This window comes from Erythrolamprus reginae, chromosome Z (genome assembly GCF_031021105.1).
Source record: "Erythrolamprus reginae isolate rEryReg1 chromosome Z, rEryReg1.hap1, whole genome shotgun sequence".
Taxonomy (NCBI): domain Eukaryota; kingdom Metazoa; phylum Chordata; class Lepidosauria; order Squamata; family Dipsadidae; genus Erythrolamprus; species Erythrolamprus reginae.
In genome coordinates, this window is record NC_091963.1 from 124083468 (window position 1) to 124155556 (window position 72089).

Below are 72089 nucleotides of genomic sequence, written 5' to 3' on the forward strand. Positions count from 1 at the left end.
TGCAGGCCTACCAACAGCTTCCAGTGGACCCTAAAACTGCGGATGCTCAGGCTATTGTTACTCATCGGGGGGTATTTCGGTACCGCAGATTGCAGTTTGGGGTATTGATAGCCCCAGGGATCTTCCAGGGATTCATGGAAAGGCTTCTCTATGGTATTGAAGGGGTCGTACCGTACTTTCACGACGTCTTAGTCTCCACCTGTTCGGAGGTGGAGTTGTTAGTGAGGATTAGATTGGTCCTGACTAAGTTCCAAGAGAAGGGGTTGAAGCTAAAACTACATAAGTGCGTATTTGGGGCTCCAAAGGTGGAATTCTTGGGATTCATAGTGGATGCCCAAGGCATCCACCCAACCCCTGAGAAGACACGAGCGATCAGAGAAACCCCAATTCCTCCGTCTAGAGTAGAGTTGCAAGCGTTCTTAGGGTTGTTGAATTTTTATGCAGTATTCATTCCACATAAGGCATCGGTGGCTGAACCATTACATCACCTGTTGGACAATAAGACCAAGTGGCACTGGGGACCCAGAGAGCCAGGCACTTTTATGGCCGTAAAAGATATTCTTACCTCAAATACCGTTTTGACCCAATATTCCCCAACCTTGCCGTTGGTCCTGACATGTGACGCCTCCCTGTTTGGGGTGGGGGTGGTGCTCAGTCATCGGCTTCCAAATGGCTCAGAGGCACCATTAGCGTTTTTTTCAAGAACACTTGCCAAAGCAGAGCAAAATTTTGGCCAACTAGACAAGGAAGCGTTGGCATTAATTGTGGGGGTGCACAGGTTTCACGATTATTTGTATGGGAGAAGTTTTGAACTGGTAACCGATCATCAACCCTTATTGGGGCTTCTGGTGGGGAATCGCCAGAGCCCTGTAGTTCTCTCCCCCCGTATGTCAAGGTGGATCATCTTCCTGGCCAATTATTCATACCGTCTTGCGTATTGTCTGGGCCGGCACATCACCCATGCCGACGCGCTTAGTAGATGCCCACTTCCAGATATCCTGGAAGACCCTGCGCCAGCTTCATCAGTGCTGGCTCTTGATGAGGGTCCGTTAGTGTTAGTTGCTTCTGAGGTAGCAAAAGAGACGGGCCGGGATCCGACAATGTCAATGGTGGGTCAGTGGGTCCTCCGGGGATGGCCTAAGACTGAGCAGGCTCCAGAATTTTCCCCATTCTGTCGCTGCCGCTCCGAATTCTCAGTTAAAAAGGGCTCCTTATTATGAGGCCCCAGGGTAGTTATACCGCCCCCCCTCCAGCACCGAGTTCTAGCCCTGCTCCATAGGGGGCACCCCAGGATTGTCCGAATAAAAGGCCTGGCCCGCGACTACGTATGGTGGCCAGGAATTGATCATGAGATAGAAAATTGTGTAGCAGCATATCTACGGTGTCAGGAAAACCGCCCATCGCCTCTGCGAGCTCCACCACTAGTCTGGGAGCCCCCTGCAGGACCGTGAGCCTGCCTCCATATCGATTTGGCAGGTCCTTTCCTGGGTCAAAATTTCTTAATCATCATGGATGCCCATTCCCGATGGCTGGAGGTTGTGCATTTACGCTCCACCCAGTCACCTGCCATCGTGGACGCTTTAGATGTTTTGTTCGTCACCCATGGGTATCCGGATCAGGTAGTGTCTGATAATGGGCCGCAGTTCACTTAGGTCCTGTTTGAGACATATTTAGCGGCTGCAGGGATCTGACACGCCCTCACCTCTCCTTGGCACCCGGCCAGTAACGGGCAGGCGGAACACATGGCCTGCTCAGTGAAAGATTCCCTTAAGAAACTACCACAGGGCTCGTGGCAAAAGAAACTAGCGGAGATGCTCTTGGCCCAACACGCCACGCCTTGTGTTGCCACTCAGAAAACCCCAGCAAAGTTGCTAATGGGCCGTAAACTCAGGATAATGTTAGATAGATTGCACCATTGGTACAAAACCACCTCCTCGTGGCCAGAGGCTCCGCCGAAGAACATGGAAGTGGGAGCTCAGGTGTTTGCTCTAGCATATGGGGAGGGTCCGGCCTGGGTTCCAGCTACCATAGTGAAATAGTCGGGGCCCTGTTCGTTTGAGGTAGCTCTGCCAGATGGGCGGGTATGGTGCAGGCACCTGGATCAGGTCCGCCTACGCAGAGCGGAGAACCTCACGGAAGACAATAGCTTGATTCCACAGATGGATAACTGGGAGAAAAGGGCCTTGTTGGAAGAACCAGCCCCTATGTGTATGGGCAAGACTGACGATACTTACCTATCATCCCAGCAGGCCATTCCAGAGGGGGCAGTTTCGGAACCCCCTGGGCAGCCACAAGCGCCTCCTGCGGCAGAAGCTAAAATCGAGCTACGTCACTCCAGTAGAATCAGCCGGAAGCCCACCTACTTAAAAGATTATGTATGTTTAAGCGTAAGGGGGGGAGGAGTGTTATGTCCCCGTCTAAACAAACAGGATTTGCCTGGAAACGAACAGCAATAGGAGGATCTATAACTTGCCCTGATTGGTTAGTACAAAGGGGTGGTGACAGCTTTGAGCGGGAAAATCGGGATATGCCCATTGGTTCTCTCCTCACCCTGCTGGAGGTATAAAAAGAGGTTAACTGGTCTATAACTCTTTTCTATTGTGTTTGTTGTTCTTACCTATTAATAAACGTTGTTCCGACCAAGCAGTGTCTGACTTATTACTGCCTGGTCTGCATGACCGCAAAACCCCAAACAGGGAAGCCCTAACTTTTCCTGTTACACATCTATCACCTCCACAGCATGTCTCAGAGGATTGTTTCAGATTGGGGAACTAATTAATTGCCAAGTTCTGGTGGGAATCCATCTGAATGGTAGGGTCTTCCCAGTGTTTAAGCTTGGCCTTCCATCTGAGTATTAATGGGACCTCAGAGAGGGCCAACACCATAATTGAACAATATCTTGGGTATTTTGTCACCAACAATCCAACTGGGCAGAGCTGCTGCTGTTTGCAGAGCTGGCATACAACATTACTGCCCACAGCAGTACAAGGTTTACTCCTTCCAGGTGGTGCATAGAATAGACCCCATTCCCATACCAGAATATTCTTGAGAAGCCCTACTCCTGTTGCCCCACAGGAATGGATAGACCTCTTGCAGGGAGTGTGGTGAGCCATGAAAATGGCCTTGTGAAAAGCCACAGAAACCCAATAAGTACAGTCTGATAGAAAATAGGTTCCCACTGTTCCAGTTGGGGGAGAGGGTGTACCTATTGACCAAGTATTTTTTTTCTCATCAATTTCTTATCAGACAGCCTGAGAAACCTGAACTGAAGGATTAGCTGAGAATCAAGTATATAGGAAGTTATAGTAAAAGCTTAACCCCCCAACCCCCAAATACATTAAAAGTAGAATACAGTAGCATATTTCTCAATCATCCAAGCAAAAGCTTCTTGGATGAGAAGTGGAACATCTTCAAAGAAAAAATAGAAAGTCCAGTTGCCTATTGAAAAGGCACCTTTGGAACAATATAGTAGGCCATTAGTCTGTCTCCAATTATTTGTATAACTAGAGACAGGATAATGAGGGAAAATGTTGATGTAACAAATGCGATTACGGTACTTTGATTCTTAGCATTGTGGGATATGTAGATAAACTTAATCCTTTTATGAGATGATAACTGGATGTTTATAAAATGGGAGACCAATCTAGACAGAACTCCAAGATATAAGTTGCTTAAATTACTAAAAATCCCACAGGAGATAACTTCTGACTTAAAAAAAAATCTAGGAGTAACCTTTTTTGGTGTTCCTGGGGAAACAACAATCAATTTTGTTTCTAAACTATTTTACCTTCTTTTCCCATTAAAGAATGATACGCCATATGCAGTTTTGTGGCACCCCTCATTGACACTGATGGCTTCAAAAGACATTATTTGGACCTGAACAGACATCATTAGAAGATAACAAGGTTGTGTACATGATAGGAAGATTGAAAAATACCCTGGCGGGTAAACCATTTATGTATCATTGTCAAGAAAACTACATGGAGGTAATATTATGAGGAGCTTTATTGAAGTGGGTTTTATATTAAATTTGCACTTAGAAACAGTTTTAAGGCTCATCTTCCTGTTTGGATGTGGTACAAGCTACCCATGCCCTAGCATCTGGAGATTGATGTAGAGATGACTGAAAATGCTTGGAAGAATAGGCAGTAGGGTAAAGATAATTTTCATGTGACAATGAAAAAAGGTAGAAAACACTCCAACTCGAGCAGAAAATACATTGTCTCCTGGATTTTAGCTCACTGGTGTCAATAATTTGGTTCTTGCCTGCTAGGGGTGCTGAATCCTCAAGCTGAGCCTTGAATACTGAAAAACATGCGTAATTCGTGTTTCATTGTGGTGTAATTATTTAATTAATCTTTTGGAGGAACACATTGCAAAGCAAAAAGGATAACAATAAAAGTAAGTGCAAAATGTTTATTGAAAAAACATTTGAAGGACAGGATCTCTCCTGTTATATCCACTTGGCCCACTAGGATAGTAAGGCAAAGTATGTTACAGGTCCCATGTATTAGATATGGACACCAATAAAGGGTCTTCCAGAGGTACAATTAGTTCCCACTTGTTTTTCCAAAAGGCCCTAAATACACGATTTTGTCAGCAAGCCTGGTGGCCCTGAATTGACATGGAGCCAGTCAAGTGATTGATCTGATTGTACTGTTGCTGCCATTGGGGATGGGTGACAATGAAAAAAGGTAGAAAACACTCCAACCTCAGCAGAAAATACATTGTCTCCTGGATTTTAATTTTAATAGGTCATGGTTTTCATATTATTGTTTTATGTTGTAAGCTGCCCAGAGGCCCCTGTGAGAGTTGGGCAGCCGTATAAACATATTTATTTAATAAACCCAATGGATGGATGGGTGGTATGTGCTATACTTTCATAATACAGATAGGAAAGATGGCAGCCACAGTGGAGGAACCTGTAGAAAGAGGTTTCTCTATAAGTGTTAGAATAGATGATATCTGAAAATGTCTTAGAATTCAGAGACATAATTAAAATAGAAAAAAACTGTATCTCTGTCCCTCATAACATACTGATAAGTATAACTGAACTGAAAAAAATGACATTTCTTTTTTTTTTTATCAAAATATTAAAAATATTTATCAACATCTCTAGATTATCTGTAATGCAATCATTTTCGATCTCTAGAAATATTGGACCAGCATTGTAATTCCTAAGATTATCTAATCCGAAAGGGTCAATCTAAGGAAAGCTATTTTCTTCAGAAAAAAAGCATGATTTGTTTGAGAAAAACAAACATACAAATAATTTCACAAATGGTTTTTTTCCTGTTGTGTCCTGGTAAACCCAAACTGTGAGTGTTTAGATAGACAAGCCTATTCAAGATTAAACTTCAAAATCTATATTCAACACATTTATCTGCCCCATAATTTCTATTCACATGCAAAGGATCTAGTAAATGACAATTAATTAAAATGGGCGAGATCACAATTAATATATTAGTTAGCTGGTCACTTCAAATAACTGCCTCTAAATGCTATTTGGAAAAATATATTTAAAAGATAGAAAAAATATATATTTAAAAACAGATTCAGCTTGGACTTTTGTAGTTCACAACCATGGCAACTATAAGATACTTGAACTGAACTCTGAATGGAATGGAAGTCCATCGCTCTTAAATTTGCCAAGATTGAGAAACTTCTGTTTAGTGGTTATGGCGCAAAGTTAAAATCAGGAGATTGTGCTAAGCCATGGGTTTTTAAGCATGGCTTCTTGATTTATAGTTATAAACAATGGTTCACAAACCACAATGACAGCCTAAGCTGAAACTAAATAAACTGCATTCTGGCTTATTAGTATATATGATTAGAATCACTATATATGATTAGGATCAAGGTTTAAAGTAACATTTTGCTAAATGAAAATGATATATTTTATAATTAAAATTCCAACTTACTAACACAAAAATATTTAGCTTTATGTTTTATAATCATCTTAAACATGATCATATGTACCGACTTAGACTCTCACAATAAAATGAAACTATTCATAAGATATACATTGAGGCAGTGGTGGGATTGAAATAGTTTAACAACTGGTTTGCCCAAAGTCAGATTTGATATTATGGAAGATGTGCCCATCCCCATCCTCCAGCTCCACCACACATGTGGGATGAGCCTCTCACAATGGCAAACCTGACCCTGGATCAACCGGTTGGTAAATTACCCCTCTTCAAAATGTATCCTGGAGGCTGTGCTCCACTGCGCTGAATGAAGAAACAGGCAGCAGAACAGACGGCATGAGGGAAGGAGAAGGGAAAGCGGTCTTCCCCTTCCCTTGCACTGGTTACTTCATTGCCCATTTCTCCATTGCATCACAGCTCCCTTTGATAGCGGGGTGGGGTGGGGGTAGATGATTTAACAACTGGTTCAACTGAACCAGTGCAAACTGGCTGAGTCCCACAAATGCATTGAGGACTGTTATAAATTACCCAATGCATAGTATTTATTTATTTTTTTCTTTTTCTTTGTTTCTTTCTCTTTTTTTTGCAAATACCTAATTATGGGGGAGGTCTTTTACCACCCCCAGCCCCCACTCCAGTCAGATAAATTTTAGCTCAGATGGCAATTTTAGCAGCTAGGTCAGCTCGCCACGGCCGATCCAGGTAGCTGAGTACTTGGCGGATGGGGCCGCGCTTGGTAGGCTCCAGGGCTAAAAGATTTTGTAACATAGCAATGCAATCTTGAGACAGAGGACGCCAGTGAAATGGCAGCTCTTCATCTGAACCTGATTCTTGCCATATCACAAAGTCATCAAAAAAGGAATCCTCGGGTAGAGTTTTTTCCCAAGGAAAGTAGCCAGTGAGCAAGCAGAAGATCAGCACCCCAAGAGCCCAGGCATCAAGGCTGGCATCAATGGGTAGGCCTGGGGTGCCAGCAGTGCCACGGCTTAGCTCAGGTGCAGTGTAAGGGATGACCCCAGTCACAAGCTGCAGCAGAGTGCCCTGGGGTCGGGTTAATCCAAAATCTGTCAGTTTGATGCAGTGACAGTGACGATCAAAAAGCAGGATATTCTCTGGTTTAACATCTCGGTACACCAGGCCCCGGCTGTGTATAAAGTCCAATGCACTCACTAGTTGCTTGGCACAGAGCTTGGCTGCCTTCTCAGGAATGCCTGTCTAGATGAATTAGAGAAAAACATTTTTTACTTCATTAGTTCTTCTCAGTGGCCTATGGCAGTGTTTCTCAACCTTGGCAACTTTAAAGAGTGTGGACCTCAATTCCCAGAATTCCCCAGTCAATCAGAATTTTGGGAGTTGCAGTCCACACACCTTAAAGTTGCCAAGGTTGTGAAACACCGCTCTATAACATTTAAAACTCGAACCTTTTTCTGTTCTTTTTTATTTAATTTTTAATTGATTTTTATAATAACATATCAATAAAACATTCGCACAACACATAACAAGAGCCCTTTTCTGCTCTTCATCATAAAACCCATCCCAATCAAAATGAAAATTGGACTTATTAATTTTTTTCGGTCACACGATTCTATTGAAAAAAGTTTCCCAAACTCTTGAAATTGGGATTTTTGGAATTAATATCGTTATCTTTTATGGTCAAATTTCGAAATTTCAAGTTTTGAAGTTCAAAATACCTCATGTCGTACTTTATGTTTTACCCATAGTTGATAACACCTCCTGAAATTGATTTGTTGACTTGTTTCTAATTTATTTTGAAAACTTAAAATTTATACACTAAAAGAATATTAATTAACAAATAATTTATTTAACTTATACATCTCATTATTATTTTAAATATGCTATGCATAAATGCATAGATACTTTAAAATGAAACAGAACAGAATAACAGAGTTGGTAGGGTCTTGCAGATTTTACAGGTCTTCTAGTCCAATCTCCTGCTCAAGTAGGAAGCCCTATATTGTTTCAGACAAATGGTTGTCCAATCTCATCTTAAAAACTTACAGGGTTGGAGTGTTCACAACTTGCGAAGGAAAGTTGTTCCCCTAATTAGTTGTTCTAACTGTCAGGAAATTTCTTCTTAATTCTAGGTTATTTCTCTCTTTGATTAGTTTCCACCCATTGCTTCTTTATTTTATTTGGACTTATATGCCATCCTATTCCCAAAGGACTCTAGACAGCTTACAAACAAAGGCACATGAAATGTAGTGCTCCCAAAAAACAGTTCAAAACAATTTAAAACCAGTACGGTAATTAACAATTAAAACAGTTTTTTAAAAAATCCTGACAAGCGAGAAGCATCTATACCCCTTAATTCCAGATCACGTGTCCACTGCCATAAAAGGAACACTAGGTCAAGCGTGTGTTCCCCCCTATGAGTCAGACCCTGAACTACTTGGGACAGGTCCATGATTGGCATGGAAGCCATGAACTCCTGCATCATGTCCGAAGATTCACCGAGTGACAGTAAGTTGAAGTCCCCCAGCACCATAAGTCTGGGGAACTCCACCACCAGCCTGGCTACTGCCTCTAGCAGTGCAGGCAGTGTTGTTGTAACACAGCCGGGAGGCAGGTACATCAACAACAAACCCAACTGAAGCCATGAGTCCGACCTCAAGAGGAGAGATTCACACCCAACAAACTCTGGGGCAGGGATCTTGTGAGGGCAAAGACTTTTTGAGACTATAATTGCCACTCCACCTCTTCTCTGGAGTCACAGCTGATGCAATACCTGAAACCCATCTGGGCACAAGGAGAGAGAAACACACACACCCTCATGGCCCACCAAGGTCTTGGTTATACACGCCAGGTCGATCTTCCCTTCCGAGAGTAAATCTCGAACGAGAGGGGCCTTGTTGACAACAGACCTGGCATTAAGCAGAAGCAGCCTGAGGCAAGAGTCCTGACATCCCATGTCACCAGCTATATGAGGTGAGCCCAGTGAACCAGAATCAGAGGGGCCAGAACAAGTAATCACTCTCAGACAGTGAGTCCTAGTTCCTCTAGAATAGCCTACCCACCAGTTCCCACCATACCTACCTCTTCCAGTCATAACTGTGATACTCTGGCTCTTCCAACCCCTCCAGAGATCCCCACCCCGCATCCCACCACACTCTCCTCCCCAGCAAGCCACACATCTCATCCATACTGAGCTGGGGGTCATGATCGGGCTCTACCTGCTTTTGTTTGCACACTCAGCAGGGGGGGCTCCAACTCTTGCCCCTGGTTTTTTCACCCTTCCAATTCAAGCACTCTATCCATTCATTCTACCTGAATCATCCACTTCCTTTTACATATACTCAAACAGTCTGCCCCCAAGATAAAACATCAGTATAAAAAGAAACCATGGTGAGTTAATACAAGGCATGTGAAAAGCATGTATAACAGCTACCCAGACCAGCCAAAGTTTGTCCTTTCTCCTTAGATGGTATACCAAATTTTGTCCTTTCTGCTTAATCTCCCTGTTGTGGATATGCTTGCGCCGAGAGAAAGTGTTCCTCCTAAGCCAGTCAAGCCCCCACCCCTAAGAGAGTGGAGAGTTCAGGTGCTTTGGAGACTAAGTTGACCACCACCCCCGCCGCCACCTTTATGTTTTATTGTTCAATCCCCTAATCATTTTGGTTGCTCTTTTCTGCACTCTTTCTAGAATCTCAACACCTTTTTTATATTGTGGCAACCATGGATGCAGTATTCCAAGTGTGACCTTATTAAGACATTATAAAGTGGTATTAAGACTTCATGTGATATTGATTTTATCTCTGCTTATGCAGCCTATATCTGTGTTGGCTTTTTGGCAGCTGCAGCACACTGCTGGCTCATATTTAAGTGATTGTCCACTAGGACTCCAAGATCCCTCACACAGTTGCTACGATAGCACCACATGTACCATATCTGTGCATTTGGTTTTTCTTGCCTAAATGTAGAACCTTACTTTTTTCATCATTGAATTTCATTTTGTTAAATAATGCCCAAGCCAATATTATTATTAAAATCTAAAAGTAACAAATTGCAGATGTTAAAATATACAGTAAATCTATTAACAATACCAATTTTTTAAACCTTGAAATGTAAAAATATGCCTTACCTTGGGCTTGATAATAGAGATAAGGTCTCGATGCAGGGCTGCTTCATAGAGAAAACCATAATGCTGGCTGGACTCTATAGCAATGCCAAACATACCAACAATGGCAGGATGTGCAGAAAGTGAGAGTGCCACACAGTATTCATATAAGAAATTCTGGAGCTTGGTGCTAGATTTAGGTAGTAGTTTGAGAGCCATCGGGGTCCCTGAAATAAGTTAGGATACAGATAAGACCAAGATCCTCATTTTCCAATAATTAGAAGGCTTTTCTGTCTTTTGATCTTTGTGCAATTTCAGGCAACTATTCCAGCATGCTTTCTGTATGTAAAATCACCAAAATCTGGCATTGTTGCGATAGGTAGTTTCAATTTACAACCATAATTAAACCTGGATTATACTCACAAGTTGTTATGATCGCAAGTCAAGCCATCACATGACCAATTTGAAGTTACGACTGTTAAGTGGAAACATTGTTGTTAAGTGAATTCATTTTTCCTAATGAGTGTTTTTGTCAGAAATCAGAAATAAAGGCCAGAAACTGTCAAAAGCATATTACAAATCAGAGCCACGTGATTATAAGATACTGCAAACAGTCCTAAAGGTGAGCCTGTTGCCAGGCATCAAAAATGTGATCACCCAACCATTGGGATTTCTGTGGATGTCATAATTCTGAAAACAGGTTGGAAGTATGTATAGGGAACGCTTGTTGTAACTTTAAAGGTTGTTAAGTTGTAAATAAAGGAGGGCCTGTACATCCTATATCAATAAATACATTTCCATTAAAGATAAATTGGCAAGTATAGTCTAGGTTTTTCATTTTTAAAGAATTCAAAATATGATGAAGTAATTCTAAATTTATATTGTTTTAAAATGTTTGTAAGAGACTGAATTTATTCTGGTTAAATTCAGGTCAGCAGTGATTTTGTTAATGGATCAGCTGACATAACCAAATATTTCAGCTGCAAATCAACAAGCATTTTTAAAAAGACACTACTGTATAATAATTGCAATTTGCATGAGGGTAGGGACTGCTGGAAGAAGTTACTATATATTAAATGATTGCAGTTAAATATTAAGAATATCACTAAGTGCTAAGCATAACTCAAGAAAAACAGATTTGTTTTCACACCCATTTAGAGAGAATCTGTTTCTTAACAATTTCCTTCCTCTTTCTCTAATATTATTTCTTCCTTTTTTATCACTATACTAACATAATTTTTACTGTTATATATATTTACATATACTGTTAAATACACATTTTTACTCTTGTCTGTGTGTATGCGTATATGTCTCTGTGTGTGTGTGTGCATGTGTGTTAAACTCTTTCAGGCTCTATTTTTTGGGGAGAAACGCCTGAAATATGTATGTTGATCAAATCCCTGTGATGAAGAGGAAATTGGTATTCAGTTGCATGCTTGTCTAATGCACCCTGGGCCAATCTTTGAAGTGCCTAAAATATGGCATACTGCACAAATCCTTACAAATGTGATTTTATACACTATATTAATTTTTTTTCTGAATCAGTAATTCCATTTTTGTTCTTTCTCAATTCTTTTCTATTCAAATTGAAAGATTCTATGTTTTATAATCATTTTTTTTCCAATTTAAATTTTTTTCCAATTTAAATTTTTGCTAAACCTCATCTGCAATAGATTGAGATTAGGTAAGAGGAATTCCCCTTTACAGCTTTGAAGAACTGTTGCATTGAGAAAAAGGGCTGGAATAAAATTCTGTTCACAGAATAGATACTATATATGTAGATATAGTTGCAGCCAAAACCTGGCTCATCTAAAACAACCAAATCATTTGAGGATAGAACATAATTTTATTACTGAGGGACCCTGAGAAACAGCAAAAATTCTGTGTGTCTGTGTCTGTGTGACCTATTTATTTGTTTTCAATATTTATTTTTACAAGTAGCTCTAGGTAGCAAACATATTCAACAGCTACCTCACAGGTATCAAGCTTGCGGCATCATATTATCATCACATCACAAGGTGTTGAATGAAGGTGGTGCCGTGGATATTGCCTATCTGGGTTTCAGCAAAGCCTTTGATACGGTTCCACATAAAGAGCTGATAGATAAATTAGTGAAGATTGGACTTAATCCCTGGATAGTTCAGTGGATTTGCAGCTGGGTGAAGTGTAGATATCAGAGGGTTGTTGTTAATGGCAAGTATTCTGAGCAGAGACTGGTTACAAGCGGTGTGCCAAAAGGGTCTGTTCAGGGTCCTTTTCTTTTTAATATCTTTGTGAGTGATATAGGGGAAGGTTTGGTAGAGAAGGTTTGCCTATTAGCTAATGACTCTAAAGTGTGCAATAAGGGTGATATAACTGGAGGCATCTGTAAATGATTTAGCTTTACTATATAAGTGGTCAAAGCAATGGAAACTACAGCTTAATGTTTCCAAATATAAAATAATGCACTTGGGGGAAAGGAATCCTCAATATGAGTATTGTATTGGCAGTTCTGTGTTAGCAAAAACTTCAGAAGAGAAGGATTTAGGTTTAGTGATTTCTGACAGTCTCAAAATGGGTGAACAGTGTGGTCAGGCAGTAGGGAAAGCAAGTAGAATGCTTGGCTGCATAACTAGAGGTACAACAAGCAGGAAGAGGGAGATTATGATCCCGCTTTTTAGAGCACTGGTGAGACCACATTTGGAATATTGTGTTCAGTTCTGGAGACCTCACCTACAAAAAGATAAAATTGAGCAGGTTGAATTGAAAAGAATTGAGAAGGAACAAAAATGCCATGCTGACCTAGTAGAAAAAGACAAAAAGGCTACAAAAAAGGTGGAAGGTCTTAAGCATAAAACTTATCAGGAAGGACTTAAGGAACTCAATCTGTATAGTCTGGAGGACAGAAGGGAAAGGGGGGACATGATCGAAACATTTAAATATGTTAAAGTCTTAAACAAATTTCAGGAGGGAAGTGTTTTTAAAGGAAAGTGAACACAAGAACAAGGGGGCACAATCTGAGGTTAGTTGGGGGAAAGATCAGAAGCAACATGAGAAAATATTATTTTACTGAAGTAGTAGATGCTTGGAACAAATTTCCAGCAGACGTGGATCGTAAATCCACAGTAATCTGAATTTAAACATGCCTGGGATAACCATATATCCATCCTAAGATAAAACACCAGAAATAGAATAAGGGCAGACTAGATTTATTTATTTATTCATTCATTCATTCATTCATTCATTCATTCATTCATTCATTCATTCATTCATGTATTAGATTTGTATCGGGATGGCCATGTCCAGGATGTGTTGCATCCAGCCTGCCAGTTTAACACCCCTGTGTTGCCTCTTCCTATTTTCCTCACCACAACAACCCTAGGAGGTATGTTAGGCTGAGAGAGAATGACTGGCCCAAAATTACCCCAAAACTGTCTTTCAAGGTTAAGGCAGGACTAGAACTCATAGTCTCACATTTTTAGCTTGCTGCCTTAACCATTACACCAAACTGGCTCTGTCTTTTTCTACTAGGTCAGCATGGCATTTTTGTTCCTTCTCAATTCTTTTCTATTAGATTTACTGAGCCATGGATGGGACCAAGTCTTCTCCCTATCACCACTTGGGGTCAATTCAGCTTGCTATGAATATTTTCTTATAAGGGCACGTTAAGCACTTCAGGGGATGCAGTGGCTCAGTGGCTAAAGTGCTGAACTTCTAAATCGAAAGGTCAGCCCTTCAACAGATCAAATCCCTAGTGCCATGTAAATGGGTGATCTCCCGTTACTTGTCCCAGCTTTTGTTAACCCTGTTAACCTTTGCACGTAAAAAATGCAAATAGAAAAATAGGGACTGCCTTTGGTGGAAATGTAGCAGTGCTGCATGTGCCTTAGGCATTTAGTAATGCCAGCCACATAACCACATTGATGTCTTTGGACAGCGCTGGTTTTTCGGCTTTGAAATGGAGATGAACACTGCCCTCTAGACTCAGGAACTATTAGCACATATGTGCAAGGGGAAGCTTTACCTTTACCTTAAGCACTTCATGTGTGTTTGTGGTGGATGGGGGAGAGACTTGAGTTTGGTACTGAATGCATTTCACCTTTATACAGTGGGGGGGAGATGCATTTACTCTGACCACAATACCTAATTGCAATATTACTTAGCTTTAAATTAAAAATTCATCTCAAATAAGTGACAAGTTCATAAAATTAGTGGGTATTTGTCAGGAATTTTTTGTAGATTTTGTAGTTGTAACAAATTATTTTGTATATTACCATAAGCCACTCTGTCTATTAACCAAATTGTACAAAATATTGGAAAAGTATCATTAATCAAATATTAAAAATTGGAAATATAGGACTGATCAATTTCAAAAAGATTTTATTATTTTTTATTATTATCAAAAGTTAGGCAGGGAAGCCTAACTTGAAATTCCAGCACTACGTACACTCCCCTTAGTTTTTTATATATCTCTTATCATTCACTTCAATCAAATTTCAATTTTTCAAGTGATATAAGGAAGACATTTTAAGTAAATGTAAAATCATTGTATTAGATATATTTAATTGATTTATATTTTATTTTTGATTTCTCCATTCATCTTCCATGTCCTGGTTCCTACTAGCTCCTGCATTCAAAATAACCTCCTCAGTCCAAATAGAGAGCCAGTTTGGTCTAGTGGTTAAAGCAGCAGACTATAAAGCAGGAGACTATAAGTTCTAGTTCCATTTTAGTCACGAAAGTCACATGAGTGACCTTGGGCCAATCACCCACCTCACAGGATTCTTGTTGGGGGGAAATATGAGAAGTAATATGTGTAGTGGATATCTTCAATGTCTTGAGTTATTTGTAAAAATAACAAAGGTGGGAAACAAACAAACAGAAACATTTGAAATGGTTTAATGAGAAAGAGTGGGATTGTTTGACCATACAAAGCAATCTTTACCTCTTTGCCTATGCATCACCAAGACTACCTGGCCATATTTCCCTTTGCCCAGCTCCTTGACGATTTGGTAGTGGTCTGCTATTTCCATGTGCACCAGGCTCTGGGCAGTAATCTCCAACATGTCTGTGAGACGAGTCTGTGCTTCCATCCCCAAACTACGGCTCATGGTAAAACCCTACAAGAAATACAGAGAAGTTGGTGAATGTATCATACTGCAGTGATGTGTGAAAATGACCTCAAGGAATGAGGAGTTGAGATGCGGCCTAGGGAATGATCAGACAAAAGAGGGAGAAGGATCCAGTACCTTAATGGTCAGAGAGGAATTAGACCCATCCCAATTCAGCAGACAGGTGAAGTGGCAGTCAAAGATTTGTATTTCAAGACTTTAAAATGGACATCAACCCTTTCACGTAAACTAGATAAGAAACATGGCTACATAATTGTACCTCATTGTCAGTCTATATTAACAGTGTTTTGCAGGGCTGAAATCTCCTACCATCTCTTTTAAATGATTTTAGTTTATAGTTTTTATTCATGAACTCTGCCTGCTCAGAGGTGGGTTCCTCCCGGTTCAGACCAATTTTTAAAAACTGGTAGTGGGAATTCCGAGCTGGTTATGCCCATGAACCGGCTCTCTCAGTGGTGCCATCATTGCTACCACCTTGTTATTAACTTCTGTGCATGCACAAAAGCCGAGTTTTTAGCACTACGCATGTGTGCAACGCATGTGGCATGGGAGGAAGCAAACCAGCTGTGAGATAAGATAGAACTCACCCCTGGCCTGCTCCAATGTGCATTGTAATATGAAATAATTATTTTAATTTTCTTTGTAATTATCATTTTCTTTATGCCTTTCTTGCATTCATACCTACAGAATTACAAAATGGCATAATATACAGTTTCCTCTATCATGTTCTGTATTAAGAACATTAATGGAACTCTATTTGCAAGCACACACCACACACAGAGAGAGAGAGAGAGAGATTAGGATTTTAGTTGTTATTTGCTTCCTATTTCTAGTTTCTTTCCCGAAACTGTAGCTTAGAGAAAAAAAGTGGGATTTATTTATTCTGCACTCAGTTCCTCAAAAATGGAATCTATCTGGGTCTATGAGATCTAACATGGATATTGCTCATTTTCATTAAGCTTAGATTCCTTTGGCAATACAGGAGGGAAAGAAAGTTGGTGTGATCTTCCAACTTTCCAGCACATTGCAATGAAGCACCTGCTTTCTATCTTACTTCAGAAGAGGCAATAAAAAGGATCAGAGCTACAGAGGCCCCTGGTAAACATGACTTGTGATATTTCTTGTCTTTTCCCCAGTTTCCTAAAAAACCAAAAGACGAGAGCATCTTTACTGCATTCTCCATGTACATATTCAGGCTATTGACCAATAATAATTTCAGGGGGGGAAAAAACCCAATGTGATTGATAAACGTACACAGTTCTCCTTAACTTGATCTCTTCCTCTTATGTTGAAAGATGTAAAACTTGATAAACTCCAGTTCTAAGTTTGGAAAGGGAAAAGGGAATTACATGAGAATGTTACCTTATTATCTATGAGGTGACTGCATTATTTTTCATTATGAAGTTATTCGATATATATATAGAACTGGGTGAATTGAACTACATGAATTGATTTAAGTTAACCAGACTACTGTACTCAATTGATGAGCCTTTGGTGTGAAGCTTAAAGTCTTTTGGTTGTTTTCCTAGTCCAAACCAACGCAACAGCAATAATAATGCGAATACATTGGTGGTGTGTTTAGAAGTGATTTTGATTTCATTGAAAGTTTTGGTCCTACATCTATATGCTTAATACGCAGATAGGTTTTTTTCATACACCTCCGTATGAACCAAAGCTATGATCCTTCATTCATGTGTTCTTAGAGCGCTATGTGCCATGGACGGTCTCTCCCTTACCTCCCTTTCCTCATACCCAGTTCACACATGCAAACCTCATTCCAAATTTAGCAAGACAGAATTTAGCAGGTTTGTTAAGTATATCACTTTTCCTAACTAATGCCATTTGCAGAATTTTGTCCTAGTTGCGGAACTATGAAATCCTGGAATGGAGAATGGAAAATATTTCAGGGTTGGGGTTTTTTTAGGCACTCTCTCACTCCTCTCCAATTTTGGAGTAGCAAAATCATTGCAACCTGGATCTATGTCATTTTCTTTATTATATTTCTAGTGATCTATGGAAAATGGGCAGTAAGACACAGTATTGTTAAAAATGTTTATTGTTATGTAAATTTGAAAAAAATGAATATTAAAAGAAAAGAAAGTGGGCACAGTCACTTACAGTATTCTTACTTAACTGATGCCAGTGGATCTGGCTTCTTATTTCATGCCAAGTATTACAAGGGACGTTTGTTTGTTCGTTTGTTTTGTGTGTTTGTCGGTGTCTGTGTATATGAATGTATGTATGCGTATAATGCATGCATTTATTTGTCAAACATGTATAGGATAATAGTAGTTTGTATAAACATAAGTAAAAAGTAACGATAAAAGAGGACAATAGAACCGGGATGGTAGGCACAGTGGTGTGCTTATGTACGCCTCTTACAAACCTTTTAGCAACTGGGACCGGTCCACTTTAAACAATCCAAGGTTAAAGTTTTTGAGGTTTAGGGAGAAACCACAGTTAGGTCAATTCAAGTGATGCACTCCTAAAACACTTTAGAAAATCGTATTTAAACTTCTTTACCTATCCATGGATACTTTTTAGGTTATTTTCCCATAGGGACAGTGTTGCAGATATAACTATCCATTAAGACAGTGGTTCCCAAACTTTTTCAGTCCACCACCTGCTTGGTGCTACAAATTCATCTTCATTGCCCTCCACCCCCTATAAAAGCATTGTTCAGAATAGCAGTTTGCAAGACCCATTAAGGAAGATAGTAACAGTAAAATTCAAAATTGTAACAATTAATAGTACAATATTATTATTATTATTATTATTATTATTATTATTATTATTATTATCTGTTCAAAATCTTTTGAATAATCTTTTGTTAATAAAATTGTTGAACATGATCCAGAGATACCAAGTTTTCAAAGTTGGATGGTCATTTATCAAGAATCTTAGTAGCTACTAACCTAGTAAACTCAGTAAAATTTAGTAATTACTTCACTGTTCAGTAAATTATTAATGTAATGGGTGGGCTTGATGAAATGATACAGCTTCCCAATGTCTGGTTTTAAGTCACTTAGCTGGACATTCAGTAATCTGGAGTCAACTTCTTTGCTTGAAGATAAATTGGATGAAACCACATTCCACCAAATATGATGTTGGAAATGCAACAAGGAGCTTCTTAACCACTGTCCAAAGTGGATAGCAATCAGGAATTTCCTTTTGTTACCAAAACTCTTTGTACAATTTCTTAAACTTTGGTTTCAGCTCAATGTCTCCTGCCTTGTGTATCTCAGTGGCTGGTCAGATCCAACAGAGTCAGCCTTCTCCAAACAATGCTGGCTGACAGGGCCAAGGGCTCCAATCCTCTATAATCAACTCCCCCCAGAGATTTGTGCTGCCCCCACCCTCCTGGCCTTTCTAAAGGCTTTAAAAACATGCCTTTTCCAGCAGGCCTGGGGCCATTGAGTGTTAACACTCCACTCTGGTCAATAGTATGTTGTGGTATTGAATAAATCTTGAATGAATGATTCTCTTTTAATGTTTGAGGTTTTAATATTTTGTATTTGTTTTATTCTATATGCTGCCCTGAGTCCACTGCAGAAGGGTGACTTATAAATTCAAGTAAATAAATAAATAAATGTCATTTTGCAGTTGTTCCTCCACTACCCCATCTTCCCCAATATATAAAAATGGATTTATCACCCAATCTGGAATTTCAATCAAAAGAAGACCATTATCTTTTTTCCTACTTTTCTTTTCTAGCTCAGACAAGCTCAGAAATTGGTATAGCTCGTGATGGCCTATACTGCGCTTGAATAGAGTTAATTTCGAAATCAACTTTGATATGACAGATTTGGCCTTAATAAGATTGACCTCATTTTCTTGCAACTGCAAATTCACTTCATTGCAAACAGTTCTGATAAATAAGCAATGTCATGTTGACTCAGCCTTCCATCCTTCCGAGGTGGGTAAAATGAGGACCCAGATAGTTGGAGGCAATAGACTGATTCTGTAAACTGCTCAGAGAGGGCTGTAAAGCACTATGAAGCGATATATAAGTCAAAATGCAATTGCTATTGCTACTATCTCTTTGAGTTCATCACTAAGCAAAGCAATGAGGAGGAAATGAGGGGAAAAAATAAAACATACCTAGAATTAACAAATATAAAACATATTATGGAGGATCAGAGAGAGGCTAAGTAGACCAATTACAATCACAGAATTTGGCATGGTTCTGAATAAACAGAAGAATAACAAAATACGGAATACAGTTGACGGAATACAGTTGAATATACAAAGATATACAAAATCCATTTGAAGAGATAATGTTAGAATTATTCAATGACGTTCTAGAGAAAGCAAGATTACCACCCTCGTGGTCAGAGGCTTTAATAATACTGATTCTTAAGGATGATTCAGATCCATAGTTCCCTCTAAGCTGAGCAGTGAGCAATTGCTCACTTAAAAATAATCATCAACTCAGAGTTTTTCAAACCTGCCCAGAAGCCGAGAGGGAAGGAGAGAGAGGGAAGGAGAGAGAGAGAAAAAGAGGAAGAGAGAGAAACAGATAGAAAAAAGAGAGGAAGGAAAAGAGAAAGAAAAAGAATGGGAGTAAGGAAGAGAGAAAGAAAATCAAAATCTAGTTTGAAACTAGCTCAACTATTTAAGTGGTATTTTGATATTGATAGAGTTGCCCTATTATGAGCTCACTGTTATAGACACACAGTACAGTATTTTATTTTGAAATTCTCTGAGGCAAAACAGGGTGGGTTTTTTATTTATTTGTTTGTTTGTTTGTTTGTTTATCTATTTATTTATTTATTTAATATTTCTGTGCCACCCAGTCCCAAAGGGACTGCTGCTCAGACACTATACTTTTCCACCACCACCCCAAAAAAATTAGAGGGAACACTGTTCAGACCACCAACTAATTCAAAATTATCGACCTATCTCTCTTTTAAATTCGGACTACAAGTTATTCATACCAATAATAACTGAAAGAGTTTTTAAAAAATCTTAACAAGACCAAAATGGTTTCTTGACAAAATGACAAATTAAGAACTTGAGAATAATATTGAATACATTTGAGTATTACAAGAAACACCCCGAAAAGCAGGCAAATGATGGTTTTCCTTGATGCCCAAAAAACCTTTGATAATGTTGATTGAAAATTTCAATTTCAAATGAACTTTTCAAAAATGATAAAAACAATCTACACAAAATAAAAGGCTAGAGTTATCATGAACAGGGAATGTACTGAAATATTGATATTAGTTGCATCAAATAACAAACATAACAATAGAGTATACACCAGAATTCTTTTTACTTGGTATTATGAGAGGGTCTTATACCAAAAATGTTAAATATTTGGTCCTGCATATAATAACAGCGGCAAGGATCGTATTCGTGCAGAAATGGAAAAATCCGCAACTACCCAGGACAAAGAGATTATCAAGAAAATATATGAGTGGGCGGAGATGGATAGGCTGACCATGGAACTAAATAATCAAAAAGATTCGGACTACTATGCAATCTGGACAAAATGGTATTTATGGACTAAAAATCACCGGAATAAAACATCAAGATATACAAGGACAATTAAAAGACAATATAGATAAAAATGTATATATAAGATGTTGATTCACCTGTAAATAAGATTATGTATTGTTTTTAAAACTGAGAAAAATCAATAAATATATTTATAAAAAAAGAATTTTGATATTCAAAAAGGTACAGGTATCCTATTTATATTAACATTGGAAACTTTGTTGATAAAGGATTAACTATTAGAAAAGAAGAATATAAAATTAAAGTCTTTGCCAATGATTTAGCATTCATAATTGAAGAACCCACTTGAATCAGGACCTAAATTAATAAAAAAGATAAAAGAATTTGGAGACATAGCTGGACTAAAAATTAATAAAAATAAAACAAAAATGACAACAAAAAATCTTATTAAAAATCAAAACAAACAATTGGAAGAAATAACAGACATGCAGGTAATCAAAAAAAGTGAAATATTTAGGAATTTGGCTAATGGCAAAATGCCCATCACTAAAATAAGATAATTATAACAAAGTATTGATACAAATTTAAAAAGATCTAGCAAATTGGAAAAACTTTCAAGTATCAGTAATTGGAAGAATATCCTCAATTAAAATGAATATTTTACCAAGGTTGTTATTTTTATTTCAAATAATCCAGATAAATCCAGGGAAAAATTTCTTTGAAAATTTAAGAGAAATGACCTTGAAGTATATTTGACAAGAGAAAAAAAACCATGGACAGAATACCAGAGAAAGAGGTAAATTTAGGCTTCCAAATTGGCAATTATTTTATCAAGCAGCAGCATTTAGTATGCATGAAGGAATGGATGGAACTAAAAAAATAAGAGAATGTTGACAATAGAAGGACATGATTTTCTATTAGGATGGCATGTGTTCATATAGAATAGAATAAAATAGAATTCTTTATTGCCCAAGTGTGATTGGACACACAAGGAATTTGTCTTTGGTGTACATAAAAGAAAAAGATACCTTTGTCAAGAATCATGACACTTAGGGGACAAATAAGCAATGAGGAAACAATCAATATTAATAAAAAAATTAATAATTTTTTTTAATAAAATTAATAAAAAATAAGAATACAAGCAACAAATTACAGTCATAGAGTCATAAATGGGAGGAAATGGATGATAGGAATGATGAGAAAAAACGAGCAGTAATAGTAGTACAGATTAGTATTTATTTATTTATTTATTTATTTATTTATTATATTTGTATGCCGCCCCTCTCCAAAGATAGTTGGATAGTGTTGATGGAATTATATTATAAGTATAGTTATAATTTCAAAAAAATTATATTTGAAATGATCTCAAATATGGGATGAGAAATATAAATCGCATACATATTTTAAGAGACATCTGCTTAGGAATGCATTGTTGCAAATTTGGATGATTATTAAAAAACAACACTACACAAAGATTCCCCGAGTTTTCGGAGAGGGGCGGCATACAAATCCAAATAATAAATAAATTCCAAATTGGATTTCTACAATTGAAGGCAGAAAACATCCAAGTTCCAATACATTTGATAAAATTATATAATATAAAGACTTACTAGATGAACAAGGAAATTTGATGACTAGAGAAGATTTGACTGAACAAAGGATAAATCTAGACTGGTGGTTTAACACACAAGTCTAAGCCAAATATCATAGATATATTAACATTTATGAATTCCAGAAAAATCATAATGACCTTGATAAAATGTTATTAAATACTGATGAAAAACTAATTGGTAAAATCTATAAGTTTCTAATGCTACAAAATGGAAGAGGAGGTAGTTAAGGACACACTGATTAGATGGGCAAAAAACTTTGCTCACACTATTGATTTGGAGAAAAGGGGAAATTTTGGACAATTAATTGGAAATTAACAATGTTGGGGGAATACAAAGAAAACCAGTGCATGATGTTCTATGGGTGGCATCTGTGACTAGTAAGAATTGCCGAGATGTTCTCAAATTCATCTCTAATATGATGGAAATGCAAAAAGGAAAATGGAACTTATTACCATCTATGGTGGACTAGTTTAAAAGCAAAAAATGTCCTGGAATAAAATTAGATAATGGTTGAAAGATATAATAAAAGAAGATATAGATAGGAAACACAAGTTATTTCTATTGGGCATAATTGATAAAAAATATAAAAAGGAATCACAATATCTGATTATCCACATTATTACAGCAGCAAGAATAACATATGCACAATTTTGGAAAAATGAGGAAATACCACAAGATGAGGACATAATTAGAAAAATATTGGATTGCGTCAAAATGGACAAATTAACAAAGAAAATTTTTAAAAAAGAAGAAACCAAATATTACTTATTATGGAATAAATCATATGAATGGCTGGAAGAGAGAAAACAAAAGGTAGAAGAGGAATTTGAACTGTCAATATTTAAATAACCAATATGAAATATTTAAGATAAATTAGTATAGAAAAATGTATGCAACAATGTAAAAGAATAAAACATTATATCGATATTAACCAACATAAACGTATATATGGGGAAATTGTACCCTTAATTGTTTGTTTGTTTTGTATATTTATGTGTTTTATCTGTATTTAATAAAAAAATGTTTTTGAAAAGATCTTTAAGAAGCTGAGAATAAAAGTGAAGGAGCAGAAAAAGCCATTGTGATTGTCATCTAGTAAGGACAGTGGTTCTAAACAAGAATACTAATTATCTGCAATTCTCCTTCCTCATAAGCAATTCTGATTAAATTATCAATTAATCAAATACCAGGGATTTATTTTACCCATCCAACTGACAATCACATCAGCTCTAATTCACACAATAGATCTGAGCAAAACCAGCTTTTCCTGAATCAATGACAATGATTTAGACAGGTATTTTTTGTCAGTATCAAGTCATTATTTCCCAAGACCATATGTCTCACATTTTGCAAGCAAAAATAATGTTCTGAACTGATTCATAAACTAATTCATATGATTCAGATGTCTGATTATATGATGTACATCAGTCCAAAAAATGTATGGAATTGATACATTTGATAAAATTGATAAAAATTATAAAACAAAATGAAAAAATGGGAGTATGTATTTCATTAAAAAAACTTTTTATATCTGATACCCCTTTTTAATTCAAATGTTGGGTTGCATTTAAATTAAGTGCTTATGTATCAACTAAATTTTTAGTTATATATTTCTATATTCTGATTATCTATATATTTACTATAATATATATGGAACCAATTGATTGCTTGATGCAAAAAATTAAACAAACTCTGTACAAAAGTCTTGATTTTTTTTGCTAATTCTCAATTTAAGCATTACAAATTTCCAAAAATATGAGAGCTCCTCAAGTGTGCAGCAGCCTCTGAGAATTTTATATTTATTAGTGTTGGGAAAATGAAATGATTAAGCAACTTGGAAACAAAAATGAATATAAAGCATTTATTCCTCTTTATATTAATGTTCTACTGCCACTAGACACTGTGTTAGACAAACATAAGGCAACATTCATTGTGAGCATTGAATGTGGGGGAAAATCCTTCACCTATTTATACATTTTGCCCAAAATCCATGTAAGCCATGTCTAACTAAAACTAGACATTGCAAGAAAACTGTTGCTGCTCTGCGTTTATTTTTCCAATCTTCCCCATATTATATTGCACACAGTATGTGACCTTATACCATTGTTCTTTATTGTTAATTCTGCCACTAATTGTCCAGGTGTGCTGCAGATTGGAACAAAGAAATAAAATGACATCTTAATGCTTCCTATGTGGCACCATGTGGCAAAAATATAACTCAGCACAATAATTGATAAATGATTGATTTATTGAAATTCAGGATTAAGCCATTCATTCACACCTGCCCATTTCTGCCCATTTTTGCTGCTGCCTGTAATTTTTTGCATTCCGTGGCCTGGATGAGAGCCCAAACTATTTTTTTAACAAAACACTTTCTGACGAATATGCAATGTGAATAATAGATATATGATTAGGCATCAAGAGAGAACCCCTATGTACTGCATGGAGACATTAGCTCATTCTTCCATATATCATACACTTCTGCAAAATGTCATAAAGCGTGCATAAATTTACAAACAAAAGCAGTTTAAGTGAACTCAATCCCCTTGAAGATTGACGTGTTGGGACTCCATCTTTGCAGCCCAGGTAGCAGAGTCCTCACGGCGGTAGCTGGCACCACAATGGCATCAAGAACTTACCCACTTCCTTTTGTGCTGAAGAACCTCTGGAGTATCCAGTCTTTCTCTCTCTCTTGCTTCTGTTGCTGTCTAATGAGGCTGTGTGAAGTGCAGCTGGGGTGTCTGCTAGACATTACTGGTCTAAGTGTGACGCTCCGCCTCTTCTCCTGTGCCATACACCCTACAGAGCTGAAGTTTGAAGAGGGGGATTGGTTGAAAGTGCAAGGGAAAACCTCATCTATCTTTCCCGGACAGATGAAAGAGTGAGCATGTCAGGCAGCCCGCTCTACTCTGTTGTATTCAGCCCTAACAATGACATCTGCCAATATAAATAATCCTTAGGAAGATATTGGACTCCTCTTTCTGGCACTTCAGTAGCCTTTCATTTTTCTCCCATGCTCCTCGGCCATGCCCCATAATCCTTCATCTTGTACTTATGATAGAGTGACATCCTGTGTCCATCTCTTTTCATTGCATGTGGGGGGGGGAGATTGGTGAAAAGAACATGAGGGTACCCCTCTGTGAACTCCTTTTTCCTGTTATTTTTTCACATAGTTAATGTTCTTTGTGCCCCACCTTCTTCTGGTCTTATGGCTGCCAACAACTTGCCAATTCATCATTGTGAATCCCATGGAAATCAAGTTGTTATGGTATGTCTACAAATATATTTCTCATATAAGAAAGTTTCTAGATGTCTATAAAGCTAATTCAGGAGTTTAATGCAAATAATCTGAACAGAGTAGTTTTGCGATTTTTCCATTCAGAACAAAACAGATTTGATAAATAAATATAACAATTTAAATATTTATAATTTAAATATAAATTAAATGAACTAAAATGGAAGCAATAGGAAAAAATACTGCACTTATGAATACAAGGAATTGTACTGAATACAACTGAAGAATATTAAAATGAGATTTGTCAATCAAAAGAACTGGCAAGAGATTCATCAACAGTTTGTCACCAAAGAATAACGAGAGACAGAGAAACCTTAAAATCAAAAGCCAGAAAAAGAATGCATTTACCTAACTGGATTAATGAAGCATGTATGAAGATGCTGAGAAATTCTGCACATACTCAATGAAGATTAACTGAGAAATTCTGCACATACCCAAAGATGCACACACCTTTCTACTAACAGAAGTATATATATATAGCTCAGTGTTGAACTGTGAAGTGCTCGGTGGTAGCTGAACATGATTATTGTCTTGCAGATGCTTCAAATATAATCTAATCTAATAATATAATCAAATATTTGCAAGGAAGCAAACAAGTTCAGACACCCCCAAGGACTCTACAGATAATAAAGTCTTTGAAGGAAATCCATTCATTGGTCATTTTCATATATTTTAGATGTGGGCTCTGCTTTAGTATGCAAGTGGACTTCTCCCTTTACTTTATTGTCAATGTTTCTACCACTCAGTTGGCTATCTCAGTTCTTCACCCACCATTTTCTTCTCTTCTGTTGAAAGATGCACTCTGTAATTGTACATCATGTATTGCCAGCCCTTGATTTAACTGCCATATGTCCTGAGGGGGGATGAGAAATGTTATTGAACTGCGCAATATGAAATATGGAATGTGAGTCAGAAGAAAGAAGAGCAGCTTTCAAGTGAGGCATTTCACATTTAACTCCACTCATTTCTTTCTTTCTATCTTTTTTCCTTATCAGGAAAGAAACCCAGAATGCAGGAAGGGACCAGAAAAACAATCATGCCTTATTTTCTGATTGATAATACTATCAGCCATTTTTCTGAAAGTATTTAAAATTCCAATCTGAGACTAGAAATTTAGTCTGAGTTTAGGCAGGAGTCATTCTCAGGGAACTTCTCTACAGGAATATGTACCTAAAATTCCCCATAAAATGTCACAAATATATACAGTAAGAAAGAAGTGTCTTTTCCAAAATTCCCATTGGGTTGAGATGACATTAGCATTTGATAGGCGGGTTATTTTCTTCCTAAACAGGAATCATTTGTGTTTCAGTTTTATCCAAGCCTTTGAAAGAGCAGCAACCATTTTTCGCTTCCAATCCTAAGAACCCCTGTTTTTTTATTTTGCACTCTCAGATAAACCAAAAGGAAACAAGATGAATTCATTTTGTAAGACTACATTAATCTTGCTATAGAATCTTGCAACTTTGAAGCTACAAACTTCCTGCTGTCTCTTTTAACTAATGCAGGGCTTTCCTAGGTTTCTTCCTCAGACTATTAAGACCTGGGCTCTCCTTTCTCTTTTCTGATTATTTCTAGGCAGTATCTTTCCCCCTCATCCCACAAGGTCATCCACACATTCCTTTAGGCTGGCAGTCTTGTTGGTCCATCTCATTTCTATCCTTAGCTCAGATCCCCATCCTCTTTTTTTGCTTTGCTAGATAGGAGATCACCGTCTTTCTCAAGAAGTGTTAATCCTATCATTCAGCTGGTTAGCACAACAGCAGGTGGATGGACATATTCCCAAGGTGCAGAGTGTAGGCAGATGCTTCTGTCCATGCAAGTAGTGGTCGCCTTTGAGGAAAACGTGATTTGGCTAAAATAAATGGAAGTAAAAATTTAAACCTAAATGTCAGTGACCTGGCACAGGCTTTGGTTACTCCTTTAGTTTTAAATACTGCAGTGTGTCTTAGCATTGCATTCCACTTTATGCCAAAATGCAATAGTTCCAGCTTTGGAAACATATTTCCATTCCTGCTTTTATATGGAAACAGACTAATATGCAAGTTAAGAGACTAACACAATAGTTCCAATGTAGATTGTTGTCTTTCTTCATATTATGACACAATTAAAGATACTATTTCAATCTAAGGACCAAACCTATTTTAGGAAAGCATGCTAGAGAGGAGAGGCTAAATCGCAAAGTGAGTGGCTATATCAGTGTTTTTCAACCTTTTTTCTTCAGGGGAACCCTTTGCCCTTTGGTGTTGTCAGATTTCTGGTGGAACCCTGGTAGAAAAATACTGCATTAAGCTGTACATCCTGAAGCTGAAATAGAATTCTTTTATTGGCCAAGTGTGATTGGACACATAAGGAATTTGTCTTTGGTGCATATGCTCTCATGTACATAAAAAAAGATACATTTGTCAAGAATCATGAAGTACAAAACTTAATTATTGTCATAGGGGTCAAATAAGCAATCAAGAAACAATCAATATAAGGATACAAGCAACAAGTTACAGTCATAGTCATAAGCAGAAGATCAGCGATACGAATGATGAGAAGACTAATAGTAATAATAATGCAGCCTTAGAGGATGGAGGCAGAATCAGCAAGTGCTGCTACCGTGTGGGGGTCCATGGCTGCAGAGTAGCAGAGAGAGGGCGAGAGAGAGAGGCTGCGCTGCATACCTGCGATGGGAGTGCCGGGCCTAAGTGGGGCAATAAGCAGAGGCCATTTGCTCCATTCCACCCGCTGTCCCTCCCCATTTTGGATCGCTGCAGGGGCCAGTAAGAGGGTTGTAGTGAAGGCAAAGCCAGAGAAGATGCCTTCTGTTCCACCTTCTGCTCCTCCTGCCCTCTCAGGCCCCGAGCATGAGGGGAGCAGTAGGGCATACTCTCTTACAGTGCCCTCCACAGAGAAAAGGGAGATAATGAGTTGGCCACTTGGCCATGCATGGTGACATGTATGCAGGTGCAGTAAAAAGGCATGAGGAGGAGCGGGAGAGAACCTTGACCCGCCTGGTGCGCCTCAGCCCTGGACTGGGAAGCTCCATGTCAGAGGTGCTGGAGAGGCAACCGCTCCTGTCTCCTCCTCTTCCTCCTCTTCCTTCTGCCTCTGCAGCCCACCTTTTGGCCCTGCTACTACAGCGAGGAGCTAGAGCGGTGCTGCTGCTGCTGCTGTTTGCACCAACGCCGCCGCCATTGCCATTCCTTCTCCTGCTGGATGACTGCTGCTACTGATCATGATTGATCTGCTGGACACAAGACGGAAGAAGAGGCTGTCCCGCTGCAGAAGTGGGCGGGATTGAAGGGGAGAACTGCCTTGCCTTGCCTTGCCTTGCTTTCTTATTAAGTTTTGGAACCCCTGGCTGGCCCTTGCAGAACCCTTGGGTTCTGCAGAACCCTGGCTGAAAAACACTGGGCTATATCATTGTAAATTGTTGCCTTTATCATTTTTTTGTCCAGCCACGTGTGATCACACACTTGATTCTTTCTTTGTCCTATATAATCCATTATGGCCACACATATACACTATATATGTCCTATATAATCCACTCTACATACAGAGAAAGAGAGATCCCCAAATCAGCAACTTTCATCCAGTTTTATTTGTGATATAAATGGATATTAGCATGTGATTAAGAGATAGAATTTAAAAAGGAATTTCTCCATTCACAAAGTCAATTGGATAGACTTTATATAGAGTCAATCTATATAAAAATATACAAATCAACAGATAGGCAGTATACAAATCTACAGAACAGCAAGTTGGGCTTGTCTGCAGAAAGAGTTTTAATGTGTGAATAACAGAGTATGCATGACTTTATTATTCTAACCCAATCTAGATATAGATAGAGTACGAACATAGGTATAGGTCTAATTCTAGTTCCTTTATAGTCTCCATATTACTGTCCTTTGTAATATACTGTATCACAAGTCCCATTAGTCATAGTCATAGCCCTATCTGGACCGGGACTCACTGCTCACAGTCACTCATGCCCTCATCACCTCGAGGTTCGATTACTGTAATGCTCTCTACATGGGGCTACCTTTGAAAAGTGTTCGGAAACTTCAGATCGTGCAGAATGCAGCTGCGAGAGCAATCATGGTCTTCCCAAGGTATGCCCATGTTACACCAATACTCCGCAGTCTGCATTGGTTGCCGATCAATTTCCGGTCACAATTCAAAGTGTTGGTTATGACCTATAAAGCCTTTCATGGCATCGGACCAGAATATCTCCGGTACTGCCTTCTGCCGCACGAATCTCAGCGACCGGTTAGGTCCCACTGAGTTGGCCTTCTCCAGGTCCTGTCGACTAAACAATGTCGTTTGGCGGGACCCAGGAGAAGAGCCTTCTCTGTGGCAGCCCCGACCCTCTGGAACCAGCTCCCTCCAGATATCAGAGTTGCCCCCACCCTCCTTGCCTTTCACAAGCTCCTTAAAACCCACCTCTGTCCCTAGGCTTATAGAATTTATACATGGTATGCTTGTATGTATGATTGGTTCTTTAAATTGGGGTTTTTAAGATTATTTTTAATATTAAATTTGTTCACATTGTCTTTTTTATTGTTGTTAGCCGCCCCCCAAGTCTTCGGAGAGGGGCAGCATACAAATCTAATAAATACAAATACAAATACAGGCAGTAGATGCACAAAGTATATAAAATTATGTATAACCTAAGAAAATAGATTCATCCAACAAAGTTAAATGGAGAGAAGATAATGACATTCTGAGAAGAGACCTCTTAAATCTGTTTCAATATAGATGTTAGGGTGAGTTTTATTCTCATCCTGGCTACAGCCCAAGTATCTGTCCAAGTGAATTTCTTCCATTCTTTCATAGAAGACATGCCATAGAGTATTAACACAAAAGAGAGTTTCTGTTAATTAGCTAAGAAATATAACACCATGCCTTCACATATTCATCCTCCTCCTGCCTCCAGAACTGAAAGAATCTTAGTAAAGTTACCCATATGTTGCAGAAAGATTTATAATTAATCTCATGAAATGAGAAACAACTGTAATAAGGCCTCTACTGTAATGAGGCCAAAAGTTAGAAGATACAATCATCTACGTCATTTTTTGGGATGATAGTTACTTAAATTATGAATCAAAAAGAATATTAGGTTTTAATAGTGTATAAGATTTTATAGGCTATAATCTGTATTTCTTTTAGATTACAATAAGTATCCCCTTTCTTATTATAATGCCAAACATCATTTATAATGTACCTAAAGAATACTCACTCTTAGCACAAGTTCTAAAATCCAGGGTGGGGGAGCAGGGTTCTGCAGCTAAATTTTCATAGATCTCAGTTTTAATATCCTGAATCAAAATACCTATGGAACAGGAACTTTTCCCAACATCTGAATACTGTCAATCAAAAGATTGACAGTAGACAATGATTGACAAAAGATTGACAAAAGACAATGATTCTGTTTCCCTCTATGAGCCTTATCAAATTTGATTCCTGGAAGCGAAGACCGTTTCTGAGTTCTTTATAGCTATAACATTTATTAAATATAGCTATAACATTTATTACCTCCAAGACTGCCTTCTGACGCACGAATCCCAGCGTCTGGTGAAGTCCCAGAGTTGGTCTCCTCAGGGTCCCATCAGCCAGATGATGCTGGCTGGTGGGACCTAGAGGAAGAGCCTTCTCAGTGGGGGGCCCATCCCTCTGGAATCAGCTCCCCCCAGAGATTTGCACTGCCCCCACCCTCCTTGCCTTCCTTGTCACCAGGCTTGGGGTCATTAGATCTCTTCCCCTGACCAATGAGTGTTTTTAGTGTGATTTATCAAGTGGATGATAATGAATGTTTTAAAGTCTTTTAGGATTTTTTAAGGTTTTTAAATTTTAAATTATATTAATTGGATCAGATGTATTACTATGTTTTTATATATGTTGCGAGCGCCCCCGAGTCCTCGGAGAGGGGCGGTATACAAATCCAATGAATAGATAGATAGATAGATAGATAGATAGATAGATAGATAGATAGATAGATAGATAGATAGATAGATAGATAGACTGATAGATAGAGAGAGGGGGGGAGAGAGAGATACATAGATACATAGATACATAGATACATAGATACATAAATAAATAACCTTTATTTAAATAATTAAATAAGCATAACACAATGGTGCATCCGGCAGAAAATATAATATCCCAAATCAGCTGTTTAAACTCAATAGTAGAGCAAAGAATTACATTTGTTTTATAAGTTCAGAATGTTATACTGCATCTAGAAATCTGCTGATATTGGATTATCATCAGTTGCATGGAACTAAATTTCAAGTTCTGGATGAATGCTAATAAGATAGTTCTGAAAAGCTCTGTCTCACTGTCACAGTCATACCCTCAAGCTGAATCTTGACGAATGCAATTTAATTCTGTGTAATATCCATACCTTAGCAATTTGAATGCTGCATGATTAGCTGCTATTCAAAAATGTAAACGATTCTTCCACCTTGTATGCATATCTCCCAGTTGTTGCAGGCGGAGTGAATTGGCTCAGGAGGTTTTCCCGAGCCAGGTCATTTTTCCAGAATACTTTTAAAACATTGCTCTTGGTTTGGCATTTAGTGGCTGATATTATACTGACATTGTGCCAATAGAAAGTTTTGTACTTTATTTTGTGCTCTTTGATTTTTTTTAACTGTTACCTGGATCTGTTCAATAGGGCTACTATACACATTGAATTAAATAAATATTAACCAATATTGAAAGTTACAAATATCTGGGAATGCTTTTTCACATTTTTGCAGTGTGTGTTTGCCATTAGGGTCACAAAGTGAACAGCCTTTTTTCTTGTTCTATCCCTTAATCACTGAGGGAAAATACTGTAGTTCCATCCTAGACCTTCCTCAACCACATAAAATGCACCAAGTTAAACCTTCCATTTAGTTCAGGCAGATTAACTCAATCATGACATGGAATGTGTGACAGTCCAGTGGGCTGTTTGTTGATCCATCAGTAGCTGAGGTCACTGCAAAGCTTTTCAATTAGCCATTGAATGATCTGGATAGGGTGTCACCCTGACAGCTGTCTTGACCTGGGTTGGGTGTTGTTGCAGAGGGGGTGAACTGGCCCAGGAGGGTGACTGAAGTTCTCTTCCCAGTTTTGTAATCACATCTAATGTGATGTTTCCCTGTCAACATTTAAAACATGCATGCGGGGAAGCAAGCCCAGAAATGGTCAAAGGTGCATATCCTAATAACAAGTGGAGGCCCCTGGGAAATTTCCCTGCATGCAATCTTTCAGAGTGGACTTTTTTTTCTGTTAAAAATCTTGGACACTATGACTTTGAACTGGATTGCTGCAAAGTACAGTAAAAAATTAAATACCATATTATAGAGAACCAAACCTTTAAAAAGTTCCAGGAATTTCATAAAGGATCTCTCTGTTACAATAGGAATGGAGTCCTGCTCATTTCCTCTCCACACACACTTTTTTCACTGCCAGTGTATGCACCAAACACTTATGTTCATTTTTTAAGCTCCTTGTTATCAGGACTTTTATTTTCCTCCCGAAGAGGCTCAGATTTGATTATTGATCAATGGTTGATTTAAGTACACACTCTGTGATCACTACATGAATATTACATCAATTACTAAATTTGTTTTTTGCTTTATTTTATGGCATCAAAAATATTTTGCATATCAGAATCTAACACTCGTGAGAAGTAAAAAAGAAACCAGTGCATATAAAACAAACTGAGGACCAATAATTTCTTTTTAGTGCCTTACATTAGTTTGATTAATAGCAGGTTTCATTCAGAAAATAGGTAATAGGCTCTATTATCAGTTTGCATGGAAGAGGCTAGTAATGATGAAAAACTAACCATAACGTTGTTTTCAAGCCTATTATTCTGGTTATCCTGCTTTATAACTGGTAAAGTTTATTTGTTAAATTTATTTTATTCATTAAGTTATTTGTGTTGCCTATCTGGTCTGCAAAGTTTGGATCTGTTCAGTTTGTTCGATCTAAGGAGGAGTTAGACTTTTTAAAAGTAGAACCAGACCTAAATTTTGCTGTGGGAAAAGGTGGGGATGGCAGTGATTGTGAGCATCTAGTGCTTTTAAGGTTGTGTATGAAAATAAAGGATCAACTGAATTTCCAAAAAGCTGAAACTGATCTATAATTTTTTTCCTTTGGCCTATTTTCTCCACAGATGAATTGGATCTGCAAATTTAAAATTGCCATAAAAGGTATGGAAGATTATATATATTTGGTCAACAGAGAATTTATCTGAATATGAGGGTGAGCTCACATATTAATATACTGAATCTGTGCAGATTTCCCCTGTTTCAGGAAGAAAATGGCATTACAACAATTGAGATATTGTGCAATATCTGGCAATGATTCATTTTGCAGAATATAGCATGCCATTTTCTCTTGCTGGCCTTAATTTGGTGCTCTGTCCTATTCACTTGCTCAACGGGAACATTATAAAATATTAGCATAACTCCAATAAGTATTCTAGGTAGCAAAATTCTAGTTACTTGTTTAAATCTGTGCAGTATTAGACTGTATAATGCAAAGCAGTCTCTTTGTATGCCAAGTATCTAATGGAGTTTTCCCATCCCCAGATTTCCTACTGTGAATTCTATATGTAGATAACTCGTGACCATAGAGGTATTTCAGCATGCTATGAAATCTGAGTTGTGTTCTTACAGTATGGAATTTGCATACTAGTGGACATAAGGTGTGACCAAGTGCTGAATTACACACGTCCTATGTCCTGTATTATCAATGTAGATATTAACTTTTTAAATTCTCTTCTTTCCCAGTTTAAATTAACAAAACAGTTTCTGCTGAAGATCTGCATTTTTATAAATTGTTTTATCAAGAGGATATGGTTATGTCTGGCTATAACATCCATGCCACACCACATTGAGGCAATAATTGCTGCAAAAGGGGCCCAAATGAAGTACTGAGTACATATGCATGCTTATACTTTTCAGAGGTCCGATATAGAATTCACATGCGATATTCTAATTTTCTGAGATGGGGGATTTGGGGTTTTCATGAGCTGTACCCCATAATCATCACAATTATAACAAATCATGGCTTGAACTACTTTGCCTTGCATGCTATGAGTATCTTTGCCTTGCATGCTACAAGTCTACGGAGAGGGGCGGCATACAAATCTAATAAATAAATAAATAAATCTCTCATATATTACGTTTCACCTTTTAAGTTACATTACTGAAATAAATGAACGTTTGCACGATATCCTAATATTTTGAGTTTTACCTGTATTCTTGCTTGTTCAGTTATTTCTTCCTACAGTGAGATTGACTGTAGACAGTCTAAGGTTTTAGGGTTTGGAGAAGAAACCACAGAGTCAGGTAGTGCATTCCATGCATTGATCACTCGGTGGCTGAAGTCATATTTTCTGCAGTCGAGTTTTGAGTGGTTTACATTGAGTTTGAATCTATTTTGTACAAGTGTGGTGTTGCAGTTGAAGCTGAAGTATTCATTGACTAGTAGAACATTGTGGTAGATGATTTTATGAACTACATTTAGACCAGATTGAAGACAATGTAGCTCTAGGTTTTCTAAGCCCAAAATTTCAATTCTATTACAAGCAGAGGAGTGGAGGACTCTTCTTGTAAAATATTTCTGAACTCTCTCAATGTCTGATATGCAATGCAAATTCCAGATAGGTGAGCTGTATTCAAGGATTGATCTGGCAAATGTTTTGTATATACGTAGCAGAGGGACAACTTTTTAGGAAATTATTTCCACAGCTTTGGGATGATTCAATATTTCAAATACAGATTAATAGATAAATATCTCTGAAGATGAACTGTACTTTTGAAGATATCTAATTGTGTTTTTTAAAGATATGTAATACTGATGTGTGAATTTGTATTATTGTGTTGCATTAATAAATTATTTCCTTGGAATATTAGGTAGTATTATAAATGCTTTATTGTCTATCTTTCTCTAAATCTAAATAATTTTTTTTATTTATTTATTTATTTATTTATTTATTTATTTATTTATTTATTTATTTATTTATTTGTATGCCGCCCCTCTCTGCAGACTCAGGGCAGCTAACAACAGTAATAAAACAGCATATAATAATAATCCAATACTAAAAATAGTACAAAATCCATTATTATAAAAACCAAACATACATACAGATATACCATGCATAAAATTGTAAAGGCCTAGGGGGAAAGAGTATCTCAATTCCTCCATGCCTGGTGGCAGAGGTGGGTTTTAAGCAGCTTACAAAAGGCAAGGAGGGTGGAGGCAATTCTAATCTCTGGGGGGAGTTGGTTCCAGAGGGCCAGGGCTGCCACAGAGAAGGCTCTTCCCCTGGGTCCCGCCAAGCAACATTGTTTAGTTGACGGGACCCGGAGAAGACCCACTCTGTGGGACCTAACTGGTCGCTGGGATTCGTGCAGCAGAAGGGGGTCCCTGAGATAATCTGGTCCGATGCCATGAAGAGCTTTATAGGTCATAACCAACACTTTGAATTGTGACCGGAAACTGATCGGCAACCAATGCAGACTGCAGAGTGTTGGTGTAACATGGGCATATTTGGGAAAGCCCATGATTGCTCTCGCAGCTGCATTCTGCACGATCTGAAGTTTCCCAACACTTTTCAAAGGTAGCCCCATGTAGAGAGCATTACAGTAATTAAGCCTCAAGGTGATGAGGGCATGAGTGACTGTGAGCAGGGAGTCCCGGTCCAGATAGGGCTATGACTATGGCTAATGGGACTTGTGATACAGTATATGGAGACTATAAAGAAACTAGAATTAGACCTATACCTATGTTCGTACTCTATCTATATCTAGATTGGGTTAGAATAATGAAGTCATGCATACTCTGTTATTCACACGTTGAAACTCTTTCTGCAGACGAGCCCAACTTGCTGATCTGTAGATTTGAGTTTGTTGATGTAAAGATAAATATATTCTGATGAAATGAAAGTAAATAAATCAAATAAGCAAGAGTTTTCTGTGACAGATAATATAATTTAGCTATCTATTCATAGAGATATTAATAGCCAGATATTAATGTCATGTTTTAAATGTAGTATTAGTATCATCTAATGGAATGAAGCCATAAAGGATAGCTTTTTAAAGTGGCCTCTTGTATTTTGGACTAGATTCTCAAGTTTACTCCAGAAAGAGTGAGCATAGCATCTTCCTTTTAAATCATTCCAAAGCCTTCTCTCACCTCCTGCTGATAATAAATCACCAGCACACACAATAAATTTCTTGCTTTGACCAACCCCCTTCCCATCTCACCCTCCTCCCTCCCAGCAGGTGCTAAGAGGATGAGAAGAACTGTGGGGGTGACCTAATGACTCCCTTTAGGATCCTTTCTGTAATTGTCAGCTCTTGAATATAGCCAGCTGCTGCTATTTCCAACTGAAAGTGCCTCTTGCCCTCTGAGATCATCTCTTTCGAGTCATTGTTGTGGAATTTCCTGGCTTTTCTCCCAAGCGCTTGGCTTCTGTAATCCTACCAACATCAGCTTTGGAGATTTGGGCTTCAGTGCAGCAGGATATGGGCTTCTCAGCTCCATATATGTGCACCACTTAGACCTTTTGGTTGGGATAGGCTTTTAACACTATATGTTCTTTGTGTAGATGGGACTTAAGTTGTCGTTCTCATCAAATACGTTTATTTTTAAAAGTATTTTTTTTAGAAAGGAATGTGGAAATTTTTGATTAGGTATAACAAGGGAGAATAAAATAAGTGTGTGTCAGAAAAAAGGATGGCATATTGAAATAGCAACTGGAACAATTCCTTCATTTTTCTACTTCAGGCTACGCTTCATATGGTTATTATTTAATAGCATGTATATTTCCAATAACAAAAAATGAAGACTGGTTCGGACAAAGCTGTGGAAAGGCAAAATATTATTATCAGTTTTTCCAACCCAAATTAAATGCTTTTTAAATTTAAATTTAATATATTAAATTTAATTTGTTTTTACTTGATTTAATCTAGTTAATATTACATCCTATCCCAGAGTGAAATTCAAAATTATTCCCTACTGGTTCTGTGAGCGTGGCTTGATGAGCATGACAGGGGAAGGATCTTGTAAAATCTCCATTCCCACCCCACTCTGGGGCTAGCCAGAGGTGGTGTTTGCCGTTCTCCAAACTACTCAAAATTTCCACTACCACTTCTCCAGAACATGTCAAAACCTGATAAATTTCACCCCTGACCCTATCTATTTAACAACTTTCTCATCAACCCCCACCCCCACCCCATACACACAAAGATTACATTTTGGCAGCAACTTTTGGCGCAGAGTTGGCATTTTGTGAAGTCATATTTGGCTTCTACAAAACATGTAATCCTGCATTATGTAATGGCAGTTCATTATGAACAAATAAATCTATGAGTCACACACATATACATACATACACAGAGAGGTAGGGAGGGAGAGATAACCAGTGGTGGGTTGCTACCGGTTTGGTATGTGACTGGGCTCTGGTGCCAGTCCTTCGGGCACCATCATCTTTTTTCTTGAATTGTTGGCCTTTTTTGCTTCCTGCACATGTGCAGAAGCAAAATCTTACGAGGGGATGCTAGCGTGCATGAGATTTCGGTTATTTTTGCTTCTGTGCATGCAAGCAAAAATCTCATGCATGCATGTATCCCCTTGAGAGATTTCAGTATTTTTTGCTTCCTGCGCATGTGCAGAAGCAAAATCACACTGGGAATGCATGCACGCACATATGCATAGCACACACACGCATGCAAGAATCCTCATACTGTGCGCACAGGGCACCAGTAGCAGCAGGTAAGAGGAATCCACCCCTGTAGATAACGCTATCTTCTTTTTCTGAAGGAACAATTCTGAATCTTACCAAAGAAGAACAAACTTGCTACTTAATGAACAAACCAACACTTAAGTAACAGGCAGTAGTTTATCAACTATTTTCAACAATAAATGAAAGCACAGCAAATTTTTATTTCTATCTTTATTATGCTGAAGATTACTCACATTATTTATAATTAATATAAAACAAATATTCACCTGCAAAATGTTATGTCATATGTGTGTATGTGTGTTTCAGCCTTGTTCTGGCCTCATCAGCTAGCCATACCCTCACTGGGATCTGAACTTGCAGCCTTTGCCTTGTAAGGCAGATTAACCTCTAAACTACAGCATCTAGGCTACAGTATCCAATCCCTTCAGCTTTTATTCTACAGAAAACACACACACACAAATACACACATACATACATACATACATACATACATACATATACACATATACATATACACATACAGTGTATGTACATACATACTACAGCAGGCGAGCCTGCAGCTTAGAGGCTAAGGCCACTGCCTTACAAGGCAGAGAGCCAGGTTCAAATCCCAGTTTTAAAATCAAAGGCCACTTTTACAGCTTTCCATTATTGGTATATATTCTGATTAAAATTTTCCATTACACCTTATTTTGTAATTTCTTATGCTTATACATACAAATGTGTAATATCTGCTTTTTGTTATATAGTCTGTAGGTGAAACAATTATACATCTGCATTCCTTAATATAGAAATATCTATCTATCTATCTATCTATCTATCTATCTATCTATCTATCATACATACATACATACATACATACATACATACATAAACACACACACACACACACACATATCTTTTAACATCCTTTTATCATATTCATAAATATTTCTAAATATAAATATATACATGTACATTTTATTATTACTTAAACATTTTCATTGTCATTCCAAATAAGACCCACTACTGCTGTGTTATCTACATTTATCTATCTATCTATCTATCTATCTATCTATCTATCTATCATCTATCTATCTATCATCTATCTATCTATCTATCTATCTATCTATCTATCTATCTATCTATCTATCTATCTATCTATTAGATTTGTATTCCACCCCTCTCCGCAGACTCGGGGTGGCTCACAACAATAATAAAACAATGTACAAAGAACAAAACTAATATTTAAAAAATATCTTTAAAAAACCATTATTTAAAAAAACATACAACACAAGCATACCATACATAAAACTATATAGGCCTGGGGGAGATGTCTCAATTCCCCCATGCCTGATGGCATAGGTGGGTTTTAAGGAGTTTCCGAAAGACAAGGAGGGTGGGGGCAATCCTAATCTCCAGGGGGAACTGGTTCCAGAGGGTCGGGGGCTGCATGCTTCACAGTATGATTTGTAGCAGATTTGGTCCAGCAGTTGTGAATCATCCAGGTGAGCAACCGACTGAACACACACACACACACACACACACACACACACACACGATCTATATTTCATCACTATTCTAACCATTGTCTATCCTCTTCTGCACATTCCCAAACAATATGATCATCTATATTTATTTGTCTGTCTGTCTATCTTTCTCTCTCTATCCACACACCCACACACCAGTAAGAAATCTGTATGTAAGACCAAAATGCCAACTAGCCTTCCCTATTTATATATTATTTAATTTAGGTACAACAATCTACATATTTGCCAATTTCATCAAAACAGAAAAACTATTTTTTGTGGAACCTTTTCAATTTTATAAATTGAAATTAGTTGTACCTCCTTGAAGTTTATTTATTTATTTATTTATTGGATTTGTATGCCGCCCCTCTCCAGAGTTGCTATTTATTGCAGCTAATATTTTCAAGATAGAGAGGAGTTAGTGTGTTGGGCTGAGATAGAGCAACTGACCTAAAGTCACCTGGTGAACATCCGTGGTAGCTAGACTAGAAATTTGATTTTTCTGTCTGACTTGTATATCTTAACTATTCTACCATGTTCACTCTTTATTTGAGTCTGTATCTCTGAGTTATATACCGTAATACATTTTAAGTCATATATGTGGGTATTGCTGAGTTTCAATTCTGGTACATCTTAATAACTTACAAAGAGAAGAAAGTGTGCTAAATGATGGTGTTTCCATGCTGGAAACTCTAAGCCTCAGGAAACATTGTTCATCTACTTCAATTTTTCCCCTTACTAAAATATAATGATAAGAAAATAAATGAAAGAACTAGAGGGAAAATAAAGGAGGAAAGTAAACTGAAGATAAATTTTCCTAGAAAACATAACATGCTTTTGAGTAACCCAACATTAGATTTAGAATATGCCTGTACAATTCCCATAAAATTGTATGACTGAAGCAGCAATCAAATGTTAAACATCCTATTGGCTTACATATTTTTAAAAAATTGTTATGCCAACTTGTGCCAGACGAGGGCAGTAAATATTTTTAAACTATCTTATTTACTGCACATATTCCAACCTTGGGGTGGGAAGGGAAGGGATGAAAGAAAGAGAGAGAGAAAGAGAGTGAGTGAGTGAGTGAGAGAGAGAGACAGAGAGAAAGAAAGAAAGAGGCAGATGCTGATGTTAAAAAATATACTAAAGCAATAATCTAAAGAAAAGTAATGTGTCTAAGTACAAGGTAATAATCATGTCAAAAAGAGATAAGTGAAGGAATATTGTCTATAATTCAAGACTTCAAATTCAAATTTGAAATTAATAATTCAAAACAATGTCGTCTGGCAGGACCCAGGGGAAGAGCCTTCTCTGTGGCAGCCCTGACCCTCTGGAATCAACTCCCCCCGCAGATTAGGTCTGCCCCCACGCTCCTTGCCTTTCGCAAACTCTTAAAAACCCACCTCTGCCACCAGGCATGGGGAAATTGATTCCCCTTGGCCATTTCGCTTTATGTATGGATTGTTTGGGGTGTATGACTGTTTTTATATTAAGGGTTTTTAACTGTTCTTTTTAATAATTGGATTTGTATTGTGCTTTGCTGTTGTGAGCCGCTCCGAGTCTCCGGAGAGGAGCAGCATACAAATCTAATAAATAATAATAATACTTCAATGTAGCAAGATCTACACTGGAATTCCTTTTATGTTTTAAGTGTTTTTCACTCTTTTTCTTCAGAATATTATTACTCAAGATGTAGAATAAGAACTTTTTTTATATAGGATCTTTCCATTTTTTCAAAATCATCTACCTACCATTGGTTAGGTGAAATTGGCCAAGAAAGAAAGAAAGAAAAGGAAGGAAGGAAGGAAGGAATCAACCAACCAACCAACCAACCAACCAACCAACCAACCAACCAACCTACAAACTTGTAGATTTCTCCACACTAATAAATACCAGTGATTTCTTTTAAATAATGCATTAATTAAATCATCCTGATTTCTGGGTTCATATAGACAACTCTCTCATGTGACATCTTTTTTCCCACAAACCAAAAATGGAGTGAAGAACAGAAATAAAATGTGTGTTTATCTAAAATGGGGACTTGTGGGTGCATTGGTGGAAAAATTGTCAGTATGTGAAGCTCCTCCAATGTATTCAGCATAATGTCTGTTGTTGTTAAAAATGGAAAGGTGTGAGGCAAAACCTGATTTTGACTTGTGGCAACTGCCTTGAAAAGCCCTTGCAAAAGATTTCAAAAGTGGTTTGCCATTTCTGGATTGAGAGTGAGTGATTGGCCTGACCCAGCTGTCCTTGTGATTTATTGGAAGAAGTAAAGAGGCTCTGTAAGTCAAAGAGAAACTATAGCTTCTCAAAATCTCAAATTCTTGATTCTTGATTGTTTCCTGATTGCTTATTTTTTGGATAGATAGAATTCTTTATTGGCAAAGTGCGATTGGGAACAATTTGTTTAGCACAGTGATGGCGTTCAGGAAAAAAAAACTGTTCTTGTGTCTAGTTGTCTTGGCGTGCAGTGCTCTGTAGCAATGTTTTGAGGGTAGGAGTTGAAACAGTTTATGTATAGCTCATAAAATTATCTGCTACAATGTCCTACCTGTCAACAACTACTTCAGCTTCAAGCACAACAATACACAAACACACAACGGATACAAATTCAAAGTGAACCACCCCATTTTCAGAAAATATAGACTTTAGTAGCAAATATTACTTTAGCAACAGAGTGGTTAATGCCTGAAACTTGCTACCTGACTCTGTGGTTTCGTCACCAAACCCTCAAAACTTTACCCTTAGACTGTTTTATATATATAAGCTTTATCAAGAGGTTTACAAAATGAATCAGTGTAATAAATAAATGGAAAACCAGTACAAATATGTGTTTCCCAGATCCATATTATGAATCCTTTGGGTCCCACAACATTGTAATTTACACTTCTCATTAATTTAACTTGAATTTTATCATATTTGCTTTTATGTGGCAGGGTTATAAGGATGTGCTTATAACACTAAGTTATTTGCAGATTTGCTACTGTTATGGAGAGGCTAAGACTATAAGGTTCCTCTTCTGAGGGTCTTAAGGAGTTGTTGGTATGATAAAAATTTGTAAGGAGTGGGTAATCTAAATATGCCTGTGTTTATGCTCTGCTGTGATGACAATCTTAGGATGAGGAGGTAGCTCTTCATTCGTCATTCATTAACTCATATTATATTTCAAAGGAATTATAGAAAGTTTAGAGCTTCTGTTCTCTTTAGATCAGTAGGCTGGGGGATTCCAGGCATTGAACTTCACATAGCTTAAAGTGGCTGAAGTTGAGAAACCCTGGTTTAGATCAAGGATAGACAATTGATGTTAGCTTAAGAACCAAACTGCATTTTATTCAGCAAACCAATAACTACAATAACTCAAAAGCATGTGCAAATTTGTGTTTGTAAATATACACAATATATTTTTATATTTGTTGTTGTTTTTTGGAGTTGTTATGAAAAATTGTTTCCAAGGCTGAATCTTTTTCCTTTATTATTAGAGGAGATGCCAAGAGTCTTTTCCCAGTGTTCTTGCTCCCTCTACTGTGATGCCCCTCTACTTAGTTCAGTCTGAGCCAAAAATGGGTATTATGGCAATTGGTGGCTGACATGGAACAGATAGACCCTCGCTTCTTGAAACTCTTGATTGCAAAATTGAGGATTAATGGTAGACAAAGCAATTGTGGATGATATTATGGAAAGTCTTTATAACATCCATAAGACCTTCTTTGTGATCAGCTGCCATGCCCTGGCCAGTTTCCTCTTTTGAGATGAATCTAATCACATAGTCTTTTGGCTGAACAAGAGGACACAATGATCCTGTTGTTTATGGAACATGATACAAGCTTTCAGCCTGTCATCATCCAGTCAAGCTGGTAAAGAAGCAAAGAAGAAGGCTTATCTAGACTAGCCTAAAGATCCATAGCCCAAATTTTCCTTTGGAAGAATTTGAGGGACAGTAACAGGCTACATTGTTTTAGGGATCAGGAGATTTAAGTATTTTATGTTCTGAGACTATGGTATGATTTTAATTATACTGGCATCTGAAGAGCCTGATTAATTTTTTGTTTCATCTTTCTTTCAGAAGCTTGATGGTTGATGGTAGTCCCTTTTCTAATATATTAGGCACATAAGCATCTTTCTTACTTAATACCCAGCTGATAAACCAGGCGTTGTAACAAAAGCAACCAAAAGCTGGAGGAGATCAGCCCTAGCTGTTCCTTCTGAGATTTGTAAAGGGCATGCATAAACCCATTGTCCATGGGGTGGGGATGGATCAGACATGACTTTGCAACTAACAATAACAAAATATGTGCAAAAATTGTGGTGCTAGGGACAATCCTTAGCAATTTGACTGCATATGAGAGATGTTATTATATATTTCTCATCTTAAAAAAATATTTTAAATCTGGAAATCAGTTGAACTGTCAGGTAAAATGAATCATTACAAAAGTGTGTGTATTAAATGTGGTCAGGAAATAGCACTGGAGTTCTGATGACAGCACGCATGCACATATCCATAATATATATATATTTATTTATTCATTCATTCATTCATTTGTCGAACAAATATAGGATTGTAGTTTGTATAAGCATAACATGTGTAGAAAGTAATGATAAAAGAAGAAAACAGGACAGTAAGACAGGGATGGTAGGCACTATGGTGGGCTTATGCATGCCCTTTACAAATTTCTTAGAAAAAGGGAGAGGTCAACTCTAGACAACCTGAAGTTAAAGATTTTGGGGTTTGGGGAAGAAACCACAGAGTCAAGCAATGTGTTCCAGGCATTGATCACTATTTTGCTGAAGTAGTATTTTCTGCAATCTAGTTTGGAACGGTTTACGTTAAGTTTGAATCTATTACGTGCTCCTGTGTTGTTGCGGTTGAAGGTGAAGTAGTCTCTAACAGAAAGGACATTTTGGTATATGATTTTATGAACTACTGTTAGATCAGATCAGAGGCGACATAGTTGTAAATTGTCTAATCGCAGTATTTCAAGTCTGGTGGAATAAGGTATTTTGTTGTGAGAGGAGTGAAGGGCTATTTCTTGTGAAATATTTCTGGACTCTCTCGATTTTATTTATGTCTGATATGCAATGCAGGTTCCATACAGGTGAGGTGTATTCTAGAATTGGTCTGACAAAATCCATGCAATTGTCTTGGCAACAATACTAAAGTGATTTAATACTGTTTTCCCCCCCTCTAGAGTTTATAAGAGTTTATGCTTAGATCTAACCTGCAGGGGCACCCTGGAAATTCCTTATGTGCCTAATCATGCATGGCCAATAAAATTCTGTCCAATAAAAATGTCTTATTCAACCTCTGTTTAGTTTTTTCAGGATAATCCAGGGTCAGCCACATGTTGTCATCTGCTGTGACAACAATTAATTCATTAATTCATTAATTGTTCAATTCAACTTATCATTGCTTGGAATATTGCTGGGAAATAAGAAGGAATTACAAGTGTATGGTATTTTTAAAGAACGAATTCATTTGCTATTCCAGCAGAAAAAGAGCAATAGGTTCCAAGGTATAAGTTTATAATGGGAAAGGAGAGGAATAACTATTTTATTATCTTATTTCTTGGTCTCAAAAATTTACCTGAAACCAGAACAAGCTCCCCACCTTACTTTGAATCACCATTTTAAAAAATCATCTATTTCTTAGGTGTGAGAACACTTAACTCCGCCAGGCCTCCTATTCTAAAATTCATGCCAACAGTTACTTCCATCTCCCTGAGCATAGAGCCTCAGCACCCCATTTCCAGTTCCTGTTCATAGGTATTGTTGAGAAGGCATTCCTATTACTCCATTCCAGCCACCATGGAAACATGCATCTATGATTATAATTATTGGGAACAGCAGTTGTTTTCAAAAATAGCAACATAATAATAGTTTTACTTTCATAGCTTGCAACAAGCTTTTAAATGAAGCAAAGGAACGCCAGTTTGGCAGGTGGACATCACTTCGTACCAACTGCTCAGATTTTTTTTTTACATAGAAGAAAAATACACACAATGCCCACTAAAAAATATGGAAAATTAGAACAAGAAATTTATTCTCTTTTGGAATTTTAATAATAATAATAATAATAATAATAATAATAATAATAATAATAATAATATGATGATGATGATGATGATGATGATGATGATGATGATGATGATGATGCATGAGCCGGGGTGCCGCAGCAGGCAGAGTGCTGTACTGCAGGCCACTGAAGCTGACTGTAGATCTGTAGGTCAGCGGTTCAAATCTCATCACCGGGTCAAGGTTGACTCAGCCTTCCATCCTTGCGAGGTGGGCAAAATGAGGACCCAGATTGCGGGGGCAATAAGCTGGCTCTGTTAAAAAGTGCTATTGCTAAAAGTGCTAATATGTTGTAAGCCACCCTGAGTCTAAAGAGAAGGGTGGCATAATAATCAATCAAACAAACAAACAAACAAACAAATAATTAAATTTGTATGCCGCCCCTCTCTGTAGACTCGGGGCAGTTCAGAGGGTACTATTAGTAACTCAAAGAGCAAGATAGATTGATTGATTATGTCAGAGGTGCCAAACTCAAGGCCCACAGGGTGCATAGATCTGGCCTGCAGGGCCACCCTGAAAACAGTGAAGGACTGACAGCTTTGTTTTTGCTGGCAGAGGATTATTATCCTAGCCAAAAACAGAGCTTGGAAGGCGGCCGAAAACAGAGCTCAGGAGCCTGTTTTTTGCCAGCAGAGCACTCAGGTCACCACAAGCAACCCGACATGAGTGATGTCAAGATGTCCATGCACACTCTGGCCTCACACACCCTGTCCCCCCAAGATCAAAAACATAATTCTAATGCAGCCCTCAATAAATTCAAAATTGGCACCTTGGATTATAGGATTGATTTACCATAGACTTGCCAGCAGGATACTGAGTACTCTTCATTGTGTTCCTTTGAGTTTAGCCGAAATAAAACTTATTATGGATGGCTTTGCATTGCTTTGTGAAGAATGGAGTAGAAACCATGATGATATGTAATCCAATAAATAAATTGAAAATAAAAATACCAGAAGAAATGGAATGGAGTAGCCTGGGGCTTGGAACAGTTCTTTGGATTAAAGTAAGCAGATGTATTCCTCTTTGAAGACTTAGCAACATTTTGATTCAGGTATTTATTCAGGACTGCCTGTATCTGATTTCAACTCACTGATTGTAATATTCCTGCATGCATGCACGCACACACACACACACATTGAGAGTATATTTATAATGTTACTTTTAATTTTTGATTATTTGCCTTTTAGAAGTTTTATTGCAAATTTCAGACTGTATTTTACCAATAGCGCAGCAGGCCAAAATCATTCAAACAATATTTTTTTAAGAATTGCAAAATAATAAATATGAACAATAAATAGGAATGGGATAGGAACCAAAGTTGTTAGTTAGGAAAGTTTGTAGGAAAAAAATCTACATCAGGCTAACTAAGGAAATTCAGACAAATACAAATAGAATTCTAATATAAGGGGAGGCAAATTAGTCTGAAATTATTCTTTTTGCTAATTGGGATCTCATCCCCTCCCCCCCAAAGAGACCTCTAATCAGCTATAAGTATATGAAGCCCTTCATATGAAAGGAGGAATCATTAGGATGTTGTATTATAATTCTGTGTGATACAGAGACATTTCTTTCTCTGCTACATTTCTTTCTAAACAAAATTTAATTTTAATATATAAACTTTTGGAATTTATGCAACAGGATAAGGGAAAAGACATTTCTTTTCTCAACAGTTGGCTGCAAGTCCAATCTTTATTTTTTTTAAAATACATCAAAAGGAAAGAACTCCTATTAAGATAATTGAATACGTGTCCACAACTGTCACTATCTCACTAAAAAAACTCTTAAGGTCTAGGTTAGGAATTATGTTCTCTCTGCAAGAAATTTTCAATTAATTTGGAACCCCATGACATTCAGCTTTTCCCAAGCAGCCAGCTTTTGTGATAATTTATTATAGAAATTCAATGATACGATAAAAAAAGCAAACATAATGTGTGTCCTTTTGGTTCAATGATTAGGCCATTGCTACAGATGTAAAACATAAGATTTTGGATGTTTCCATATTAGAATTCTTTGACACTGCAAAAATATTACTTCCTTGTTTCATGCAGAAATAATGTAAAAATTCCATGCAAATGAAGTATATGCATCCCTTTCCCTGTGCAAAAGATATTTATTTATTAATCTAATTGAGCAAAAGTTATTTAAAACCCAATTAAAAGTTAATTTACAGGTTGCAGATTAATTCTTACTGTAGGCTATTAGTTTCACTTGCCATTTGTGATTAAAGACTATTATCATATTATGTGCATCCCTTTCCCTGTGCAAAAGATATTTATTTATTAATCTAATTGAGCAAAAGTTATTTAAAACCCAATTAAAAGTTAATTTACAGATTGCAGATTAATTCTTACTGTAGGCTATTAGTTTCACTTGCCATTTGTAATTAAAGACTATTGTCATATTATTATCTTCCCTTTCACATTTGTAATGTCTGTTCCTGTGACAGAAACTTTAATTGTGGATATGTTCTTTTCAACTATTACAAAAAAAAAAAACTTTGAAGGACTCAATTTCCATTTTCAGAAAATTCAGGAAGCTATTCATTTTTCTTTACAATCTATTGATCAATATTTCCCATCCAGGAATTAATGAATTAATGCAAAAAAAATTATATAATGTTATATTCAGTAATTGAACAATGCATAATTAATGCAAGGAAAATGCATAGGACTGCAAAATGGAAGATATTAAAAGAATAGCATCCTGAGAATAGAACAGAGTAGAATTTTATTGGCCAAGTTTGCTTGGATTCACAAGGAATTTGCCTTGGTGCATATGCTCTCCATATACATAAAAGAAAAGTTCATCAAGAATCATAGGGTACAACACTTAATGATAGTCCGGATACAAATAAGCAATCAAATCATATTAGGAACCAACCAATGTAAATTGTTACAAACAACAAAGTTACAGTCATACATTCATTTGTGGGAGGAGATGGGTGATGGGAACGATGAGGACATTAATAGTAGTATTAGACTTAATAAATTGTTTGACATTGTTGAGGGAATTATTTTAGCAGAGTGATGATGTTCAGGAAAAAACCTGTTCTTGTATCTAGTTGTTCTAGTGTGCAGTGCTCTATAACATCATTTTGAGGGTAGGAGTTGAAATAGTTTGTGTCCAGGATGTGAAATGTCTGTAAATATTTTCAGAGCCCTCTTTTTGACTTATGCAGTATATAGGTCCTCAATTGAAGGCAAGTTGGTAGCAATTGTTTTTTCTACAGCTCTAATTATCTTAGTTTTCAGAGTATAAGATGCACCTTTTTCCTCCCTAAAAGAGGCTGATAATTTGGGTGTGTCTTATACTCTGAATAGCTTTTTTTTCCAGCCCTAACTACCTGCTAGCGATCTTCCTAGATCTTCCTTTGCAGACTCCTTCATTGTTTCTCTCTACCAACAATGTTTTCCAAGCCCTAAGTCTTTGCAGGGTTGTTTTCATTGCTCCAACTTGCTCCGAATCAGTTTCTTGCCAGCCCTAACCAGGTGCTAACAATGTTCCCAGCTCTTACCAGCTTGCAAGCTCTTTCATTGTTACTCTCTGCAAAGAATGTTTTCCAAGCCCTAGGGTTTTTTCCATTGCTCTACTTGCCACAAATGTTTCTTTTCAGGTGCTAATGATGTTCCTAGCTCTTACTGGCTTGCAAGCTCTTTCATTGTTACTCTCTCCAAATAAGGTTATTTTTAAAGCCTAACCAGGAGATAAAATAATGTACTGAAGCTGACCAGACCAGGATGCTAGCCAGATGAATATCTGGTAAGCATATTCTTTCCCCTATTTTCCTCCCCCAAAACTAAGTTGCATCTTATACTCTGATGCGTCTTATACTCCCAAAAATATGGTATCCTCTGAAGTTTGTGCCTGTCTTGTTGGGTTATAGAACCAAACCAGACAGTTATAGAGGTGTAAATGACAGACTCAATAATTCCTCTGTAGAACTGTATCAGCAGCTCCTTGGACAGTTTGAGAAAGAACATTTTTTGTTGTGCTTTTTTGATGACATTTTTGATGTTAAGCATCCATTTTAGATCTTGCAATATGGTCAAGCTTAGAAATCTGAAGGTCTCTACTGTTGATATTTAATTGTCTAGTATTGTAAGAGGTGGCTGATTTCTCCTAAAGTCTACCACTATTTCTACAGTTTTGAATGTATTCAGTTCCACATTGTTCTGGTTGCACCACAAGGTTAGTTGTTCAACCTCCCATCTGTGTGTGGATTCATCATTGTCTCAAATGAGTCCAATCACTGTTGTGTAGTAAACTACTTCAGTAGTTTAACAGATGGGTCATTAGAGATTCAGTCACTGGTATATACAGAGCACACAGCTTTGTGGAAGCCAGAAGTCAGTACTAGAAAGGCTAATGCATTTTCTTTCAATTCTGATATTTTAAAAAATCCATGAGAGGATAAAGCTAGAAATACTGAATAACAATGTTTTCTTCTTGTTGCATTATCTGGATGCACCATAAAAAAACAAGGAAAAAGGGATGGCTATTCCAGAAAAAAATTCTGTAGAACTGTTTCTAGGTATCATGATGCTACATTGATACTATACAACTGAGTACTCCTATTCTGAAAATCTTCCTATGGAGTGACTAGTTCTATTCTTCCTTAATAGGAAGAAGCTGAGATAGCTGGAGTCCTTCTTGCCTTTCTCTGATGAAAGGAGGCATTATTTTCAGAGCAGATATTTTCTTCAGGGCTCAAGCCCAGGTCCATTTAGACTTGAACCTTCATGTTGACTGGGATTGCTTCCAGGATTGGGACCCATCTGTATGGCATGAGTTTTCTCTAGGGGAATGACTTCAGGTTGCATTTGCTGGAAGCAATTCTCCTTGGGATTTCTGCCCAGTTCAGTATTCCCCTTACTAGGTCCCTTAAGGCAGGCCTCAGAACTAATTGTCTTCAACAAATCATCCTGAGACTTTTCAGAAGTACCTACTTGCCAAGGCAAATGCAAGTATTTGTTCACTTCAATAGCAGGGCTACGACGGTTAGGGTCAAGAGCCATAATGCGGTGGAACATCCGCAAGGCACTAGCTGTAAAGACCTTCCACAGACCTGGAGCCTCACCTGGTATTGTGCGATTTTGCCAGATACTAAATTCTTCAAACTTAGGATCAGGGCTCATTGCCATATCCCAAGGGATGCAACCAGTACAAATACAGAAGAGCAGCACTCCAAAGGCCCAAATATCAAGGCTTGAATCCAGAGCTAGAGACTCTGTCCTCTCTAGCAGGCAAAGTTCTGGTGGGGAATATGGCAAGACAGCAGACATAGCTGATATGTGGGTGCCTTCCAATCGTGTCAGTCCAAAGTCACCTAATTTCACCTGCTGGCATTCTTGGTCAAAAAGCAGCACATTATCTAGTTTTATGTCCCGGTGTACCAGGGCTTTGCCATGCATGAAATCGAGGGCATCAGCCAACTGGGCTGCACACCGTTTCACTTGCACCTCAGGAAGTCCCTCCTGTTGAAGATAAGAGAAATACAATTAGAGAAAAGTTCCACAAAATTCTCAGAATTTCAGTGGAGCCAATTTCAAAGCATCCTCCCTGCAATTTCAAGGAAGATTTGTAACACAGTTGAAAAATTTACTGCAAACTCTTTTTAGTCTAATAATTACCTTACCCTTAATTTCCCTTTTACTTATTCCAAACATATCACACTATCATATCTCATGCTTGATGAGATCTTTAAATTTTTATACCCCGGAGTTCAGGATACTGCAGAGATCTCCAGCTGGTGCTAGCTCCTGTGCAAATCCATAATGAGTAGATGATTCAAAAGCACTGCCAATGGTTCGAAGAAGTGTGGGGTGTGAAGAGAGGCAGAGAGCAATACAATATTCCCACAGGAACTCTCGTCTCCCTGTGTGTTCCTTGGACATCAGTTTCAAAGCCATTGAGGTTCCTGCAAGCAAGGATATATGCCAATAAATTAAGGGATGCTGAAGTGCTATATTGTGGTTAACAAATGTACAGTAACACCAATATATATACAGTAATATATATATTGCCCAAGGCCAGTGTAGAGCTACCAAAATTTTTACTACCACACTGTGGGTGTGACTTATGCATTTCTTTCAACATATTTCAGTGCCAAATGGATGCTCTGGGGTGGAGCTCCATTTTCGCTACCCCACTGCGTTTCCCCCCACCCCTGACCAAGGCAGAACAGGAATACAGATTTCTGTTTTGGTTTGTACTTTAGATTATACCTTTACCATACACCAAACTGACTGACTAATACTGTATTGAAGTATAATATTAATCGGACGCAAGATAATATTGTGTTTTGCACAATATTTTAAATGCTACAGGGGAAACATTTCTGAAATCTTGCTCAGCTTACAATATTATTTTTAGATGTTCATCCCTTAACACCAGACAGATACATTAGTGATCTTTGCATTTTGACCTGCAAATAAACTTTAAAAGCCTTGTCTTTAGATCCAGTAATGTTAATCTTCTTAATCATATAATAATTCCTTATTTTCAAAAAGTATGAGACTGACCCATAACAGCTTGAACAAAGTCATACAGGGGAAGAAAGAGACTAGACATAGCTGGGACTTTTTGCAGATGTGCTAATAGATACAAATAAGCTGATGAAATGCAGCTATTTCAGACCTCTCTTTACAAACCATAGACATTTTTAGAGCTGCTAGAAATATTTACACTCCCACCAATAAGACTAGCAAAAATGGACCCAAAATTATTGCAAGCTTGTTGGAAGTGAGGTTGGACACTTAGTACATAATGCCATATGTGATGGGAATGCCACAAGACACAAGGATTTTGGACAACAGTAAAACACTGGTTGGAAGAAATACAATTGAACTTAAAGCCAGAACTTTTCCAATTAGGGATAACAATTGATACGTATGATAAGAACACAACATATTTAATGTTGCATATCCTGACTGCCACAAGGCTAGCTTTTGCCCAACAATGGATAGAAGTTTTATATAAAATAATACTGTGCACTGAGATGGATAGACTAATGCTCGAATTGAAGTTAAAAAATGAGAATGAATATTTCAAAACTTGGAACAAATTATATCATTGGTGGGGAGAAAGGAGAACCAGGACCAAAAGAACCATCATGGGGACCCTGTAGAGATGTAAAATGTATGTGTATGTATATCTACAGTATGTCTGTCTGTGGGTATTAGAGTTTTAAGATGAATATTGATGTAATAATTAAGGGTAGTTGAGTTTACATATTAGAAGATCCGTCATATACTTTTCTTTGAGTGTTATATATGTGTTTATCCTTTTTTTAGATAAAAAACTTTTTAAAAAAATATTTACACTGAAAACTGATTAATTCAATGATGTTTTGATTCCAAACAATAAGCTTCCAAGCAATATCAAGGCAAATTTCCCCCACCCAGACTCCATTTTAAAGGGGAGAGAGAAATGGAAAAACAGATGCTTATTTGCAGTTTGTTCCTTTGTTTGTTAGTTAGCTGTTTCTGATATCCTTAAAGTCATATTGGTTCAAAGGAAAGTGTTTTGGAATAAAAAAAAAAGGAGCATAGAGATTGATGTTGGTACATTTGTTATTTTATGTGTAGCAATTTTATGTGTAGTAATATCTTAGCAATATCTGATTGGTTCTGAATTTTAGTCTGGGTTCTGAAATGAAGTAGTCTCAGTCAATACAGCATTGGGGGCTTCCATAGAGTCCCAGGATTGGAAGCCAAATAGGGGAGGAGGGAAAAATATTTGAAGATCAAACTTCCAAACTTGGAGGTGTTACTGCATCCCACTAGGTGGCACTGTGAAGCTAGTTAATTAAACAATAGGTGAAATCTATATAATAATGTTAAAAGCAAACATCTATATTTTGTGCTCAGACTTTTCTTGGATGGGTGCTGGGCAATCTGCCATTCATTTTCATTTTTCTTAAGGATTGTTTCCTTCGGTATGACTTACAGTTGGGAAGTTAGCCAATTTGCTGCTCTATTTGCTGGGTTTTGCTTTGCCAAAGCAGCACCTGCTTGTTGGCAGTTGTCCACATGCCTGGGATGACACAGTTAATTAATTGCAGGCAGTGTGAACTGGATGAGAGCAACAAGCAGTGCAGGCTAAACTCAATCCAAGTCAAGACTTGATGATAAACATTTAATCCCAGCCAATGGAACCCTCAAATTCCTCATTTAAGGGAATTCTTAAATATGGAACCTGTGAATAAGACTCCTATAATATGATCTTCATAAATCTGTACCTTTTGGGTAACAGAATAAACTCAAATAAGTAATAGCATGATATATCATGGTCTGGCTTCATACATGATACTAAGCTAGAAAAAGATTTGTTCAGTTTTGGCTTAGTATGTTGTGTAAATACAGCTACTGGAATTTATAAATCATAATTTATAATATTACCATTATCTTGGTCAATATTCCATGGTTAAAATGAATCATATGCTAGCCTAGAAATGTATATTATTTGTATTTGGTGTGGGAAAAACTGCTTCAGAATCAATATTCGCACATTTGCTGGATACACAATGGAAGTTAGTTGATGAATAGGCATTTCCTGATAGGCTTAAAATATTCCAAATATTCAAAACAAGCAGTGCAGGCTAAACTCAATCCAAGTCAAGACTTGATGATAAACATTTAATCCCAGCCAATGGAACCCTCAAATTCCTCATTTAAGGGAATTCTTAAATATGGAACCTGTGAATAAGACTCCTATAATATGATCTTCATAAATCTGTACCTTTTGGGTAACAGAATAAACTCAAATAAGTAATAGCATGATATATCATGGTCTGGCTTCATACATGATACTAAGCTAGAAAAAGATTTGTTCAGTTTTGGCTTAGTATGTTGTGTAAATACAGCTACTGGAATTTATAAATCATAATTTATAATATTACCATTATCTTGGTCAATATTCCATGGTTAAAATGAATCATATGCTAGCCTAGAAATGTATATTATTTGTATTTGGTGTGGGAAAAACTGCTTCAGAATCAATATTCACACATTTGCTGGATACACAATGGAAGTTAGTTGATGAATAGGCATTTCCTGATAGGCTTAAAATATTCCAAATATTCAAAACTTCCAGTGGTGATGTGGGGCAGTGCAGAAGTAGAATGATCTCTGTCCTTTTAATCTGCTTTGTTTTGTATCTGGAGACATTTCTGGGCACAGAAAATTTGGAAGACTTGGTGGAAAAGGGGGGTATCTTTGAGCAACAGCGTGGTGGAGGCAACCATCCACTGGGGCACAGGGCACCCTCTCTAATACAGCAAAAGTTCTGATCACGTTACTTTAACATGGCAGGGCTGAAGCCATAGTGAACCACAAGAGACTTGGAAGCAGAATTATTCCAGCTGTCTACACCTAACCTAAAAGAGAAGACTCTCATATCTGCTGCAGAGACAATCATCAAGCATGGTCTAAACTTTTACGGCAAGAAGAAAGGTCCAGATAGAACTTAGCCCCAATTGTAAGAAAGAGTTGGGAATTGCCAAAAGAAACAGTGAGATCAAGAGCAAGGTTAAATATAGAAAAAAACCTTAATAGAGTAAGAAATCCACAATGTGTGAGAAGAGCGAGATGCAACTTTTGAAAGGGAATGAAGCAGAACACATGCTAACCAGTCAATGAGTCAGTTGGAAATGAGAGGCTGATGATTTAAATAAAAAGATTGAGGAGTTTAAGAAGGTTACTCCATGCATCACTAGCAGAGAGGAAAAAAAGGAGGAATAGTGATATACTCTAAAAAAGAAATAAATAGCAATGAAATTTATGTAGATCCTAAAGGGAGGTTGTTAATGCTTGAAATTAAGATAGGTAACACCACAATGCTTTTAGTAGCTATATATACGCCCAACAACAAAAGGTATAGGAGAACCCACAGAAAAATGACAGACTTTAAAATGTATGCATAGTGGATGACTATAATGGAATAATAGACCTTAAAAAGATTGTATTGGTGTAAGGGAAAGAAAATAAAAATATTTTTTGAAATGGCAGAAGAGCTAAATTTAAAAGACATGTGAAGAACACTACATTCCAAAGAAAATTAGTTTACTGTTTATTCTAATCTGCACGAATCATATCAAGGATAGATAGGTATGGTATGGGCAAGAAGTGAACTTAGTAAGAACATAGTTAGAATAGAGATCACCCCAAACATCTAGGCAGACCATAACCTCCTTGTAAATTGGCAATATATGATTCGACAAATTTAAAAAATGAAATTTTTTAACTGAGACATGGTTTAAGGATTCTAATGAATGGGATTCTAATGAATGGGAAATATCCATACCAGGATATACACTGTATAGGAAGGATAGAATAGAGAGAAGGGGAGGTGGAGTAGCCATTTATGTTAAAGAAAGTCTAAAAACAATACTAATTCAAAATACATGTAAAGATCTGGAAACCCTCTGGATTTGCATGCAAAATAAAGACAGTTCTGTCATTAGAATTGGGGTGATCTATAGGCCTCCAGGGCAATCTGAGGAACATGACAACAAGATGGTGGATGAGATTACCCTAATGGCAGTAAAGGGAGATATTGTGGTTATGGGTGATTTCAACATGCCTGATGTTGATTGGAATATCCCCAGTGCCCTTACATGCAAAAGTAAGAATATAGTAGAGGCCTTTACAGGAGCAGCTATGGCACAGCTAGTTAAGACACCAACTAGAGGGGAGAAATTGCCAAATCTGTAAAGAAGGGGGATAAAACCTTCTTCAGATATATTAGTGATAGGAAGAAGAAAAACTGCAGCATCACAAAGCTTAGTACCGGGAATAATACATGCATTGATGGGAATAAGGAGATCGCTGACCATTTCAATAGCTACTTCTGTTCAGTTTTCTCAAAAGACACCTTACAAAATAATAATAATACTATAGAGGGATATAGCATTGCTTCCAGCTGTACGGATTCAGCTCCAGTGATCTTAGAAGCCGATGTCTTAGAAGAACTTGAAAGATTAAAGATAAATAAGGCAATGGGTCCAGATGGCATCCACCCCAGAGTTCTTAAAGAACTCAGATCTGTCATTGCTACCCCCCTGACTGATTTGTTTAACAAATCCCTGTTAACAGGAGATGTTCCTGAGGATTGGAGAATGGCCAGTGTTGTGCCTATCCACAAGAAGGGCAGTAGAGAAGAAGCTGGTAACTACAGGCCAGTTAGCTTGACATCAGTTGTAGTTAAAATGATGGAGACTCTACTCAAAAAGAGGATAAATCAGCATCTAAAAAACAATAACTTATTGGACCCAAATCAGCATGGCTTTACTGAAGGCAAATCGTGTCAGACTAATCTCATTGAGTTCTTTGACTATGTCACAAAGGTGTTGGATCAAGGTGGTGCCGTGGATATTGCCTATCTGGACTTCAGCAAAGCCTTTGATACGGTTCCACATAAAGAGCTGATAGATAAATTAGTGAAGATTGGACTTAATCCCTGGATAGTTCAGTGGATTTCAAGCTGGCTGAAGCATAGACATCAGAGAGTTATTGTTAATGGTGAGTATTCTGAGCAGAGACAGGTTACAAGCGGTGTGCCACAAGGGTCTGTTCTGGGTCCTATTCTTTTTAATATGTTTGTGAGTGACATAGGGGAAGGTTTGGTAGGGAAGGTTTGCCTATTTGCCGATGACTCTAAAGTGTGCAATAGGGTTGACATTCCTGGAGGGGTCTGTAATATGGTAAATGATTTAGCGTTACTAGATAAATGGTCAAAGCAATGGAAACTGCAGTTTAATGTTTCCAAATGTAAAATAATGCACTTGGGGAAAAGGAATCCTAAATCTGAGTATTGCATTGACAGTTCTGTGTTAGCAAAAACGTCAGAAGAGAAGGATTTAGGGGTAGTGATTTCTGACAGTCTCAAAATGAGTGAGCAGTGTGGTCGGGCGGTAGGAAAGGCAAGTAGGATGCTTGGCTGCATAGCTAGAGGTATAACAAGCAGGAAGAGGGAGATTGTGATCCCCTTATATAGAGCGCTGGTGAGACCACATTTGGAATACTGTGTTCAGTTCTGGAGACCTCACCTACAAAAAGATATTGACAAAATTGAACGGGTCCAAAGACGGGCTACAAGAATGGTGGAAGGTCTTAAGTATAAAACGTATCAGGAAAGACTGAATGAACTCAATCTGTATAGTCTGGAAGACAGAAGGAAAAGGGGGGACATGATCGAAACATTTAAATATGTTAAAGGGTTAAATAGGGTTCAGGAGGGAAGTGTTTTTAACAGGAAAGTGAACACAAGAACAAGGGGACACAATCTGAAGTTAGTTGGGGGAAAGATCAAAGGCAACTTGAGAAAATATTATTTTACTGAAAGAGTAGTAGATCCTTGGAACAAACTTCCAGCAGACGTGGTTGGGAAATCCACAGTAACTGAATTTAAACATGCCTGGGATAAACATATATCCATTGCAAGATAAAATACAGGAAATAGTAAAAGGGCAGACTAGATGGACCATGAGGTCTTTTTCTGCCGTCAGTCTTCTATGTTTCTATGTTTCTAAATCTGAGAAAAAATTGAACAAATGATAGAAACAATATACACTTCCCAGAAAGCCAAGGAAATAATAAATGGGGATATTAATAGGCCATTTCAGAAAATGAAAGGAATCAGTCAGGGATGTCCACTGTCACCTCTGTTTTTTATTTTGACTTTAGGAATATTATTGAACAAAATTAGATCCAATTCAAGTATTAAAGGTACAAAATTAGAAATGAAGAGTATAAAATACAAGCCTTTGCCAATGACTTAGTATTCTTCTTGGAAGATCCATGAGAGACAGGAACACTTTTAATCAAGGAAATAGAAGAGTATGAGGAGGTGGCAATCCTCAGAAAATTTGAAGCCTTTAAAATTCCTAATTGGCTGTCCACCATGAAGGCAATGATTTACCCAAATATTGATTGATAAAGCTGGAATGGTTAAATACAAAGATATTTTGGAAGGATATTTCAAAAAAAAAATTCCAAATGAATTTATGATTCCCAAAGTTTTGTTCACAAAGATCTAAATAAAGATAGCTAATATTTTGATTCAAAGGAAGGCAAAAGTGTGTCATTTTTTAGAGAAACCTCCTCCTGAGAAACTATGGCTTCCATGTCACCTGCTAATAGGGCATGACCACACTCAAAATAAGCATCTTCCCGAAGATAAACTAATAAGGACATTCCCCTACTTCCTATCAGTTCCTCAAGATACTCCTTAGCACATCAGGCTGGCCCTTTGTTCTTTAGAACATAGAACACAGAATATCAGAGTTGAAAGTTGTTCAACCCTCTGCTCAAGCTATTTCAGACAGTTGGATGCCCAATCTCTTTTTAAAAGTAGTAATGCAGCATCCACAACTTTTCAAGACAAGCTGTTCTATTGGTTGGTCTCATTGTCAGGAAATTTCTCCTAAATTCTATGTAGATTGGATCTCTCTTTGATTGGTTTCCATCTGTTATTTTTTTGTCTTACCTTGGATGCTTGGGAAAATAAATTGACTCTCTCTTCTTTGTGGCAGTCCATCAAAACCTCCCCCCAAAAAGAATACCAGTTTTCCATACATATTATATCATATCAAAAATAGAATGTCAGTTTTCCAGATATTTATTTAATTTTATTGAAAGAACCTGAGAAATAATGGAAATGAGGACTCTGAGTTGCTCCAAGAAATATATTGGCAAAGATAGGTTGGGTCTTCCTGGCTATCCATATTATTTAAACCCAATCAAATGTTTACCATATTTATATACTCTTACCTCTCTCACGATGCTGAACCTGTAGAACATGTCCATAGGAGCCATTCCCTAGCTCTCTGGTTATGTTGTATCTCTCCTCTATCTCCAGTTTCGGTAAACTCTTGGAGGTAATGGATATGAGCTTCTCTAGAAATTCCTCATTGTCTTCAGTGTCATCCATATTCTCAGCAGAATTGATATCTTGCTCACCAACAGCATCTGAGGAGAGAGAGAAGGATATCAAAATAAGCTATTACAAATCAGATATCAAGTTCCAGTTTATCTTAGTATTAATTGGCAAATTGAATGTGATTTACCATAGTTATCTGAATTCAGCTGAGAAGAGTCTGGGCATTTGATGATTCAATTTTCTTTCCACTATGATTTTACATCAAAGTTAGTATTATGCAACTGCTATGCAGATTGAAAAGGTTTAAAGGAAAAGGTTAAAACCACAAAAGGTTTGAAATAATTTATTGTCCTTAAAACAGAGATTAAAACAATCTTCCTATATTTGTAATTTGATTAGCAATGGCGTTTTAAATGTATGTGAATGTGTTTGTTGCCAATTAATTAAACTAAATAACTAGCCTAAAATCCCCAATATTTTAAAAATCAATCATACACATTCAGACTCAGCCATACATAACATTCACCAGCAAGGGGCCCAAGATCTAATTGCCCCAAGCCAGGCGATATAAGTGAGTCTTTAGATTCTAGCGGAAAGCAAGGAGGGTGGAGGTAATGCAAATCTCTGGGGGGACCTGATTCCAGAGGGGGTCCCCCTCCCCCACAAAGAAGGCTCTTCCCCTTGGCCCTGCCAAGCGACATTTTCTGATTGACAGAGCATGGAGAAGGCTAACTCTGTGGGACCTAACTGGTCGCTGAGACTCATATGGCAGAAGGCGGTCCTGCAAGTAATCTGGACTGATGCCATATAGGGCTTTATAGGGCTTTACATTTACATTATTAATATTACAATGCACTACATTGTTAACATGTATTTCAAAATAAGAGAATATTTTGCACTAAACATTTGCACTAAACCATAATTTGATTTGTTTGGCTTTGACTTATTCTGTGAACTTATTTGATCAGAAAACAATATGTAAAATTAGTCACTATTGACGTTATGTCTTTTTGCTGTTATCATTTTAGCACTGATGAGGAGAACCAATATTTGTGGCATTTTTCTTCCAATGCCTGGGTAACTTTATAGTTTAGTTTAGCTTAGGGTATTGTGAACACAGTTTGGAAAGAGCACAACTTCATGCTCTGCATCAGGAAAGCAAATTAATTCACCCTGATTTGAAAAATGTATTTCTCCTGTTGGTGTGTTTAGGAGCCTTAGTGGTTTCCTCAACCTATTATTCCATTATAAGAGAATAATCCAAAATTATGAGTTTATATAGCAAGCATTTTTCACAATCTGGGCTCTCATAAAGTAGTTTATTAGGTTATATATTGCAAACTGACTTAAAAGTATTTCTCAATCTTTGTGACACTTAAGATGTGTGACTTTTAATTCCCAGAATTCCCCAGCCAGCTGATTAGCTGGTGAATCCTGGGAGTTTAAGTCCATGTATGTTAAAGTAGCTAAGATTGAGAAACACTGGTTTAGATAAATTACCTTCCCAGAAGATGAGCTGCAACTGCTGAACCTTTTTTTTCTTTGCCAAATGTAGGAAAATGCAGACCAAATCTGCTACCTTCCATATACCCTATGTTACAAATTCTGCACGAAGTAAATAGCCTCTCTGGTTTGGAATGATTTGGAAGTGGTGGTAGAAAAAATATTCTGCTGCACAGTAAAATTGGGATGGGTGGTGGGATGTGGGAAGCAGCCCTGGAACAGGAGCACATAAGGAAACCTTCGCTGGATTGATAACCGCTCTCTTGTAAAGCATGGCTGCTGCCTCTTCCTTCAGGATTAAGAATTCCTATATCCCTTCTTTTTAACTAATTGAAGTTTATGGTACAACGCCGCTATTGCCTAAGATTAAAAGCAGCCCACACCTGCTTTCAAAGACCTCCTTGGGAATAAAAGATAAAAGAGAAGTTTTTTTGTTACCTACTTCCCTTTATTTGAGAATTTCGGAGCTGGCGTTTACAAATGGTTCAAAGACTGCCCCTATCTTTCTCCGAAAGGTCGTTTCTTGGCGCGGGGTCGTTTCTTGGGTTTATTGCGGTGTGTGTGTGTCGACCTTGAATCTAAGTCCGGCAGCTAAGGGTGCGCTTAGCACAAGAGAACGCAAGCCGCAGGGGGTTAAGGAACAGCTAACCGCCGGGAGATGAAGCTGAGTCAGCCGAGTAGAACCCTTTCACTGTCCCGCACCCGGGGGGAGGTACATTCCCTTCGTGCCGCTTGCGTGTGACTGAGTGACTGATTCTGCAGTTTCGAGTCCCAGGAAGACCTTCAGAGAACTCAGTTCAAATAGCGCCGGAAAAGCATTCTGTCTTGAAGCGAAAAAACGGAAACCAGTAGCACAGAGAAATCCTAGCAGCAGTTCCTTGAGGTGGGATATTTTTTCAGCCCAAAGGACGAACATATGCTTCCGTCTGTTGGAAATGCAATTTGCTAACTAATATTTCATGAAATCGTAGAATGACAGAGTTGGAAGGCACCCTAAAGGTCATCAAGTCCAACCTCCTGCACAATGCAGGATTCACTACACATCCATCCCCCAATATCTAACTATCAATGACTATCTGAAAACTTAAGTGAAGGGTCACTGCATGTGAGTAACTTGTTCCACTTATTGACAGCTGTTATTCTCCAGGAGTTTTTAATATTTGTATCTACATCTTTGAAAGTTCACCCAATTAGTTTCAGTCTTAAATTCTAGAAATAATTAAAAAATAAATCCAAACAGTATTTAAAGCATTTGAAGACAGCTCCCTCAACCTTGTCTTCTGTAAACTATTAAAAAGAAATTATTTAGGGAAATCCCCTCCCCATTACAGATACTGTTGGAACTATGACTGTTAACATAATATTAATAAGATATTTCAAAGTAAAGCATCCAATATTTTAAAATTCAGTGGAAAGTGCAAAATACCATTAGTATTTGATTTTCGAAATGAATATGAGTCTCTTGATATATGCAATGCAACACTTGGAAAAGTTACCTATGCCTATATGCCGAAAAAAATCCTCATTTGGGAGCCATCTGGGAGCTAGAATGAGTCACTTTTTAAATCTGGCATTGTAAAACACAGTGGTAAAAACAGGCATCACTGAGGAATTTTGATGCCAACTTCACAACAGCCAAATATCTAAACAAGGAACATTGTATGGAATTTAACTGAAGTCTACCTTATCTTTGGTAACCAAACTCTCTTGTTCATGTCCCAATACACAATTCCTTGTTCTAAGCTGAGAAGAAAACTTTCTTCTTAGAAAGGATTTGGTATAAATATTGGGAAAATGTTGCCTGAAAGAATATATTGAAGTCTATTGGAGAAGTATATAAACTGCCTAATTTTAGAGATGGCTGAGTTAATTTCAGAGACATGAGGTATTCCTATGTTATGATTCATTTTGTACATGATTCATAGGAGAAGCCATCAGGCATGATTCATAGCAGAATTAAAATGCACCATATGTTTGCTTTAAAAAAAACACATTTCAGTTGGCAAACATCACTTTGTAACAGCAAATACCCACAGCAACAATGATAATCTTTCACTGTATCCTTCCCCTCTTTATTATAATATACCATAGTAACTAAAGAAATGTGAATTTAAATCTGTGAAACTGATTCAAAGGACTATGTGGGCTTGGAAAAATCAAACTTTGTCCTGGCTAGATCTAGGGATATTTATTTGTTTAAAACATTGTATTAATAGCCATTAGTCCAATAGAAATAATTATAAAAGTATAAAACACAAATGTAATATATTTCAGAATTTTAAGATCAACAATCCTGATTTTCTGGAAGAAGCTGTGGCCATCTCTCTCTGTCTAAGATCTGCCTCTATAGCTTGCTTTGCAACAAAGGCTATAAGCATTTGCTGATTGGGGTCAAGCGTTCTAATGTTGACAGGATAGATGTTGGAATAAAGGTCGCAGTAGCTTGAGAAGCTAAAGCCCCTGAAATTTCACAATAGGGAGGAGCCTCCCAGATGTCATTGTCCACTATGGTTAGATACGGATTATCCAATGACATGGTCTCCAAGGGGTGAAGTGAGGCCACCTCAACTTGGCAACATCCTAGTCACTCCTCACTGCAGCGGTAGGGCCACCTCATCAAGCATGACAAGGTTCCTGATCTTTGTGGCTGGACTTGGTACAAATCTTAGTCCTGTGACTTTCATCCTTCTGGGTAGCCCTGGAGACCTTGAGAGAGTCAGGAGAAACAGAGGAATGCTGTGAGTGGGCCCTCTCTCTAGAAGAGGATGACCCCGCCACAGGCAGAGAGGCTTCATGGACTGGACCACCAGCATGTTATTCAGGTTCTTGGCAGAATGGTTTTTGTGCTTGCTCATTTCTTGACAAATGTATCTTTTCTTTTACATACACTGAGAGCACATGCACCAAGACAAATTCCTTGAGTGTCCAGTCACACTTGGCTAATAAAATTCTATCCTATCCTATCCTATCCTATCCTATTCTGTCAATCCTAGGCCACAGAGAATTACAGCAGCGTGTTAAGTCCCAAACTGCTCAGACTGGTATAAATGGGCACAATCCTGTCACAAAATGGCCACTGCTACACTCAATGGGTCTGGATGGGTTCCAAATGGCCACCACCCCACTCAAAATAGCATACTGATCAGGTCGGTGTAAAATGGCCCACTGGTGTAGTCAAGATGATCACTGTTCCACATAATGGCTTCATCTCATGAAGTGATGAACTAAAATTGACAGTCCTTTTTTCTTCGATCATGCCCATTGCTGAATGGAGACAAGGCAGGCCGGTTTAATCTAGAAACTTTCCTCCTCTTGTAAAGCTGACAATTAGTGGAGCCTGGTGGAAAATAGGCCACTAAAATATGGGCAATGAGCACTGTCCTGAGGGGAAAAAGCTCCTATGCTGGATGGTAGATGATAGCTTCCATAGTGAAAGCCCAAATCTATGCTGTCACTAGCAAGTTGAATGGTAACAGAACTCAAGCTTCCCCTGGCTGTTGGTCACACGAGCATGACCGATCCAGTAACAGTCTATACCGATCAGAGACAGCAAGCATTAAGGAAATGCTGTCTGGCCAAGCTGCTATACCTCGTACAGAGCTGGAGAAAGAGAGCAACAAACTCCTGAGGTCCAAATTGGAAGGGAAAACTCCCCTCTGTTGAGTAATAGCCCTTGGCTCGATATATGGCTAGTGGGAAGAGCCCAAGCCCTCACTGCAGTTTACCAGCGGCGTTGATGAAGTCAAGTCAGCTGGAGCAAACTCATTGTGTAGAACTCGATGACCTACAGTGGAAGAAACCTTTGAAGAATGGGAGCAGTAAAACACACGTCCTAATCAGACCGAGGACAGAGTAAAAAGGAGGAATTAAGGCAGGAGGACAAAGAAACACAATTTGACAGAGTCAGTCTTTATTGGCTGAAGGGACATCCCCATTCTTGGAGATTAGCTCCACCCAATATAGAGAAGTTTGAGCACTTGCTGATTGGTTCTTTTTTCTCCTTTAAGTAACCTTTATTGTCCATTTACATTGATGAAAATAAGATGACTTTTCAGAGCACAGAGTTTCGTTTCCAGGCCAGCTTCTAGTTTTAGAATGTAACTTGGCTTGGCATTTTTTCTGTAAAAAACTATATCTAGGTCGGAATCTGTGGATCATTGGTTTCAGTGTTAAGCAGACACCAAGGAAGATAGGAAAGGGTTGTTTGCACACCAAACTGAATGGTAGGTTCACTTTTCTTTGTAAAAAGAATGCTAATGGGGCATTGGATGCCACTGTTTAATCCTGAGCAATTATATTAGATCTGCTGAGACAAAATCTTACAATTAGGGGACCTGCTCTCAAAAACATACAGTGTTGGGGACATGCTCTCAAAAACATACAGTGTTTAGACTACTTGGAAGAAATATCAACCACTTGTCCAATTAATTTGTAAACAATTCTGTATAATAGCAATGCCTCTCACCACAGGGTCCATTGGCTGCATCAAAAAAGCAACATTATGTTCCAATCATTAGAACTGATTATTATTATTTTATTAAATTCATTTGCCACCCATCTCGCCACAAATTGATCATGATTTATTCTTTATCAGAATTCATTTGAGCTCAGTCTGGAATCTGCAAATTTTCTTCAGAGTGCGGAATAAATTAAATTCAATGGATCAGGAAACTTGGTTTCCTTAGATCTGGACTGAAAACATTTAGCTGACTTCTAGATGACAGCAAATAGATACCTAAAACTTTGTAATGTCATCCAGACTTTTGCAGCTCAGATCTGGTTACTTAATATAGTTGCAATTTCTTCAACTGCTGTATTTATTGCTGTGACTCAATGGTGTGTTGTGCTTAAGATGCAATATCGCAGTAATATTTAGATCACAAGAAGCATTATAATTCCAGTCTTAATCTTTGCAAAATAAATCTTAGTGATCAGTGAAAGTTAAACTGAATAAAGTGGTATAAAGCAATCACACAGGCACAGACATAAGTGACAGTCTCAAATTGGACAAATACTCTAATACAAGAGGAACAGGATTAGCTTTCTTACAATATGTAGAGAAAATGTATACACAAGTTTGTATGCTAATCCCCTTTCTTCAAATAATAGTTTTACAACTAGCTAAAATTGGTGTAATGGTTAAGGAGCCAGTCTAGAAATCAGTTTAAGGTAGTTTTTGAGTTCCAGTCCTGTTTTAGGCATGAAATTCTGCTGGGTAACTTTGGATCAGTCCCTTTCTCTGAGCCCCATTCATTTTACAGAGATTTTGTTGTAAGGTAAATAGGAGAAAGAAGGAATGTTGGGTATGTTCATTGCCTTGTTTATTAAAAAAAATCATAAAGGCAGAATATAAATATTTTTCCTTTGAATAAGGAAACTTTCAGTCAAAAAAGAGAGAAGAAAATTAAGAGGTGCCAAAATGGTCATGTTACTATAATTAAGGCAATGAATAAGTTTTAATTTGCACTTCTCTAAACACAGCTGTCCTAAGTACAGGCATATAAATAAAGGAAAAGGCAATACAGTATAAGAAAATAAAATTGCAAAAGCAATATAAATTTTTAAGAGGAAGAATCAGTCTTTCTGGTTTGCAGGGTTTTTTTCTTCAGAAATGGTATCCAACACAGAAAAATCCTTAAGATTGGGCAAACATAAAATTAAATTTCTACAAGCTACAAGTTAATTAACTGGGTACATTTAGTGTAGAACAATAACCTTCTTTTTCCCTTCCTGTTTAAAATATGATGCAAAAACAGAGCCTGCTTAGCTTGCTTTAGACTCAGATAACAGAAAAAAGGCTTATTTGAATACGGTATCAAAACTTATCTTAACATAAAATCCTGCTCATTTGTATTAAGAGACATAAGTCAACCAAACAACTATCAGCTTTTACATGTGTTCTTTTCCACTCACTTAAGCTGGAGCAAGATATATTTGTGACGTGAAAGATGGCTTAAGCACTTTTCCTCACGTACCAATTCCAAGATAAATATATCACCTTTTCCTCTATAGTTTCTCTTTCTACATTGTTCCCTCTCAGTTCTCAGCTGTTGTAGGCTAAAGTACCATTTTAATCTCTGTATTACACTATCATTAGGAGGTGTTGATAGATAGATCTTATGAGAATACATCTAATCCATTTCTGGTCCCTATAATTTTTTTTAGCATTGTCAGCATCCCAGAATAACAAGATTTTTTAAAATCTTTTTAGTTCTTAGCAATGGGCAATGACGCACAGTTTGATTCATATTTCTTTTAATTTCCCAAATGATATTTTAATTAAAAACTAACAGAAGTACCTTTCTTTGCCTCTGCTTTTGTGTTCTGTAGCTGAACTCCTGTGGAGAGAGAAAAATTATAAAACTAACACAGACCATGGATACAGCTTTGTTCATGCCTCAAAGTAAGAATGACTATGATCAGAAAGCCATAGTTAATTATCAGCTAGCATTAGATGTGTTAAATAATGAAAGACCCGAGTATTAATCTATGCACAAATGTGAAGATCACTGAATAATCTCTGTACCATTCCTCTTTTTCAGTCTAACATATCTTATAATATGGTTATAAAATTAAAGAAAGGAACTATCAATAGTCTTGAATTATTAAGAAAGAAGCTCATGCTATAAATATATAAATAAGAATATTTAGAAATTATATACAGTACGTGATGATTAAAGACAGCAAGAAAGTTTCTTGCAGAAATTAACTAAATGATAAAAATATAAAATCTATTTTAATAAAATGCTACCTTCAGTTAATCATGTTAATTTGCTTTGCTCTCACCAACTCCTTGTGTTCTACCAGCACTGTCTTGGAAGAATATAGATATTTTTGTAGCAAAAAAAAATAATTTCCACCAAACTTCATTGCTCATCTCACTCTTATGTTGAGTTGCCTGTATCTGCAGTATCAGTTGCCTTCCCTCTTATCTTTTTATCCATTCATGCTGCTATTGTCTAGTACAGGGCTCAAACTCAAGGATCGGGGGCTGGATCAGGCCCTGAAGGTCCTTAGATCAAGCCCATGAGGCCACCCTGTAAAAAGCAAAGGAATGGCCCACAGTGCCTCTGCCAGCAAAAATGGAACTTAGAGGGCCCCATGCAGCCTCTGAGAGCTCCATTTTCACTGGAAGAGGGCTGCAGGGGGCTGTCACAGCCAAAACTAAAGCTTGGGAACCTGTTTTCATTGACATAGCACTTGGACTACCACATAAGTGATGTTGAGCTGGCCATGCTCACCTGGCCATTACCACCTTGGGGGATGCATAAATGCACCTGTGTGCCTTCTGTCCTCTGTCCTAATGTTTCTTTCTTACTAGTATCATGTATATAAACATTGTTATACCTTTGTATACTACCAATATGTACTTGACAAAGTAAATAAACAAAAGTTTGATGCAGCCTTCAATGAAATCAAGTTTGAGATGCATGGTCTAGTGCTCCTTAACCAATATGGTGATTGAATTATTTATTTATTTTCCACATTTAATATTTTCACAAATGACTCAAGATGGCAAACATATCCAACATACTTTTATGAGATGGGTTGGGCTGAAGAGAGTGACTAGTTCAAAGTCATCAGGTGATGTCCATGGCAAAATCCTCTTTGCTAGCCTGGTGTCTTAACCATTAAACCAAATTGATTATCTGGCTTCCCACAGTATTGCCTTCTATGAGCTGTTGCTGATCTATCAGGTCTTTTCACACCATCTGACTACCATACCTTATGAGAGTGACTTTGAATACTGCATTGGAGTCCTAGTTTATCTGTTTAATCACATACCCTCCACCAACATGATCTCTTGAGAAATAATCAATGGAAGACTCCTCTCGCAGATCTGTGAGCTCTAAGATAAGAGGAAAATGCCAATGGGGGTTTGTCAAGGGCCCAATTTTTATGTGAACTGGCCTTCATAATTTCTAAATTACACAATGCTAAAAAAAATCAAGCCCATTGATTTCATATGAATTTCATTCATATAGCTCTTATTTTAAAATAAATGTTCAGTAAGATAAGATTTGGATGGAAATGAAACAATTGGATATACATGTAAAATAAGTAGAAAGATCTAGATTAAAATGCATATATTCAGAAGACTGAAACCCAATGCTTTTGGGGAGAGGGAGGATTATTGGACAAACACTTGGAAAACGTTATAGAACTTTGTTTTTGTACATGATAACTGCAGCAAGAGTATTTTATGCACAAAGATGGAAAGGTTTGGCACTATCCATAATGGACTAATGTTTGATAAAGAGGAGAGGACTTGCTAAACATTTTTGATAAGAGAAAACACAGCTGTCTATTATTTATTGCTGATTAGATTGTTCTTACAGACTTTTTGTAAGGCAGAAAAACAGAAAATGATTAATGGTTTTGATGATTAGATAGGATAAATTATAGCAAGATGAAAGTTGTGATCATAGAGTAAGAGATAAATGTATAGTTGTTCATTTAATTGTTATCAAGAAGAATAGAAGTTACGTTGTATGTTTTTTCTCTTTTACTTTTTTGCATTTCTCTCTCCCCCCCCCCTTTCCCCCCTTGCTTATACTAACTTGTATTCAGGTTTTATCTTCCTTTTAATTTTTTAAAATAAAAATGATCTAAAATATATATTGGAAAAAGTAAAAAATAAGCATTGACATCTTGGGCTACTGAGGTGATGTTACTCATGATGTGCAATAAGGATACTTTTCGAAGAAACAATGAATCCCAAGAAACTTGTAATCTTCATTTTGTAGTAAGGTGTTTATGAAATAAAATACAGTTTAACAGCAAATTTGCATATTTTATGTTATTTTCATGAAATGTTACAATACTGGGCTTTATATGTAACCCTCTTAAATTTTCTCAGCATTTCTTTGTTTGTTTCAGAGAATGTCCATTCAGGAAGGAAGATCAGAAAAGAAATGCAATGTCTTTCACTGTTTACATCACAAAACACCAATACATTAGAGGAAAGCAGTGTGTTTGGTTCTAAGCTCAGGTATGAGTAATAATTTTAAATAAATAACTTTACACTGAATTTCTCTAATTAATGAATTCTGAAGTATTCTGGTATTTCTGTGTGCATTTCAGGAACTAGAAGATGTTAATTATCAATAATCACAGACATTATGCAATGCAATTTTCGTAACATTTTATAGTGCTTTGCTGATAGTTAGGACTTGAATTTTTAAATTTTCTATAGACCATAATATTCATCTATGTGGTTATTATATATTTTTTTTAATACTAGCATAACATTCTGAACTTCAGTGGAATTGACAATTGCAGTACTTAATGATAGAAAGATTTGCAATTGGTGCATCTAAGATTTAATTGGAAGTAAATTCCATCAAATGCAGGAGAAGCAAACAATTTTGAAGTGACACTTAGCTATATACGTGATGGAGAAATCAGTGGTTCAATGAAACTGGTTGTACAAATGGGCTAAATCTAAGATGAGGACCTGGATTGTGGGGGCAATATGCTGGCTCTGTTAAAAAGTGTAAGCCGCCCTGAATCTAGGGAGAAGGCGGCACAAAAATAAACAAACAAACAAACAAACAAACAAGCTAGCAAACAAATCAATCAATCAATCAATCAATCAATCTTGCTTTAGGGATGCCCCAAAGCATTATCTCCCAAATGTAGTGCTTATCCTTGTTTTGAACAAAATGCATAGATATAAGATTTGTATAGTAATTCAAATCTTGAATGAATTATAAAATCCGTCTATGTTCATGTGTATAATTTTTTTAACAGTTTGCATATAATTTATTATTCTGGTGAAAATGCATTATAGAATAAAACAAAACATTCACAAAAATATAGTGTCTTTTTGCAAAATAGATCCTTCTTGCAGAGATAATGGGAAGCAGTTGCATTTACCTCTTACATTTTAATAAAAATATTAAACATTCTTGAAATATTTTGCTTAAATAACTGAACCTTTCATTTAAAATAAAATTTTCAGATACGTATTAATTTAAGAATATACAATTGGCTCAGATGCCCAAAGTAAATTTGTGCTGAATGCAAATACTATGCATTTAAAGCATTTGTATGTTTGCATTGGTTTTAACTAAAATATTTTAAAAAGCATCCTATGTGTCCTGCCAAATGACAAAAAAAACCAATGGGAGACTGGCTTCTCCATACCTGATCTCCCAGATCTTACCTTGATCTGGGAGGCACTTTTGGGCCGGTGCTGGAGTGGAAGACTCATGTGGAAACATAGCGGCAGACCATTCTCCTGTTGCTGTTTGTTTCTCATGTACTATTGCATTCATCTGTCCAGGTGTCATTATGACTGATTCAGACTTGGAACTCTTGCTGACACCCAAACTGTGTGTTCCTGGATGTGCAAAGAATTGTAAAATAGGTTTTCTCTCTCGGATTTTTCTCTGTGCTCAGTCTGTTAGTTGCTCCTATAAAAGCTGAGGCTGTCCTAGCTGGTTATAATCTCTCCACTGTGAGGAGAAGGGAACATGTGTCACAGGCTCAGACACAAGCCGGGCAAGTATCCAAAGATAGGCTGGGAAGGCTAGAGGAGGGTGGTGAGATAACAGCAACAATGCACAGTGACAGAGCTGAGTCCAAGCCTTACACCTTTGCACAGTTGGAGGTCAACATGACATACCTTTAAAGTCTTCTTCAGCCCATAAAAGATGGGAACTCAGATGGAGGGATGAAATCTGAATGCCTTGATATGGAGAAGCAGATCCATGCAGTAATAAAAGGAAATACAAACTTTCAGTGATAGCAGTATTAATTCTATTTCAGAGAGTAGAGTAGAACATATTAACTTGTGGGTACAAATTGCAATTTAGTTCAGAGTGCATAAGCAGTTTTGAAGTTCATAAGATTTCTTCTCATAAGCAGTTATTTTCAGGTGAAAAAAATCCATATCTAAATCAATGAATAACA

The 72089-nt window shown here is 37.4% G+C and overlaps 2 protein-coding genes across 2 annotated transcripts; both read right to left on the minus strand.

Moving 5' to 3' along the window:
* Nucleotides 1-6581: 6581 nt before the first annotated feature.
* LOC139175957 (serine/threonine-protein kinase SBK2-like) lies at nt 6582-28125 on the minus strand. The gene is made up of 5 exons (XM_070767376.1): nt 28110-28125; nt 24826-25003; nt 14927-15101; nt 10027-10229; nt 6582-7142 (listed from the first exon to the last, which is right to left on the minus strand). Exons 3-5 carry the CDS (start codon nt 15090-15092, stop codon nt 6582-6584), a joined length of 930 nt encoding a protein of 309 aa, XP_070623477.1. The 5' UTR covers nt 15093-15101; nt 24826-25003; nt 28110-28125.
* Nucleotides 28126-50491: 22366 nt separating this feature from the next.
* LOC139154644 (uncharacterized serine/threonine-protein kinase SBK3-like) lies at nt 50492-71467 on the minus strand. The gene is made up of 4 exons (XM_070729500.1): nt 71341-71467; nt 59561-59758; nt 51506-51708; nt 50492-51265 (listed from the first exon to the last, which is right to left on the minus strand). The coding sequence occupies exons 1-4, from the start codon at nt 71465-71467 to the stop codon at nt 50492-50494; spliced, it is 1302 nt and encodes a 433-aa protein (XP_070585601.1).
* Between the last annotated feature and the right edge of the window lie 622 nt (nt 71468-72089).

Coding starts and splice junctions, on each gene's coding strand:
- LOC139154644 (XM_070729500.1), bottom strand. CDS start 71,467: ATGACACCTGGACAGATGAATGCAATAGTACATGAGAAACAAACAGCA. Junction 59,759..71,340: donor AAAGTGCCTCCCAGATCAAG/GTAAGATCTGGG, acceptor CTCTCTCCTCAG/ATGCTGTTGGTGAGCAAGAT. Junction 51,266..51,505: donor GCAGTATCCTGAACTCCGGG/GTATAAAAATTT, acceptor TATCTTCAACAG/GAGGGACTTCCTGAGGTGCA.
- LOC139175957 (XM_070767376.1), bottom strand. CDS start 15,092: ATGAGCCGTAGTTTGGGGATGGAAGCACAGACTCGTCTCACAGACATG. Junction 10,230..14,926: donor GGTGATGCATAGGCAAAGAG/GTAAAGATTGCT, acceptor AACTTATTTCAG/GGACCCCGATGGCTCTCAAA. Junction 7,143..10,026: donor TCTCTATTATCAAGCCCAAG/GTAAGGCATATT, acceptor TAATTCATCTAG/ACAGGCATTCCTGAGAAGGC.